Genomic DNA, 71,613 nt, shown 5'->3' with positions numbered 1-71,613 from the left:
ATCTGTGAACTTTATTATGAGCAGGCATGTTTTTGACTCGTTGCAATGTTTCGTGCTTTTGCTCGCCAAAATGCCCAGCGGCGCCGCAGCAGTAGCAATCTGGTGGCCGTCATTTCATTTTGTGTCTTCTTTTTTTGAACCCGCGTTCGAGATATAGCTTGAGAGCCGGGGCTCGCACCGTCATGGTACGATCAAATGCCCGCGCGCGCGTGGCTAACTTGTCGTGGAAGCAGCGCATTTTTGAAACATTGAAACGAGCCAAGCGACATGCCTGCTGTTAATAAAGGTCTCAGATTGGCTATCTGGGTCCGAGATTACGCCTGTAGATGGCGTTGCAATGCAGTTTTGCGTTTCCATGTAAATAAATCTGCAGTGGAAGTTAGCAAAAAGCGATTGGAGGATTGGTGGCTGAAAAGCAGAAATGTGGCATAAGGTTAGAATTGTAGGAAACCGTAGGTAAAGATGATGGCGAATCTTAATGAGAATTGCCAACACAGTAAACAAAAAATAATAAAGAAAGAAAAGCTCAGCATGGTGGCAATTGCAACCACCCCGTTTCAAAGGGGGCGCTCCTATCCATCCATTCATCCATTGCTCCGGCTCCCGCCGCGTGGAGTATACCACTTTTGTCCCCGATGGTACATACATGTCTTGCTCGCATTATTTGCCTCAATCTATCGAAAAGGTGAAACAGGTGAAATTTTTGCTGCGCTCAAATTTTGCATTAGGAAATAACTTAATCGTCCGCATTTTTTTTTTTTAGGAAAGGAATGCTCAGTATCTGCCTGCCATAGCTGCGAAACCAATCAAGCCGGGGCTTGGAAAGCACAGTAAAATTTGTAAGTTCGTTTTTGAGGAAAAGAAATCCGCAGTATCTGTCCCACACGTCTCAGTGGACACATGAACCAGAGGGAAGGCGCATAACTGCCCTCTTGGAACAATGGAAAACTCAATAATGTTTTAAGCTGCGTGGCTGTAGTGACAGATGTGCGCTGCATGCTTTGGCATTGACAACGTTGTGCCAGAAACGCTGCCACCTGCCAGGGTGGTCCACAGGGTGATGTCATCGGCGTACAGGGTGTGCTGCACGCCGGCAACACCATCTAGCTGTGCCGGCAGGTACATCGTAGCCAGGGACATCATAGACAGGGGACATTGAAACCAGCCTGTATAAAGCGGCGACGATAGTAAACCGCTACGCCCACCGCTGCGGTCTTCAATGTTCCCTTTAAAAATCGCAATTTGTGCACCTCCGCCCTTCACAGAAGTGCACAACTAAAATCTCTCTTTCTCTTGAGAGTGGTCCCATACGCGAAAGTGACGAGATACGGGTGCTAGGACTCTACATCCACAAACACAGACGGCCAGACACTACATTGGCCAAACTCCGTAAGGTGGGGGACCAGATGGGCCGCATGATCCGCCGGGTTTCCAACAAACGCGGGGGGTTACGGAGTAAGGATGCCTTGCGGCTGGCAAACTCCTTTGTAACCAGTCGAATTCTCTATTCGACTCCTTATCTCCACCTACGGAAACAAGAGGAGGATGCGCAATTGAGGTCATCCTTCGCAAAATTATTAACCGTGCCCTTGACCTCCCCATCACTACTTCAAACAGCCGGCTTATGGTTCTTGGGGTGGTGAATACTTTCCGGGAGCTCCGGGAGGCGCACCTAGCAAACCAGTACACGCGCTTGTCGTTAACGGAGTCGGATCGCCGCCTTCTTGATCGACTCCATATCCAACACACCCCTCCAATGGAAGACAGGTTTCGCATCCCAGAACTGTGGAGATGTGTCCTCCACGTGCGGCCTCTACAGCGAACATGTCACACGAAGACCATAATGGTCGGCGCCTGGCACGAGCGGAAGCGCTAGCCCGACATTATGGCAACAAAACAAGTCTGTACTACGTGGACGCCTCCGGTCCTCACCACGGGGGATGGTACACGATCGCGGTGGTTCGCAACAGCAACACAGTTAACGGCTTCACCTTCAGAGCCAGCAGTGCAACACAAGCAGAAGAGGTCGCGGTTCCTCTCGCGGCCTCACATTCCGATTCAAAATACATAATCACCGACTCGCGAGGGGCATGTCGGAACGTCGAACAAGGCTGCACTCCCTTCCTAGCCTATCGAATCTACCAAAATTGCATACGGGATACGGCCCCCCAACACCGTTACCTTATATGGGCCCCTGCTCATCAGGGGTTGGCAGGAAACGAGGCAGCAGACGCAGCCGCCCGCGCGCTCTCTCACCGGGCTGTTTTCTCCTCCCCACCCGATCAGGAACTCGATTTTAATCCGGTCTATACATTCAAAGATATTACAACCTACTATGAAAATTGTCATCGCCTTTGCCCTAGGCCATGTAAAGGGCTGAAGAAGGCGGATGAGCGGCTCCTTCTCCGCCTTCTCACCAATACATTGATGTGCCCGGCAGCACTAAAACATTTTGACCCCTCCTTTAGCGGCAGCTGCCCACACCGTAATGAAGTGTCTTCTGACACCTATCACATGGTGCGGGCCTGCCCCTCCAACCCGGCTATTCCCCCCATCCCCTTCCCAACCCAGGAGGACTGGGGGCGACCCTGCTCGGCTGCCACGACTTACAGGCCCAACAAGCCTTAATCGGGCGCGCCCGGGCGGCTGCCACCGCCACTGGGGTACCTTACTAGGCACCTCCACCTAGTGCTTGTGAGGATCAGTCCCTTAAGGGCTGATCCAAACATACCTCCTGTCCCTTCCTAATAAATGTTTTCACCACCACCACCCACCAGGGTGGCACGGTGGGTGGAGACTTTAATGTAGATATAAAGACAAGCGGGAATTTCTTAGCACTTATGCGGGAGACCATCCCGTTCCTCTCGCTCGTAACGGCCCGCACAGCTGTGACAACCTCACGAAATACTTGCTCAGGCCTCGTCTTTGTGAACGAGGCATTGGTGCAGCAGGTCAAGCATATATTCATTTATTTCTCTTTTCACAAGGCTTCCTTCATTACAATCAAGAACAGTTAGTGGAGTGTTTCTTGAAGACGGAATATATATTAAAAATAACAAGTTCTCTACATACGTGTCTTGCCCAAATTCTTTGCCTCAATCTATCGAGAAGCTGAAACAGCTGATGAGCTGCACTCAAATTTCGCATTAGGAAGTAACGCAATCGTCGGCCATTTTTGGTGTGCCTTCTGACGGCGCCTTGTCGCGGCTGCTGCTGAGCTAACTCCCGCAATAATAGTAAGTATCAGGAATTGCGCAGTACAAGCCATCAACATCTTTATCAGGCTGATTATCCTCACTGCAGGGCAGAGGCCTCTCCCATGTCTCTCCACTTAACCCTCCGCTTTGCCAACTGCAGCCGTCGTATCCCCGCAAAACTTTATCTCATACGCCAACTAACTTTCGGCCGCCCCTGCTACACTTGCCTTCTCTTGGAATACACTCGGTTACCCTTAAGGACCAGCGGTTGTCTTACCTTCCCATTACATGACCTGCCCAAGCCCCTTTTTCTCTTGATTTTGGCTAGGATGTGATTAACCTCCGTTTGTTCCCTGTCACACTACGCCCGTTTCCGATTTCTTAACGTTACACCTATTATTTTTCTTTCCATAACTCGCTGCGTTGTCCTTGACACAAGCTGAACCCATCTCATTAGCCTCGACGTTTCTGCCCTATTGGTTAGGACCGCTAAGGTAGAGCTGTTGTATGCTTTTCTTTTCAGGAATATTGGTAAACTGCCACTCATGATCTGAAAGAATCTGCCATAACCGCTCCGTTCTATTATTCTTCTAGTTATTTCATTCTCAGTATCGTGATTAACGGTCGGTGCTTGTTCTAAGTGGACGCATGAGACTGATTGTTTATTTGGAACGGAAAGATGCACTTAGTTCTCTCTTAGTTCTCTTAGTTATCTCTTAGTTCTCGATTGACACCTTAACCGCCCCACGCATTAAGGTGGGAGTGAACGGTTTAGTTTATGATGTTTAACAACCCAAAGTGACTCAAGCCATGAGGGACGCTTCTGTTAAAGGCTAAAAAAAAATTTCGACCACCTTGGGTCCTTTAACGCACACTAACACCGCACAGTGCACGAGCCAGTAGAATTTCTGCTCCATCCAAATGCGACCTCCGCAGCCTCGTACGAACACGAGTACTCTGGGTCAGTATTTTTCAGTCTGCTAGGGCCAGCGCCACAGCTATTTATTCCACCTCGGAGAAACATACTAAGATATTGACGGACTCAAAGCAGGCGCGTCGTAACTGCTTCAATTGTAGGGCGCCCATGCAAGCACAAAAGGTACTAGAAGGCGCAACAGTAAGCTCTCGGAACCGGAATATGCAGCACACACTAGTATGGACGCCAGGGCACGTGAGAGTGACGAAAAACCAGTCATCCAATGTATCTATGTGGACCTGGCCCATTGCCTCTTCACTCCATCACCACCTGGCTCTACTGGCTTGGCGGTGAAGGGGAGGAAGAACGGCCGCGTTTCGATGGAGGCGAGACGCAAGAGGCGCCCGTGTGCTGTGCGATGTCAGTACACATTAAAGATCACCAGGTGGTCGAAATTGTTCCGGAGACCTCCACTACAGCACCTCTTTCGCTCTTTCTTCTTTCACTCCCACCTTCCTCCCTTCCCTTACGGCGCGGTTCAGGTGTCCACCGAGATATGTGAGACAGGTACTGCGCCATTTCCTTTCCTAAAAAACCAATTTATTATTTATTACTGATCTTGGGTTTCCTTCGAAGCCATGCTTCGGGATCCTGTGGATTGCTGTGTGTCCTTGAGCGATGTAATTAAATAATTAGTAAAGTGGTCATACAAATCTTGGCGGACACCTCAACCGCGCTGTAAGGGAAGGGATGAAAGTGGGAGTGAAAAAAGAAAGCGAGAAAGGGCTGACGTAGTTGAAATCTCCGGCAATTATTTCGACCACCTGTAGATCGTGCACTGACATCGCACAGGCGCCCGTGTACATTGCGATGTCAGTGCACGTTAAAGATCCCCAGGTGATCGAAATTATTCCTTTCCGATTATTGTTTATGTTAAAAATACCTGTGTGGTGTAAAAACTCACTGGCGCTCATAACTATTTGTTGTAACTTTTATTTTCATGACCGCCATCAGTCTGACTACGCTCATTGCAGTGCAAAGACCCCTCCCATATCACTGCAGAGAGGAGAAAGTGATTCAATGAAAGCAAACCTGAGAGGATGACCGGTGGTAAGGTGGTGGTGAAAAACATTCATGGGAAATTAAGTTTTTTTACAGAAAGGTGATTGGGGTAGGACCCTATTGGCCCTTTCCCCTTACAATACTGGGTGGAGCCCCTATTCCGGTGCCCCATTGGCAAGCAACGCCGCCCGCGTCCGTTGCACCAAAGCTCTTTGGCTTTTTAGGTCTTGACAGCCGAGCAGGGCCGCCTTCCAGTCCTCTCTGGTGGAGTTGGGGTTGGAGGGAATAGATGGGTTTGATTGACACGCCCAAACCATGTGGAAGGTGTCAGCCACCTCACCACAGAACTGGCACGCGCCATCAAAGGATGTATTGAAATGTTTAAGCACCGCCGGGCACAGTACAGTGTTAGTAAGAATTTTGATGAGGAGGCGCTCGTTAGCGCGATCCAGACCCTTACAAGGGGCCGGGTAGCGCCGGTGCTCCTCCTTGTAGTAATCGGTGATTTGTTTGAATGTAAGGGCCGGATTGTCTGATTGGGAGTACTCTTCTAAGGACAGGGAGATAGCCCGGGGAGAGAGTGCGCGGGCGGCCTGATCGGCCTTTTCGTTTCCCTGGAGTCCCTGGTGACCGGGGGCCCAAATCAGGTTGCGTGGAGTTGTATCTTCGCATCGACAGCTATATTCCAGTATGCACCAGGCAAGCGGGGGAGCCCAGCCCAACTCATAGTTCCGACAAGCCTCTCCAAATGATCCTCTCTGCCACCTGCAATCAACCTAACGCCGCCAACTTCTTAATGCACACTGACATCGCGCAGCACAACAGCGCCTTTTCCGTTTCGCCTCGATCGAAACGTGACGGCCGTGTTTCGATGCAGGCGAGAGAGAGAGAAACTCATTAATGAAATACAGAGAATTTAGCCGGTGTTCAAAAATCGCCGGCATGCTACTCTGCGTAGGGAGGGGAATTTGGGAGTAAAGACAGAAGGACTGCAGTGTGGAAAAGATTTTAAAAAAATTGCAGCCATGAAATGGGTACTAAGGATGCAACGGCAAGTATTGATGTAACCTATGGAATGATGAAGTGCATATTCCGACAGATGGGCTGACGAAGTTCACTGCATGAAGAATGCATGAAGGTAACGTGCAAGTGAATTTAGAGCTTATCGAGATGTCCAATGCCTTTTAAATATGTAAATAGAAAGTTCATTGGAAGTCTCTGTTGAGTAAGGCAGGCTATGGGACCTAGAACTTTGTCCATTGTTAGGGGCACTGGGCAGAGCTTCTGCATGCAATGTTCATAGTACGCACTCTCGTTAGCGTACGCAGGGCACTCAAGCAGGAGATGTTCCACAGTTTCTATCGAGGCACAGTTGTCACAATGCAGTCTGTTCATTTTCCAAAACGGTATCGCAAGCCGTTTGTATATGCAGCATTCAGACGAAGTCGCTGATAAAGTGTTTCCACATGGCGAGGAATTCTGGATCTAAGATGTGGGTCGATTGAGTGAAGAAATTGGTACTGATGTGTCGGAAAACTCCAAAGCCGATACGTTTCTTCGGAAGCAAATCTCTGCCATTTGGGACGCATCAGATTTTGCGAAAGAATTTCGAATTTATCTCCGATGTTGATGGCCCTTACGGGCGGCTTCATCTGCTTTTTCATTAGCCAGAATGTCACAGTGAGCAGGTACCCACTGAAATGTTATGCAGTGGCCTGCGGCAATAGCTAAATGATGTAGATACCCGATGTCCAGGGAAACTGGCTGGTGATTCGTTTTCTTCAGCAGGTTGGCCAGGATCTGCAGAGAGGCTTTTGAATCGGTGAAGATAACCCAACGGCCGGCGGTTTGGCGCAGGATGTAAGAAACAGCTTCCTTAATGCCGTGAAGCTCAGATGTCGTAGAGGATGTCCTCCGCTGCAGCCGGTAAGAAAGGGCATGGCCTGTTGAGGGCACATAAAGGCCACAAGAAAAGGTTTCTTTAGTAATTGAACCGTCGGTGAAGATATGGATGTGCTGCTTATATTCCTCGGTTAAGTAGGAGAGAGTAGCTTGCAGAAGCGCTGCCTGTGGCATGCGGCTCTTTGCATTCACGCCTGGAACAAACTTTTTCACCTTTAGAGGAGAGAGTGTCCATGCAGGAAAGGCCAAAGGTCAAGGCCAAGATTAAATGCATAAGGCGCCCGTGTGCTGCGCGGTACCAGGGAACGTTAAAGATCCCCACTTTCTCGAAATTACTCCGGAGCCCTCCGCTACGGCACCTCTTTCTTCCTCTCTTCTTTTACTGCCTCCTTTATTCATTCCTTTAGGGTGCAGCACAGGTGTCCACCGAGGTGTCTCAAGTACTGCGCCATTTTTCTTCCTCGAAAAGCCTGTTTTCATTTAATTCCGCTTTCAACCTCCCACCTAGTTTTTTGGTGCTGTGCTTGTGTTAAACTGATGGTATATAATAACTTAAAGTCTAAATTGCATATTAAAGATGTACACCGCAGCATTTTTACATTTCAATCCTTGAAAATGAATGTCGCGAGAAAAATAAAACTAACTTTCCTCTGCTCTAGGTGGCGTTCCATCGAGTCAGGATCCCAGAGCACGCGCTATTCAAGCCCGCGCAGAAGAACAAGAAGAAGAACAAGAAGAAAGCGCTTTTTCGCCCGGACGCCATTGTTCGACTCGAGATCTTGGCTCACGGTCAACTTGAGAGATCAGACGCCGCCAATTCATGCCGCTCCCGGACGCCGATCAGTCTAAGGGCACCGGGGCTGCCCCCAGCGGGCATCCAGCGTCTGCCCGGCGCAGCAAGGCCGCGTCTCCTGTGGCCGCTGTCAGTCCAACTAAGCGTGTCTCGGAGGTCCTGACCCCGTCCATGTCTGAACCGACAACATCTCAGAAATCACGCTCGCGTGGTGGTCGGAAGCAGAAACGCCATGCCAAGGAACTCAGCGAGGGCGAGCGAAAGTCTGCCGCAGATCAAGGCCTTAGGACGTCGGCGACGACTGCACTGGAGCCCACTGCGCCATCCGCTCGTTCGCCTATGACAGTGGAACGGGGCGGGGACCCGTGCAAAAAGGCCAATGACGCGACCGTTCCTTCTATGCTTCCGCCGGATACAGCCTCCACCATCGAGGAAAAGAAGGTGGCAGGCACTCTGGCCCAAATTGCCTACGCGGGTGCTACACCGGTTAGAACCCGCTGAGGTTGGAGCACTACGAGCTCGTGTGATTTGCTACTGCCAGTCGGCTGTTGCCCCACGCTGTCATGGAGCCGGCGGTCGTGTAGAAGCTTCGTTTCTCTTTGAATGTTGTGCATGCATAGTTCGACAATAGTTAAGCCATTTATTAGACTAAACTTTTGTACCGTGTTCTGCTTGTTGAACTCAACGTTGCTTCTAATATATATATATATATATCTGCTTTTTCTGTGCTGCTTGCTAAAATGGTATAACAGCGCGTATTGAGTAGACTTGTGCAGACGAATCAAGGTGTAATAGTTTGCAGCGTTTTATGTACGCAGTGGCAGGAGTTGTGCGGAGAGCGCTGCTGTTAAGACGATTTGCACTAGTGCGCTCTCGGAACATCACCATTTTATATTTCTGTAAAGTTAGCTCGTTTCCTCGTAAAAGAAAGGAAAACAATTGTCGTTATGAAAAAGGGAAGGGACTCATCGCCAGCGCTTTGTAGCTGTCCCTCTGGTAGCTTTCTAAATACAATATTGACCCTCAGTCGTACACCTTTTTTCTCTTGTTATTTTTTCCTGTTGCTTGCCTTTCCTTAGAGAGAGCTGCCACCTGAGTCGTACATTATGCATCAAAGCCAGGCAACGGTACTGACCTCAAACTAAATTTCCGTCATTCGCATAGAACAAAATCTGCCTTTTAACGTGCATGAACACAAGATATTGCGCTCAACGTTGTACTCAATAGTCACCGTACGACCGTGCAGAGCTCCCATCCCTTAACAACTACATGGGTCTAGTTTTCGCGACAGAGCAATCGAAAACTATACAGGCACTTGACATATTGTAAGCCTCCCCTCTCCTGCTTAACCTGAGTACGTTAACGGCGACATTATTGCACACTTATGAATATAGGATTGAAATAAGCTTTGAATTGCCTAAAAGGAAATGCGAGGGTGGGTTACAAGTACACATTGCGCTTACGTCTTGCAGCTAAAACTATTTCATAGTGACAGCCGTCACCTCTTCACCACCAAGGAAAGCTAGCTGTAGTCGAATAAAACTGGAGAACAAATTAGCACGTTTCTTTGAGAGTATACTCGCCAGCTAAGGGTTCCGATCAGTTGCCATGACGGTGCGGTTCAGCTTGTTAGTAACCCTTGCACTTCCTGCCCCTTTCCATATCAGGATAGCATGTGGAAGAGGATCACCGGTGCTTTTATAGAGTTTTATGGAAACCATGCCCCACTGACAAACTAGCCCCTCTGTTGCATTGGTAGCCATTATGACAAATGGTGGATGCCTGTGGCAGGAAGGCCTGTTCTTGGGGGCATTGCCATTTCTTTCTTAAGTTGTGTGTGGCTCTCGGCATCAATTCAACCGCAGTAACGCCGTGACGCTCAAAGACATGTGTATTTGATGCTGCTGTACTCTCATATCCTCTGCTGCAGACATTACAGGACAAGGGAACAGTTGAAGATCCCCTGACACTGGCGGATGCGCGATCAGTCGGGTCTGCCTCCGACTCCAGTGCAACCCGTCCCAAGCCAGGCGCCTCCAAACTGCCTAAGGCACCATGGCCCTCGCCAGAACCCGACGGTGGTACAGCGCCGCTGACGGTATCCCCTGGCCGCCAAAAGCGGGAGTCCATCAAGGCCATGAACGCTCTGCTCAAGGCCCACTCGGAACACTCGGTTTTCTCGGTGAGCGGCAGCGATGTATTGCATGTGCATGCACAACTTCACTTCACTTCACTTCACTTTATTTTCCTTAAAGACCCTTTTCCAGGGTGTTACATAAGGGGTGGGGTTTACAAAATGCAGGAATCAACAGTGCTTGAAAATGATGATGAACATGTTATGGCAGCAATATTATGGGGAAGGCCGTTCCAGTCAGCTGCTGCACGAGAAAAAAATGAGTTGGCAAAAACAGTGGTACGGCCACGTGGACGCAAAACATGAAGAGAATGACCGATGCGATGGGACCTGCGTTGTGGAAGTGCGCAAATGTATGGTTCTTGTTTTAGTGGTGAATAAAAGAACTTGTGAAACAGGACAAGACTGGCTATGCGACGGCGACTAGAAAGATTAGCTAGACCTGACTGAGATTTGAGGGATGATATGCTCACGTCGTACGAGTATGAGGAGTGAATGAATCTGATAGCCCTGTTTTGAACAGCTTCGATAGCGTGTGTTAAATATTCTTGATAAGGGCTCCAGATGGGTGATGCGTATTCAAGTTTAGTTCTAACGAATGAGATGTACGCTTGTAGTCTTACCTGTTGTGGGGCTTCCCGTAGGTGACGTTTTAAGAAACCTAGTGTTTTATTAGCAGATGATATCAGGTTAGTCACGTGCAAACGCCAAGATAAATCATTAGAAATGGTGACTCCTAAGTATTTATATGACTGGACGAGGTCAACTGGGTTATTGCAGACTGTGTATTTGAAAACAAGAGGATTTCGACGGCGGTGAAAGGACATGCACTTGCATTTGTTAGAGTTGAGCATCATCATCCACTGGGAGCACCAGTCTTTCACATGGCGCAGGTCTGCCTGAAGGGATTCTTGGTCAGAATGGTTAGTCACTGAGCGATAAATGACGCAATCATCGGCGAACAAGCGGATGTGACAAGAGACATGCTAGGGTAAATCATTAATGTATATGAGGAATAACAAAGGACCGAGAACAGAACCCTGTGGGACGCCAGAGGTTACAGGAAGCGGGTTGGAAAGTTGGTTCTTAATGACGACGGACTGAGAGCGATGCGTGAGGAAAGCTTTAATCCATGCAATTATGTTCGGATGTAGGTTCAGCTGGGAGAGTTTAAGAAGCAAGCGTTGATGAGGTACTTTGTCGAATGCCTTAGCGAAATCTAGGAAAATGGAGTCAGTTTGTTGGTTAGTATCAAGGTTGGCGTGAATATCATGTAGAAAAATGGCTAGTTGTGTTTCGCAGGAGAACCCCTTGCGAAATCCATGCTGTGATGGATGGAAGAAATTATTTGAATCCAAAAATTGCATGATTTGAGAGTACATGACATGTTCCATGATTTTGCACGGTACACTCGTTAACGAAATGGGGCGATAATTAAGAGGTGAGTCAGTACTACCTGATTTGTGGACGGGAACGACCTTCCCCACTTCCCAGTCGTCTTGAATGGTACCTTCGGAAAGTGATTGCGAGAACAATGAACAAAAAATGCTGCAACAGACTGATTTAGTGTTTTTCAGGACCTTTGAATTGATTTCATCTATGCCGGAGGCCGAGGAATTGTTAATTTTGTCGATTATGCACGAAATTCCATTACTGTTGAAGGTTATCGCGTCCATGCCTGTGGTGATTATAAGAGGCAATCTAAAACAACGCTCTCCGCAAAAGGATATTTGTAAACGTTGCGTGCATCGCTGGTTTTTTACCATCCATGGTTGATGCTTACAATATTAGTTTTGTTTAAGATGGGCGAACCTCAATACTATTCGCACTGGCACGCAATGGTTTAATGCTATATAATTAATAGATCTTTCAACATTTCAAATTTTCGCTAAACCCTCTGGCACATCACCAGAGGATTTGTAGCGTTTTAACGATTCCGGTGCCGTATACGCCCTAAAATTTTTTCTCAACATGAGCGGGCGTAGGTAGGCGATGGACACTGAATGTAATCAATATGACGAACATAAGGGTCGGAGAGAATTGAGACATAATATTGTCGGCTCCGTCACGCAGCGTAGTATTGCATATGATGCGCACTGCCTGGAAGCATCGCAGCTGTACTTAGACGTTCCTTAGCTGCCAGGTGTGACGGAATCTATTTGTATCACAAATATAAGTGCTCCATCGTTATACGATGCATGAACGCACTTGCGAAAGCACGCTACTTTTCACACAATGGAGGAAAATTTATATGAAGCGAACATTTCCTTTCTCATTCATAATACTGCTTACATGCATGTACCAAGAAGCATCTATGCCATGATAATAATGACTCAAGAGACGCTTCCGTTGCAAAGAAAATCGGGCTACATTCTGTACAATACGAACTAATTTATGGCAGACGGAGCCAACATAATGAAATACACAGGATGGTCCATCATGCCCACTATTAAGTTCTTTTCGGGAGCCACTGCCACAGCGGAGTAAAAAGCTCCAGCGCGGGGATATTCAAGTAATTTACAGATGACGCACGTGTTCCTGCTTAGATGAAAATATTTAATTGGACACACATATCGTACCTACTGTGCACCGTTCATGCGGTGGCTTGAAGACGTCCAGAGCAATGCCCTGCTATCGTTGCAGGTACGTGCTACTCATAAGGTAGCGACCTGATTAGTATTATCGCTGGCTTATGACCGTATAAATAGGTTGTGTTAGACAGGGTCAATGGCCGAGGGTGATTTTTGGAAACCGAAGCCATGGTTTGGCCAAAACGAGCACGTAGTCTACCGCATAAGAAACACTTGTGATCTTCGTCCGCCTAGATGTTGGCGCCCTTTCTTCGCAAGAATCTTGCGCCCGGTGGACAAGAGAATCCATACTGGCCACACAATGATACGAACGACGCGGCGTCATCATACTGCAGCTTCAGACTTTCGAAATGTACGATCTTACGTACTCTGCAGGGAAGACCACTCGATGGGCAAGTGGTTAAGCGAAGTAATTGGCAGAGGAGGCTTACTCGAACCACACGATAATGGCCGCAGTAACTGTAGAAAAGGGTCGCCGGAGCCAACGGTACCCATAGCCATACTTGAGTGCCCCGAAGAGAGCTGTGGTGCGGGCGACTGACTGTTGGCCCTGCGGCTTTTCTGGTGATACTGCTTCCAGTTGGCGGCATTTTTCTACGTGCTTTACAGCTTATGGAATCGAGGCGTTCTCTGATATATCAAGGCACTACGGCAGAATGATGTCAAGCGTAGACGCAGGCTACAGATAATACGAGAGAAATAATGTACAGAACCTGCTGGTACCCATTACAGCTTTAACAAATGCTCAGATATCAAACATTTTAATTGCTAGAGGTGATGTTGACAGACAGCACGAAGAGCTCGGTGAGCCCGTTCATTTGGATGAATAAACCGCTAGTGCTCTAAACCACGGTTTGACACTCAGTTTGCAGCGCCTTAACAACCGAGGTAAGAATAGTGGTAAATGTTTCACACGCATTATTGCAAGCTAGCCACATAGTTTTTTCACATGAGCTTTTCACATGAAAACAACTATCGTAAACATTCTTAAGGACAGTCATAAACGTGTCATATGCTAGATTTCCATCTGTGCATTCATATACAGAGGTCCAGTTTGTGCATTCAGCGCATGTGTTTGTCTCATCTTCTTCCGTCCCGTCCGTCAGCGCTGTTTTGCCGTACCATTCAACATGAACCAACCAGCCCGACTCAGCCCTCTCCTTGAAAACTTAATAGGCCTAATTTCCAGCCCGTCTATATTTCGTGCTTTGCTGTTTTTGCAGGACATGAAAACTGAGTGAGTTTCCTGTGGTGTAATAGGTTCAAAAAAAGCAGAGTTTGCATTAGGTGCACCTAAAAAGAGTTTTGCATTTTCATTATAGTTGCTATTTGCAAGAGTTGTGAAGTATTCGTTAAAATGATATGCTGATTGTGTACCAGTTAATTGCTGATCATTGATTGTGATTTGAAGACTATCATTCTGTTTTGTACCTGGTTTCAATAAATGATTTATTTCACGCCATATGAGGTCACTGCGGCCAGATCCCTCATTAAAAACATGTTCGTAGTAATCTTTCTTAGATTTCCGCAAGAACTTGGTCACTTTATTTCTGTATTTTTTAAAAGCAGAAAAGTGTGCGGGATTTCTAGTTTTCACGAAATGAAAGTACATTTCATCTTTTTCGCGTATCATTTCGAGGCACTCATCTGTGAGCCATGGCTTGCGAATTTTTTTTGAACTCTTTACTCTTTTCACATGAAAACAACTATCGTAAACATTCTTAAGGACAGTCATAAACTTGTCATATGCTAGATTTCCATCTGTGCATTCATATATAGAGGTCCAGTTTGTGCATTCCACCCGACTTCGAAAAAGATTGAGATTCGAAAAAGATTGATAAATTGGCATATGATCACTTAGCTGTGCAGCAACGACACCTGATTTGGCGCACTCCGTTGTTTCGTTTTAGATAAGCAAGTCAAGAAGACTTTCAGAACAGGAGGTGATGCGTGTGGGTTCTGTTATGACGTTACTGCAGTGAAAGGAATCTTGAAGTATTTGAAACTCATGGGAGCTGGAAGTATCTTCAAGAAAATTTATGTTACAGTCGCCACCAATCATGAGATTCAATTGATTGGAACATGTAAAGCTTAATAACTTATCTAAAAACGTGAAAAAGAGGTCAGGTTTACCGTCCGGTGGGCGGTATATAACGGAAAAAACAGTGTTTTGGCTTCGTAGTGTTAACACTTCATAATCAGCTGTCATGGCAGAGAATTCGGAGAGCATATTGCAAGTAAAGCAGTTTGGAGACAAGTTGCAGTACGCCGCCACCTCGGCGTCGGCTTCTGTTTAACTAGAAGCTGTTGAAACCATCCATGCTAATTACGTCTTCTTGTGAAGTGTACCAGGTTTCTGTTACCATGATGACGTCAAATTTGAAACTAAAGCTGTTAAAGAAAGGTGTCAGTTCGTCATTCTTATTTTTTGCAGACAGCGCATTGCAGTGCAAAAAACTAAGATGGCCATTTTTGTTTGGGAGTGTGACATCGCGTGTGGCGGTCATCGCGAAAATCGGTAAGATAAGCTAGCACATTTGAGGGTGGCACTTCAAAATATCTTTGCTAAGTCAGCTTCGCATGTGATTGGGACGACAGTGGAAGTTTCTGTTTCCCGCGCAAAAATCTTTCCGCCCTTCGACCAGGCAAATTTCCAGCCAATTTCCTTTTTCTTTCTGATAGTTTCTCCGAGCATTTTTTTCAGCTGCGGGCACAGGTGCTCATTTACAAACACTGATTGGGTGGGGGAAAATCCCGAGTCTTCAGTCGTGAACCTCGTCTTTTTTGCCTTCTCGACAACCGCATCCCGTTTTGCTCCGCGGTTGAAAGCCACAACAATGTTTTGGCCCTGAGATGGATTCCATGCACGTACGCGATGGCATGCCTCAACATCCTCCTGTGTTATTGGCTCACCAAGAGTGTCGCCAACTTTGCCAATTATATCAATCAAGTTTTCATTTTTGTTTTTGTGGTATTCCCTTGATTTCTATATTTCTGTTTCTTGAATACTGGTCTTGAGCAGTGATCTTCAAAGCATTTTCTTGCACTTGTTTTTTCAGAGCTTCAATTTCTTGCATCAGTAACTTGTTAGACGCTTGTAACTCAGAGTTTTCCCTCTTCACATCACTACCCTCGGTCTTGAGGGTTTCAAACTCGTCGTTTATAAATTCCAGGCTATTTTTCAGCTCCCTAATTTCTTTCCGAAGTTGAAATTGAAATTGAAATTGAAATTGAAATTTATTCCGCAACAGAAATGGAATGTTGCGAGGAGGGCAGGTAAAAAGCTGAAAAAAACAGCTTGAGGAGTCCTGACCTCCCAGCATACACAGTAGCGCAGCAGCGTGCGGCGAAGGCGTACACGTCAACATCAAAGCGAGGAAAGAAAAAAAAAAGAATAAACAGGTTATACAAACAAGGTACGCAATTTCTGTGAGGAAATCGCGGAAATGTCATTATTTGTTTCAGTAAAAAGATAATTTAAAACCGTCGGCAATGAGTATTTCAACATTTGTTTCCCGTAGTTAGTCCGGCATTTGGTGACATTCCAGGGTTCCAAAAAACGTACGTTATAGGTGGTGGTGTTTATCTGCAATCCGGCTAGGTTAGTTAATGCATCATTATTCTTTAGTATTCCCTATTTATAAAGGTGGGATAGTTTGTAATTGTATAGTGATGTAACAGGAACGATATTGTGTTTTTTAAATAGGTCTGCAGTATGGGAGCGATACGGAACATTGCAGACCAGACGTAAGACCCGTTTCTGCAATATTAAAAGTTTGCTGATGTTTGTTGCTGTTGTTGTGGACCATACTAAAAAGGCATAGCTTAATGTGGAGGAAAATAAACAGTTATATAAAAGGACGTTAACTGAGGTAGGGAAATAATAACAGTGGCGGCGTATGATGCCAATAGTTTTCGACAACTTATTTCCTATATAGCCGACGTGTTCATCCCATGTCATATTTTCAGAAAAGTATACACCTAGTGATTTAAAAGTTCTTACTATTTCAATATTGGTATTGTTTAACACAATGTGCGGCAACTGGATTTTCTTGTGGCGGGGGTGAAATAATACTGCTTTTGTCTTGCGATGGTTAAGTGCTAAACAGTTTGTTTGAGCCCACGTATTTATTTTAGACAGGGCGCTATTGGCTTGATTAGCTAAGGTCTCACATGAGTTGTCTGAAAAAAATAAACTAGTGTCATCTGCATAGATTATATAGTGGGCATTTTCGTCAAGGCGTACTATTTCGTTTATATAGAGGATAAACAGAAACGGGCCCAGAATACTGCCCTGTGGGACACCTGATTTTACTGATTGTACTGCAGAATTTTGTCCTCCAATTACTACAAACTGAGATCTATGTTGCAAATAAGATGTGATTAATTCTTGTGCTTTCCCCCTAATGCCATAATGCTCCAGTTTTTTAGTGAGAATGTTGTGATTTATGAGATCAAACGCTTTTGAAAAATCCAGAAACAGTCCAAGCACCATATTTTTGCGTTCGAAATTTGACAAAATAAACTCCTTTTGAGCCAAAAGTGCCAGCTCTGTCGACTTATTCTTTCGAAAACCATATTGGGCGGAACATATAATGTCATGACGATCAGTAAATGAGGATAGGCGCTTCAGAATTATTTTCTCCAGGCCTTTCGAAAAGACAGGTAAAACCGATATTGGACGATAATTTGACATGTCGTTCCTGTCACCTTTCTTGAATAGAACAGTTACCTTTGCTGTTTGCATGGCATGCGGGAAAGTTCCAGTCAACAAGCATATATTGAAAATGTGGGTAACGCAAGGGGCTATTTCTCTTATTGCAGACTTTATAGGCTCTATCTGAAAGCCACAGGCATCAGTTGCTTTGCTGTTATTTACTGCCAAAAATGTAGTTACAACTTCACTTTCCGAGACAGGTTCTAAAAATATTGTTTGTTCATTTGGGCCATTCATAAGAGATAAGTCAGCGGCGGGTTCGCTAACGTCGCCAAGTGACAGAAAAAAAGTATTAAAGGCATTGGCTAGTTCAGCACCCTGTAGCTCTATTCCATCCTTTGTTATTTTATTTACTGCTTCTGCTGAGGTCCCGGTTGCCACTTTAAGTGCCTTCCAAACATTGCCTGTGCGCCCTTCAGTCGAGTTAAAGAGGTGAATATAATATTGTCTTTTTTCAGCCCGAAGGTGTTTCGTGACAAAATTCCTGTATGATTTGAATATTTTAAGGGCTTCAGGAGATTTAGTTCTTATGAACGTCCTATATAATTGATCTCGTTTCTTTAAAAGTTTTAACGATTCTTTAGTTATCCAGGGTTTGCGACTGTGTTTACAGGTTCTGCACTTCTTCATTGGAAAACACTCAAAGTATGCTTCGGAAAATTTACGCAAAAATGTTTCATATTCATTCTTGAGCATATCATATCATCCCAAATCGCTACCCATCTTGATTCTCAATCTTTTTTTCATAGTTCCCAACATGGCTTCAGAAAATATTATTCATGTGAAACGCAGCTGGCATCTTTCACTCACTTTCTTCACAGCGTCCTCGACCACGGCGGTGTTGTCAACTGCATATTTTTAGACTTTTCTAAGGCTTTTGACAAGGTATCACACACTCTACTCCTCTTTAAATTACACCAACTTAACCTGGATCCCAACGTTTTTGCATGGTTGAGAAGTTTTCTTACTAATCGCTCCCAATACGTAACGATTAACGAAATCGACTCCAATAATGTCCCCGTTGTTTCCGGCGTGCCACAAGGCTCCGTTCTTGCTCCCTTGCTCTTTCTAATTTACATAAATGACTTACCCACCAAAATTCAATCTCGCGCTGGCCTTTTCGCAGATGACTGTGTAATTTATCGTGAAATAACCAATCCTAATGACGAAAAGATTCTGCAATCAGACCTTAACGCAGTAACTGCATGGTGTCAGGATTGGTTAATGACTCTTAACTCTAACAAGTGTAACTTAATGCATGTATCTCGAATTAACTCTAATGTATCTTCTTATATTCTTCACGATTCCCCGCTTGAACAGGTAACATCTTACAAATACTTGGGCGTCTTATTTTCATCCAAATTATCATGGGAACAGCACATCAACTATATAACTAGCAACGCTAACAGACCTCTAGGCTATCTGAAACGTAATTTTGCGAACATTTCTTCATCTCTTAAATTACAATTTTATAAAACACTTATCCGTCCAAAGCTTGAGTATGCTGCTTCTGTATGGGATCCCGGCCTTGATCATCTGGTAACAACCATCGAAGCTCTTCAGAATCGGTCTGCCCGCTACATTCTCAGTAATTATCATCGTACTGCCAGCACAACTAACATGAAAAACACATTACACCTACCTCCACTCTCCTTGAGGCGTCAGATACAGCGACTTTGTTTGCTCCATAAAATATACTACCACGACACACTTCACAATCTTTTACTCCACCGGCCCTCTTATGTGTCACATCGCGTGGACCATCGTCATAAAATTGGATCTTTCGCATGCCACACGAATACCTTTCATAATTCATTTCTCCCGCGCTCAATAACAGAGTGGAACCACCTTCCCGAAGATCTTGTGTCTATTACTGATGTTACATTGTTCAAAAATGCCTTAAAAGCTCATTTTGGTGTTCCTGATTAATCGTTACGCACTGTTTATATATTTTTTACCCCCGTATTACTACTTGTATTGTGTTCTACAGTTATATATTGGTGTTCCTTACTTGTAGTACTTGTATTGAATTCTTGGATGTTTATTGTTACCTTCTGGTGTTCCTTACTATTTTTGCACTGTTTTTGACACCCCTATATATATGTGTATATATATATATATATATATATATATATATATATATATATAATGTGCCTGTGCTTTTATCTTAATTATGTTGAGTATTCCACTCCCCTCTGTAACGCCCGACCCGGGCCCTGAGGGTATTCGAAATAAATAAAATAAATAAATAAATATGCTACGTTCGGGTCATTTGCTGCGAACACATCGTCCCAGCTGACTGTGGTTAGACGGTCTTTAAATGTAGAGAGCGTTGTAGGATTAATAACTCGGTAAGAGAATACGGAACGTGGGGTCTTTACTGCATTAGTGCACTGATTCACTGATATAACTATCGGCAGGTGGTCGCTGATGCTATGAATCAATGTACAAGCTCTAACGAGGGATGCATCGAAGTTGCTTAAAAAAAGGTCTAAAAGTGTCGTTGATTGTGTAGTGATTCGTGTTGCTGATGTTATAAAGTTCTGACAGGAATGAGAGTTTAAGAGGGATTCAAGTTCTAGTTTTACATTGCTATCAACGAGCATATTTATGTTCAAGTCACCACCAAGAATTAATTTATATTTACTTGCACTCACAAATTCTAAAAATGAATCAAGAAAAGTAAAAAACAACTGGACATTGGTAGAAGGAGGCCGGTAGCATACACAAAATACTGTAGTACCACATCTAATAACAAGAGTTTCATAAAAGGGGTTAATACAGGAAAATTCAGTAAGTAGTTCAGAATCCAATAAATTTGAAACTAACATTGCAACACCACCACCTCTTTTGTCACTACGGTTCATGTAATATGATTTATGTGTCTGATATGTATACACATCCTCCTTCGACGCAAACCAAGTCTCAGTAAGCATAACAACATCAAAGCGTACTTGAGCTTCAGTAAGAAGATGATCGAGTTCATCTCGCTTATTTCTCCCTGATCTAAGGTTACAATGCATACAATTGAGGCTTCGCCGGCCATCAGCATTGAGAATGTTCTTAAGACTTGATATGTTCACTTGAGATGTAAAAGAAGGAAGCATTTTACTAGATAGGGGGTCGAAAAGAAAAAACTGGTAGGAGTACTAGGCCAAAGTTTATCACAGACTGTCAAGATCTGCGGCACAGCGAATGACAACGGCACTGTCACCTTCCTTTTTCCTGATTAGTACTTTGCCATTGCAATGCCACGAAAACTTGTAATCATGGCTCTTTGCCCAATCCCTTGTGCGGCGCAGCAGGTCCCTGTTCTGATTAGTCATGTTTTCGGTGATCGTGACATTCGACGAACTCTTTCGAAGTTCTTTACGCGCTTCCAGCCACAAGTCACGAACAGATTGCTGAGCAAATCGGACAATGATTCCAGGTATTTTGTTTGGTTTTGATGGAAGTCTATGAACAGCGCCAATGTCATTCTTTGTGAGCTCTGGCACGTGGATGGTCTGACCTAGATCATTCAGTTTACACATCAAGTTTTCATTTTCCGTTACTGGGATGCCATGAATTTCAAGATTGAGTTTTCGGCTACGCCATTCGAGGTCGTTTACAGTTGATTTCATTTCTGCAATGTCATCTGCAGTACAGGTAGCCTCTAGCTGGGTTACACGCCTGTTCAGGTTTCCAATATCCTTCTCCTGTCGAACCTGTCGGCTGAGGATCTCATCGTACTTTAGTGACATCAGCTCAATTGAAGCTTTGATCTCACCCACCTGAACAGGTAGGTCTACCAGGGCATCAAGTCTTTTAGTTATGTCTGCTAGACAGACAGCAATATCAGGTTCTAGGGGCGCTCTATCACCTTTGGCCTTTGATGGGCGACAAGCCACGCACCGCCATGTGCGGCGGCCGCTCTCGCCTTTGGCTTTATACGTTGATTCAGACCAGCCTGAACAACCACCAATATGGGAAGAGCACTCACATTCGCAGCACGTCAAGAAACGCCCGTCGTCTGGCAGAAGCTCATTGCAGGCTTGGCACGTGATTGCCATGGTCCAAGGAACAAGTTTGAGTACACGCCTAGAGTCCTACAGTAGCAGCTCATACAAGGGCAAGCACGCAACACAGCAGCAGAGCGCGCACACGGGGGCAACGGCGGTAGCAAAACCAGCGCTAAGGACAAACTGAAAACGAGTTCACCAACCTGGGTAGGCAGGAAAAAAAATATAGATAAGGGGAGCGTCCTTTCACCGCCGCCGCCACCGCCCGTGTGACAAAATTGCGCCTCTGCCACCAGGAGCGCGACAACAGGTTCACGCAGTCCGTGACGTCAGGAAGGATGCACTGTCAGCAGTCACGGAAGCGATGTCAGGCTTGGTCTGGGTAGGCAGGAAAAAAAATATAGATAAGGGGAGCGTCCTTCCACCGCCGCCGCCACCGCCCGTGTGACAAAATTGCGCCTCTGCCACCAGGAGCGCGACAACAGGTTCACGCAGTCCGTGACGTCAGGAAGGATGCACTGTCAGCAGTCACGGAAGCGATGTCAGGCTTGGTCTGGGGGGCAAGGAAAGTTCGCGCTTGAAAGCGCGAAGTTCGCGCTTGAACTTTCTATCTCGGTCCCCATACCCAAAATCAGAAACTGATTGCAAAAAGGTATTTAAAAAAAGCAAATGAAAGCAGCACCTTACAACATAAAGATCAGCAGTAGGCAGCAGTAGGCAGTGGTGGCAGAAGTAAAAACAAAAAAGAAAAAATGATACAAATCAGGTCCAACCTGTGAAATAGGTAGCTGTTAGGTTCCGCTCAGGCCACTGCCTCCGCTGCCAAATGAAAGTGATGACGGTCGGCGCTGTTTTAAATCCAGTTCAGGCTGCAGTGAAAGGTCACGTGGTCCGGGGTCGAGATAGCCAGGGCGTGGTATCTCGATGTGGTTGATAGGAAAGCAGGGGCACTTCCCGGGACAGAAGACGGCACGCAGCACTGGTGTACGTTGAACGACTGTGAAATAGGTAGCCGTTAGGTTCCGCTCAGGCCACTGCCTCCGCTGCCAAATGACTTAATTAGTCATCATCATCATCCTGACTACGCCCACTGCAGGGCAAAGGCCTCTCCATGTCTCTGCAATTAACTGTCTCCTTCGCCAGTTGCGGCCACCGTGTTCCCGCAAATTTCTTGATCTGATCCGCCCACCTAACTTCCTGCCGCCCCCTGCTACGCCTGCCTTATCTTGGAATACACTCCGTTATCCTTGAAGACCAGCGGTCATCTAGCCTTCGCATTACATGCCCTGCCCAAGCCCGCTTCTTCCTCTTGATTTTAACTAGGATGTCATTAACCCGCGTTTGTTCTCTCACCCATTCCGCTCGCTTCCGACCTCTTAACGTTTACTTTCCGTAGCTCACTGCGTTGTCCTTAACTTAAGCTGAACCATCTTTGTTAGCCTTTACGTTTCTGCCCCATAGTAAAGTACCGGTAAAATACAGCTGTTGTAAACTTTTCTTTTGAGGGATATTCGTAAGCTGCCATTCATGATTTAAGAGAACCTGCCATATGCGGTCCACCCCATTATTATTCTTCTAGTTATTTCCCTCATGATCCGGATCATCTGTCACTACCTGCCCTAAATATACATATTCTCTTACAACTTCCAGCATCGCACCACCAATTGCGAACTGCTGTTGTCTTGCTAGACTGTTGAATACTATTGTAACGGAAGATACGGCGACAGGTCGCTAACCAGCCAGCCAGCCAGCGCGCGACACTTCAGCTTCAACGTCTTTGAGGACACTTCAGCGCCACCTGAGAACACCAGGTGGCATTACTCCCTCTCCCAATAAAGAAGAAAAATATAAAAGCGGGGCTGCAGTACGGGCAGTGGAAGGGAAAAAACAAAACAGCACAAGCACACAAAGATGCACAAGGGAGGTGGGCGAAGGTGTCAAACGCGACAACTAGCGGAACACTGAGCGTACTATCCATTACCGCGTGAAGTACTGTTTCATGCGGACAACGTGCCCAACCTCAGAGCGGGGTGGGCGACGCTGAGGCTGCACAGTCCCGTCAGGACGAACTTCGTAGGTCACTCCTGTGACGCGGCGCAAAACTTGGTCCAAAGTAACGGTACTTCAGTTTTTCAGACAAGCCTGGGCGGCGTACCGGGGTCCACACCCAAACTTGGTCACCGGGATGGTATTCGATGTGCCGATGACGGAGGTTGTAGCGGCGCGCATCCGTGCTCTGCTGCCGCTGAATGTGAATACGGGCAAGTTGACGTGCTTCCTCGGCGCGCTGAGTGAACTGCTCGGCGTCTGGCGTAAGTGGGTGGTCATCAGTGCATCATGGAAGCATTGCATCCAGCATCGTCTGAACGTCACATCCGTAGACCAGACGAACTGGTGTAAATCGGGTCGTCTCCTGGGTGGCCGTGTTGTAAGCGTATGTGACGTACGGGGGAATCGGGTCGTCTCCTGGGTGGCCGTGTTGTAAGCGTATGTGACGTACGGGGGAATCTCGTCCCAAGTTTCGTGCTGCGAGTCTATGTACATTGCGATCATGTCGGCGATCGTTCTGTTGAGTCTCTCTGTGAGCCCGTTCGTCTGTGGGTGATAGGCAGTGGTTTTGCGATGGTTCGTGTGACTGAGCTCGAACACGTCGCCCATGAGCTGTGCCGTAAACACCGCACCTCGATCAGTGATTACGTGGGACGGTGCGCCATGACGCAGCACGATTTGTTGCATAAAAAAATGGGCGATCTCAGATGACGTGCCGCGCTGCACCGCCTTAATTTCCGCATACCTTGATAAATAGACCGTCGCGGCTATTGTCACCTTGTTGTGACGGCAGTCGAGCGGTCAGGAAGACACCATAAAGACTTGCAAACGAAGCTCTTTATTTGGGCTGACTTGCGCCCGCAAAAGAACTGAATCACTCGGTGGCGGCGTAAACAAGCGTGCTCGTCAATCGCCGAACTACGAATGCCTGCTGCTAGCGGCATCGTTCAATTTAAAGCCGGCAAGGAAACTTCGAGATAACAGGTCGAGATCTTCTAGAGTAATCTGGAAACACGTATATGCAGCTGTTCATGGCTGTGAACAATCGAGATTAAACTGGTCGCTTCTCGCGTCACGAACAAAAATGATAACACCCCTTTTCTGCGGCTTTGCGCGAACTAACGGACGCTACAATGATACGCGGCATTACCCCCCTCCCAAAGAAGCATCGTCTCGATGCTTTAAAGTGAAAATAAACACGAAAAATGCAAACTTTGAGTCCTTTAGCGTTCATAATAGGGCTTCAGGCGTACGACATGTACGACTTCCGGGCGTGTGCGGCGTCGCTGAGATGCTGTCGTGCCGTCGGGGATGACTTCATAGTCGAAGAAACCGATGCGACGGAGGGCTCTGTACGGGCCAAAGTAGCGTCGCAGCAACTTTTCACTCAAAACACGGCGGCGAACTGGCGTCCATATCCAAACACGATCACCTGGTTTGTAATGCGTGTCTCGTCGGCGCAGAATGTAGCGTCGGGCGTCGGTGTGCGGCTGGTCTTGAATGCGAAGCCTCGCAAGTCTTCGGGCTTCCTCGGCGCGATGAAGGTAGGCGGCGACGTCGAGGTTCTCTTCGTCGGAAACGTGCGGGAGCATTGCGTCGAGTGTTGTTTTGGGCTTCCTGCCGTATACCAGCTGGAATGGGGTAAACCTGGTTGTCTCCTGGACGGCAGTATTATAAGCGAAGATCACGTAGGACAGAATGGAGTCCCACGTCTTGTGTTCGGCGTCGACGTACATGGAGAGCATGTCTGCGATGATCTTGTTCAGACGCTCTGAGTCCGTTGGTTTGTGGATGATAGGCAGTTGCCCTCCGATGGCTTGTCTGGCAGTGGTTTAAAATGGCTTGCGTCAGCTCCGCTGTAAATGCCGTTCCTCTGTCTGTGATGAGCACTTCAGGGGCGCCGTGTCGCAGGAGAATTTGTTCGAGAAAAAATTTTGCAACTTCTGTTGCGGTACCACTAGGCAACGCTTTTGCTTCGGCGTAGCGGGTCATGTAGTCGGTGGCCACGATGATCCACTTGTTACCTGATGCTGAAGTCGGAAAGGAGCCGAGGAGGTCCATACCCATTTGCTGAAAGGACTTAGTTGGCGGTGGTATGGGGTTCAGGAGTCCGGCTCGTCTAGTCGGAGGCGTTTTACGTCGCTGGCACTCACGGCACGTTTCCACGTGATGGGAAACGTCGGTAGCTAGCCGCGGCCAATAGTACTTCTTCTGGATGCGGTGCAACGTGCGAGCAATCCCGAGATGCCCTGCAGTCGCTCATCATGACATGCCTGCATAAGTTCTTGCCTGAGATTTTTGGGTACGACAAGAAGATGCACTGTCCTGTTGGGCGCGAAGTTCTTCTTCAGGAGGACATTATTGTGAAGGACGAAGGACGACAGTTGGCGCTTGAACCCCCGGGGAGGCGATGGGGTCTTGCCTTTCAAATAATCAACTAGGCTTTGCAACTCAGGATCCGAGCGCTGCTGCTGCGCGAAACTTCTGGCGCTTACCGGTCCTAGGAAAGCGTCGTCGTCTTCCTCTTCCGGTGCTGCGTCTACGGGGGCTCGCGATATGCAGTCTGCATCGGAATGCTTGCAACCAGATTTGTAGACTACAGTTATGTCGAATTCTTGAAGACGCAGGCTCCAACGAGCAAGGCGGCTGAAGGGATCTTTCAAATTGGCCAGCCAGCACAGAGCATGGTGATCGCTCACAGCCTTGAATGGTCGTCCGTATAGGTAGGGCCGAAATATGGACGTGGCCCAAATAATGGCGAGACACTCTTTCTCTGTCTTCGAATAGTTGGCTTCGGCTCTCGGCAGTGAACGGCTAGCGTACGCGATAACTTTCTCCAGTCTGCCATTTTTCTGAACGAGGACCGCTCCTAAGTCCACACTGCTTGCATCGGTATGAACTTCGGTTTCGGCGTTTTCATCGAAGTGCCCGAGCACAGGAGGAGACTAAGCGGCGCTTCAGCTCGTTGAAAGCTTCCTCTTGCGGCCTCTCCCATTTAAAAGGCACGTCAGCCCTGGTAAGTTGGGTCAAAGGTTCAGCGATGCGCGAAACGTTCTTGACCAATCGCCGGTAATAAGCGCACAATCCAAGGAATCTGCGTATAGCCTTCTTGTCATTAGGCTGTGGAAACTCTGCGATCGCAGCCGTATTCTGGGGGTCTGGGCGAACTCCATCCTTGCTTACGACGTGACCAAGGAACAGCAGCTCCTCGTAGGCGAAGTGGCACTTCTCTTGTTTCAGTGTCAGGCCTGAAGACTTGATCGTTTCCAGCACTATCCGAAGCCTTCTGTGGTGGTCTTCAAAGCTTCAGGAGAAGACAACAACGTCATCTAAGTAGACTAGGCAAATCTGCCACATCAAGCCTGCGAGCACCGTGTCCATTACTCGCTGGAACGTCGCTGGGGCAGAGCAGAGGCCGAATGGCATCACCTTGAACTGGAAGAGTCCGTCTGGCGTGATGAACGCAGTCTTTTCGCGATCTCTTTCGTCGACTTCAATTTGCCAGTAGCCGCTCTTCAGGTCCATCGATGAGAAGTACTAAGGGTTGCACAGCAGGTCCAATGTATCGTCTATGCGGGGGAGGGGGTAGACATCCTTCTTCGTAATGCTGTTCAAGCGGTGGTAATCGACGCAAAAGCGAAGGGTGCCGTCTTTCTTTTTCACTAGGACGACTGGTGCTGCCCAAGGGCTCCTTGATGGCTGGATAACGTCGTCACGAAGCATTTCCTCAACTTGCTTGCGCATAGCTTGGCGTTCTAGCGGCGATACGCGGTAGGGGCTCTGTCGCAGTGGTCGGGCCTGTTCGTCTGTTACAATGCGGTGCTTGGCAAGCCTCGTTCGTCGCACATTCGATGCTGATGAGAAGCAATCGCTGTACTTTTGAAGAAGACTGCGTATTTGGTCTTGTCTGCTCCGTGGTAATGCTGGGTTGATATCAAACGTTGGTTGATGGCGTTGGTCAGATGGTTCTACGGGTTGGTCGGGTAGGGCAAATATGTCTTTGATGTCTACCAGCTAGTCGAGGAAAGCGATCGTCGTACCTTTGTTTAGATGCCGGTATTCTTCGGTGAAGTTGGTTAGTAACACCTGGGCTTGGCCATTTCGGATTTGGACGACTCCCCTTGCGACGGCCAGTCCTCGATCCAGGAGTAGCTGGGTGTTCCCCTCGATGGCGCCTTCGGCACTTTCGATGTCTCCAGTACCTATGCAGGCGACGACACTTGATCGGGGGGGTGCCCCGCCGCGGTGGCTCAGTAGTTACGGTGCTCGGCTGCTGACCCGAAAGAGCGGGTTCGATCCCGGCTGCGGCGGCCGAATTTCGATGAAGGCGAAATTCTAGAGGCCCGTGTGCTGTGCGATGTCAGTGCACGTTAAAGAACCCCAGGTGGTCGAAATTTCCGGAGCCCTTCACTACGGCGTCCCTCATAGCCTTAGTTGCTTCGGGACGTTAAACCCCCCTAAACCAAACCAAACTTGATCGGGGCGGCACGCTCAATACTTCGTCGAGGACGTTTAAGGCAACGTGATGAGTCGCTGTCGTCGCGGCAGATATGGCTTTGTCCGTGGAAAGCTTGATAGACTTAGATCGAAGGTCGATGATCGCTCGATGTTCATTCAGGAAGTCCATTCCCAAAATCACGTCTCGCGAGCATTGCTGTAGGATCAGGAAGGTTGTCGCATAGGTTTTCCCGTTTACACTAACTCTCGCGGTGCAGCGTCCTGACGGCGTAATCAGGTTACCACCTGCGGTGCGGATCAGCGGGCCATCCCAAGTTGTTGTTACCTTCCTGAGTCGGACAGCGAGTGGGCCGCTCATAACAGAGTAGTCAGCTCCCGTGTCGACCAAGGCAGTAACCGCGTGACCGTCGACAGTAACTTCAAGGTCACTTGTTCGCGTTCTCGTATTCTACTTTGCCTTCGGTGTCCGATCTCGGCTTCGTCGAGTAGTGAGGCTGCGGTGGGCGTACTCCGATGTTACTTCACTGGGCAGCGGGAAAAGCTACAAGTATGGCCGCGTCGTCGTAGTCGTCGTCGTCGTCGTCGTCGTCGTCGGTGTTGTCGTCGTAGTTGAGGCATGGTCCTGCGTTTTCGTCGGTGGAGGATCTTTGTCATTGAGCTTAGAAGCAACCTCACCTCCAGAGGCTGCTTTATTCAGTTTAACCTTCGGGGGCTGAGGGAGCGTCCACGTACGGCGTAACCTCGGCTAGGAGATACAAAGCGCGGGGACGATGGCGACGGGGAACGTGATAGGCGGCTCGGCGATGAGCTTTCTTCCCGACGCAAAAACTCTTCGATTTCGGCTGGTCGCTGGCCGGGTCGGGGTCGTGGGGCGTCGTAAGAGAAGCCTCGGATGCCCAGTCTTCTGTATGGGCAGTGCCGGAGGACGTGACCGGCTTCGCCGCAGTGGAAGCATAGTGGGCGGCGCTGGTCGGGAGTTCTCCACTCGTCGCACTTCCTCGGCTGTGTGCGACGCTCGTTGGACGGGTGGGTTGGGGCGAGAGGGCGGCGGTCCAACGCAGCTGGCTGAGGGCGATAGGGGCTTGGGTCTCGTCGTCTTAGTGCAGGACGGCGCACAGCTGCGGCGTAAGTCGTGGCTGGGGGCTCCATAGGCTGCGTGGTGGTCGGCGTCACACCCAAGGCCTGTGGAACTTCATCCCGGATGACGTCTGTGAGCGATGAAAGCTGCGGCTGCGTTCCCGTTGGCAGCAATCGTCGGAGCTCCTCTCGAACAACTTGACGGATAACCTCCCGCAGGTTATCGTTGTTTGCGGTGTCCAGGCAGTTTGCTGAGAAAATGCGCTGCTGGCGGTCATACTGGCGGGCTCGGGCATCAAGAGTTTTTTCCATAGTGGATGCCTCTTCTACAAATTCCGCGACGGTTTTCGGTGGGTTCCGTACGAGGCCCGCAAAGAGTTGCTCTTTAACTCCTCGCGTAAGCAGCTTGACCTTTTCTTCTTCCTTCATGCTCGAGTCGGCACGCCGGAAGAGACGATTCATCTCCTCAGTGTATACTGCAACGGTCTCGTTTGGGTGTTGTATGCGAGACTGTAGCAGATGCTGGGCTCTCTCCTTTCTCACGACGTTTGTGAAAGTCTTGAGAAGCTGCTCCTTGAAGGTCCCCCAATCCGTAAGGCTAGCTTCCACATACTCAAACCAGATTCTTGCTGGTCTCTCCAAGGCAAAGAAGACGTACCTAATTTTCATGGCGTCGTCCCAGTTGTTAAAGACAGCCACACGGTCGAACTGCTCCAGCCATTCTTCGGGGTCGGCGCCAGCCGAAGCGTGGATGGTTAATGGCACCCGGGGCTGGTGAAAAATGATTGGAGTCGTCCTCTGGCGCAAGCTCATGGTGGACGTTGCTACTGGCTTTCGCTTCCGGGTAGGGTCCGGCAGAATCCCGAACTCAGGTGCGTCGGCTTGCAGACGTGGGCTTGCGTGGTGGACTGGACTAAGGTCCTGCTGTAAATGACTCAGAGGGCTGGCGTCACGGCTTGCAGGGGTGTCCGGAACATAGAAAGCTACCCAGCACCTCCACCAGATGTCACGTTGTAGTGACGGCAGTCCAGCGGTCAGGAAGACACCAGAAAGACTTGGAAACGAATTTCTTTATTTGGGCTGACTTGCGCCCGCAAAAGAACTGAATCACTCGATGGCGGCGTACACAAGCGTGCTCGACAATCGTCGAACTACGAATTCCCGCTGCTAGCGGCATCGTTCAATTTAAAGCCGGCAAGGAAACTTCGAGATAACAGGTCGAGATCATCTAGAGTAATCTGGAAACACGTACATGCAGTTGTTCATGGCTGTGAACAATCGAGATTAGACCGGTCGCTTGTCGCGTCACGAACAAAAATGATAACACCCCTTTTCTGCGGCTTTGCGCGAACTAACGGACGCTACAATGATACGTGGCACTATGATCTATTTATGACCGGCCGATGACACAGGGAATGGGCCAAGAAGATCGATGCCGACTTGATCAAACGGCGTCCGAGGCGGTTCATTAGGTTGGAGCAAACCCGCTGGCTTGAGAGGAGGCGCCTTACGACGTTGGCAATCGCGGCAGCCTCTGACGTAACGTTGGGCGGCGTGAGGACGTTTGGGCCAATAATACGCCTGGCGCACGCGTGCAAGTGTGCGGGCAAAGCCCAAGTGGCCGGAGGTCGGCTCATCGTGACAAGCAAGAAGGATATCGCCGCGTAGATCTGCCGGAACGACGAGGAGGTGTGCCCAGTCAACAGTGCTGGAGTTTTTCTTAAACGAAATGCCGTTCCGGAGGCAGAAGGCCGGCAGGATTCTAGAAAATTGTCGGGGTACGTCAGAAGCTCGGCCCTCCAGATAATCAATGATAGGTCGCAGGTCTGGGTCAGCTCGCTGTCGGGTCATTAAGTCTAAGTCGCTCAGAACTCCAATAAAACCACTGTCGTCCTCTGTGCTATCATCTGCTGACCCGACGGGCGCGCGTGAGAGTGCGTCAGCGTCTTCGTGCGTCTGGCCAGATTTGTGCACAATGGTGTAGTCGAATTCTTGGAGGCGGAGGCTCCATCGGGCTCGGCGCCCCGATGGATTGGGAAGATTGGCAAGTCAGCACAAAGAGTGGGGTTCGGTTACTACTTTGAAGGGACGGCCGTAGAGGTAAGGACGAGATTTCATGGTTGCCCACACAACCGCAAGGCAATCTTTTTCTGTGGTCGAATAGTTTGTTTCAGCGCGAGAAAGCGTGCGTCTTGCATACGCGATGACACTTTCCACGCCACCTTGGTGTTGCACGAGTACGGCGCCAAGGCCGACGTTGCTCGCGTCGGTGCGGACTTCGGCTTCAGCCTCTTCATCAAAGTGCGCAAGAACAGGGGTTGTTAGCAATCGTCTGCGCAGCTCGGCAAAAGCCTCCTGTTGCTCGGCGGCCCACCCGAACTGTGTATCATCGCGCGTGAGGTAGTACAGGGGTGCGGCAATCTTTGAAAAGTCGGCAATGAAGCGGCGGTAATATGCGCACAGACCCAAATAACGTTGCACACTTTTCTTTGTTGTAGGAACAGGAAAGTAGGCGACGGCAGCAGTTTTCTTGGGGTCGGGCTTAACGCCATCGGCACTCACGAGGTGACCGAGAAACTTCAACTCTTTGTACCCAAAGTGGCACTTCTCGGGCTTTAGCGTTATGTCGGCTGATCGGAGGGTATCTAATACTGTCCTCAGGCGTTCAAGGTGTTCGGCAAAGGTTTCGGAAAATACGAGGACAGCATCGAGATAAACCAAACAAGTTTGCCATTTGAGTCCAACGAGAACGGTATCCATCATCCGCTGGAAAGTTGCCGGCGCTGAACATTACCCAAAAGGTAGCATTTTAAATTCGTACAGTCCGTCGGGTGTCACGAACGCCGTTTTTTCGCGGTCCCGCTCGTCGACCTCTATCTGCCAGTACCCACTCTTTAAACCAATGCAGAAGTACTGGGCGCGACGAAGTCTGTCGACCGAGTCGTCGATACGAGGCAGCGGGTAGACGTCTTTTTTAGTAATGTTGTTCAGTTTTCGATAATCCACGCAGAAGCGGAGTGTCCCATCCTTTTTCTTCACCAGCACGACAGGTGAAGACCAGGGGCTGCTGGAAGGTTGAATGATTCCATCTGAAACCATCTCCTTCACCTGCGTTTGGATCGCCTCACGCTCCTTCGGTGAGATACGGTACGGCTGCTGATGGATAGGGCGGGCATCGTCGGGCGTAATGATGCGGTGCTTCAGAAGAGCCGTTTGCCGGACTTTCGACGAAGAAGCGAAACAGGTAGCGTATTCGAGTAGGAGGGCACGTAGTTCTCGCTGTTGAGTCACCGAAACGTCCTGGCTGATGTCAAGAGCGTCAAGGGTTGGGCGCACAGGTCTAACAGCTTCGAACGCGAAACATTCAGAAACCTCCGCTAAGGGGTCGGCGAATGCGATGGCAGTAGCACGAAAAAGGTGCCGGGGCTCCTTAGAGAAGTTAGTCACCAGAAGCTCAGACCAGCCGTCGCGGAGATGGATGAGACTTCGCGCTGAGCAGATGCCGTGAGTGAGCAAAAGGGACAGGTTGCCTTCTGCGACCGCTGTGCCTTCACGTAGTCCGTCGCAGTGAACACTCACAAAAACACTGGCGCGGGGAGAATCCAAACGCTCTCGGCGGATATTCGAAGGGCGGCGCGGCGTTGACAGTCCTCGGAGTAAACATCAGCTTTCTGGGTAGAAAATGTGACAGTGCGCTTTCGGAGGTCAATAATAGCTCCATACTCCCGGAGAAAATCAACGCCAAGGATACAGTCACGGGAGCAGTCAGGTAGAACTAGGTAGCTGACAAGCCGTGCGAATCTGCGTGCCTGACCATGGCGTCATTACCTTTTTAAGAAACGCCGCTAGCTTTCCGCTTAAAATTGAGAAATCAGCGCCAGTGTCCACCAAAGCACTAACCTTATAGCCGTCGAGAAGCACGGGTATATCCAACGAGGATCGATCTCCGAGTTCAGGTACTGCAGTCGTTGCCTTAAAATCGCGGTCGGTCGCTGTTCGCGTTGTCGGGGGGTCTTGTTCGCATAGATTGCCAGCGGCCTCGCTCCCTGAGGTCGCTCTCTTTAGTTTTCCCGGCGGGGGCTTGGCGATCGTCGCTGCGCCATCCAGGAGGAGCTTTGAGGCTGTGGCGAAGATCGGCGTTGTGATGGAGACAGAGACTGCCACTGGGGAATTGTCGCCATGCGCTGCTGGGCCACGTAGTCCTCGATCTCCCGGGGTCGTTGACCTCTTGGTGGACGGGGCATGTCGATAGGGAACCCCTGCAGCCCAAGCTGTCGATACGGGCACTGGCGATACAGATGACCGGGTTCCCCGCAGTGAAAGCAGAGACGCCGCCGATCTGGAGCACGTCACAGGTCCGTCTTCCGTTGGGGCGATCGTCGATTGTCGATGTAGTACGTGTCGGGGTGTGCGGAAAACAGCGAGCGTTGACTGGACGGAGAAAACTGCGCCGAAGAGGGCGCAGGACGTCGCAAGGCGTCAGCATACGTTGGCCGACGGCACTCCGTGGGCAAAGCCGGCGGGTCAACGGACGGGAACGAAGGTCTCACGGCTTAAACCTCTTCGCGGACGAGGCTAGCGAGAGAGCCGGCCGTCGGCAGGGGAGCACCGAAAAGCGCCTGGAGCTCTTCGCGCACAACGGAGCGGATCAGGTCGCGGAGAAGGTCAGGGTTAGCCCCGAAGGCAGGAAGCGGCTCTGTAAGTGAAGCGGCGAGTACCGGCCGGTCGTAGGTGGTACACCGCCGCAGGAGCATCTTCTCCATCGTGACCGCTTCCGTGAGAAACTCAGCAACAGTCCCTGGTGGACTGCGCACGAGGCCAGCGAAAAGTTGCTCCTTAACGCCGCGCATGAGTTGGCGCACCTTTTTATCTTCGGGCATGGCCCGGTCAGCTCGCCGGAAGAGCCGTGTCATACCCTCCACGTACATGCTTACAGTCTCATTCGGCATCTGAATGCGAGACTGCAAAGCCCGTTCAGCCCGTTCTCGACAATCCGTGCTGGTCTAGGTCTCCAGCAGGCGTCGGCGGAACTCGTGCCATGATGTTAAAGCGTCTTCTCGGTTTTCGTACCAGGTACGTGCACAATCCTCGAGACTAAAGAAGACGTTTCGAAGCTTGGCGGCGTCGTCCCACTGGTTGAATGAGGCCACGCGTTCAAACAGGAGAAGCCAGTCTTCTACGTCTTCGAGCTGACTGCCGTGGAATGGTTTGGGCAGTCGCGGATTCTGCAAGGTGTAGTAGGGTGCAGCTTGCATGACAGGTCGATGGGAGGGTGCTCTGGCAGACTCCAAAGGCCCGTGTTCGGGAGGTAGGCCTTGGTTTCTCCGGCTAGCACGGTGCCCAGGGGTGTCCACTAGCGAAGGACTGGAGCCCAGGGTATGCGGAGGAGTACGAGACATACACAGGGATCTTTACCCCGCACCTGCACTAAAATTTGTAACGGAAGATAGGGCGACAGGTCGCTAACCAGCAGAATACGGCAGCCAGCCAGCCAGCGCGAGATACTTCGTCTTCAACTTCAACGTCTTTGAGGACACTTCAGCGCCACCTGAGAACACCAGGTGGCACTATTATTAGTAATTAATCAGTAGTTAGCCATTATTAGTAACTTGTTATTACTTAGTAATTAGTCATTAATTATGTGTGACGCCCTTCAGTGGTGACGTCAGCAGTGCCACAGAGGCAGTCAAAGTGGTGCGGAAAGCGCTTTCGCATCTACGGACTTTAGAAGACAGTCAAAGTGTCGCTGAATTTTTATTTCCTGCTCCGAGCCGTCAGTTGTGACGCCCTGGCAGTATACGCACTTGGCTCTCAATCCTAGAGTGTGGGTTTGAATGCTGGTATTTTCAGGTGTGTTTATTTCTGTTTTATTTCTAGTATCACGTGTGGTAAGTGCTGTCTGGAACTATAATGCTCTAATTTGCGCAGCAAAACATCGGACATGGTTAAAATTTTTTCACTTAAATCGCCGCTCTTGGGGACTAACTGCTGCACAGCTTTCGTAGGGGCCAACTGTTGCATTCTTTACAGTTTTTACCGAAAAGGGCAGACTGCTGTGGCAAATCACTCAGTCCCCGGAAGAGCTAACCTCTCAACCCCTTTTAGACTCTTTTTTCTTTCTTTAGAGTGAGTGTTCCGTGAGAGTGTGAGGCATTGACCGCTCACCCCGATCATGAACGGCGCTATCATACGGCTGCTCACCCATGAAACAGAAATGTTGAGGCTAATGAAAAGTGCTCAACTTAAGTTAACTCTTTAGGGAGCATGAAAAATCCGACGGAAAGATTTTCTTTTTTTTAGCACATAATGCTCCATTATAAAGAAATACAGACTACTGAAATTTCATCACGATTGCTGCGTTCGTTGTGAAGTAGCAAAGTTGTACTTTTTAAAGTACGCTGGGTCCTACCTATAGCCCATGTGCCTACTTCACTCCATTCCTACTTGGAACGCTGGGTCCTCCCCATATCCCATGAGGCTACTTCGCTCCACTCCTACTTGGTACGCTGGGTCCTCCCCATAGCCCATGTGGCTACTTCGCTCCCCTCCTACATGGCACACTGCGTCTTCCCCATAGCCCATGTGGCTATTTTCCTCCACTCCTACTTGGTATGCTGGGTCCTTCCATAGCCAATGTGGCTACTTCGCTCCACTCCTATTTGGTACGCTGGGTCCTCCCCATAGCCCATGTGGCTACTTCGCTCCCCTCCTACTTGGCACACTGGGTCTTCCCCATAGCCCATGTGGCTATTTTCCTCCACTCCTACTTGGTATGCTGGGTCCTCCCATAGCCAGTGTGGCTACTTCGCTCCACTCCTACTTGGTACACTGGTTCCTCCCCATAGCCCATGTGGCTACTTCGCTCCCCTCCTACATGGCACACTGGGTCTTTCCCATAGCCCATGTGGCTATTTTCCTCCACTCCTACTTGGTATGCTGGTCCTCCCATAGCCAATGTGTCTACTTCGCTCCACTCCTATTTGGTACGCTGGGTCCTCCCCATAGCCCATGTGGCTACTTCGCTCCCCTCCTGCTTGGTACACTGGGGCTTCCCCATAGCCCATGTGGCTATTTTCCTCCACTCCTACTTGGTATGCTGGGTCCTCCCATAGCCAATGTGGCTACTTCGCTCTACTCCTATTTGGTACGCTGGTTCCTCCCCATAGCCCATGTGGCTACTTCGCTCCCCTCCTACTTGGCACACTGCGTCTTCCCCATAGCCCATGTGGCTATTTTCCTCCACTCCTACTTGGTATGCTGGGTCCTTCCATAGCCAATGTGGCTACTTCGCTCCACTCTTACTTGGTACGCTGGGTCCTCCCCATAGCCCATGTGGCTACTTCGCTCCCCTCCTACTTGGCACACTGGGTCTTTCCCATAGCCCATGTGGCTATTTTCCTCCACTCCTACTTGGTATGCTGGGGAACCTCCCATAGCCAATGTGGCCACTTCGCTCCACTCCTATTTGGTACGCTGGGTCCTCCCCATAGCCCATGTGGCTACTTCGCTCCCCTCCTGCTTGGTACACTGGGACTTCCCCATAGCCCATGTGGCTATTTTCCTCCACTCCTACTTGGTATTTGGACCCTCCCATAGCCAATGTGGCTACTTCACTCCACTCCTACTTGGTATGCTGGTATCCTCCCCATAGCCCATGTGGCTACTTCGCTCCACTCCTATTTGGTACGCTGGGTCCTCCCCATAGCCCATGTGGATACTTCGCTCCCCTCCTGCTTGGGACACTGGGTCTTTCCCATAGCCCATGTGGCTATTTTCCCCCACTCCTACTTGGTATGCTGGGTCCTCCCATAGCCCAAGTGTCTACTTCGCTCCCCTCCTACTTGGTACACTGGGTCTTCCCCATAGCCCATGTGGCTATTTTCCTCCACTCCTACTTATTATGCTGGGTCCTCCCATAGCCAATGTGGCTACTTCGCTCCACTCCTACTTGGTACGCTGGGTCCTCCCCATAGCCCATGTGGCTACTTCGCTCCCCTCCTACTTGGCACACTGGGTCTTCCCCATAGCCCATGTGGCTATTTTCCTCCACTCCTACTTGGTATGCTGGGTCCTCCCATAGCCAATGTGGCTACTTCGCTCCACTCCTACTTGGTACGCTGGTTCCTCCCCATAGCCCATGTGGCTACTTCGCTCCCCTCCTACTTGGCACACTGGGTCTTTCCCATAGCCCATGTGGCTATTTTCCTCCACTCCTACTTGGTATGCTAGGTACTCCCATAGCCAATGTGGCTACTTCGCTCCACTCCTATTTGGTACGCTGGTTCCTCCCCATAGCCCATGTGGCTACTTCGCTCCCCTCCTACTTGGCACACTTCGTCTTCCCCATAGCCCATGTGGCTATTTTCCTCCACTCCTACTTGGTATGCTGGGTCCTCCCATAGCCAATGTGGTTACTTCGCTCCACTCCTATTTGGTACGCTGGGTCCTCCCCATAGTCCATGTGGCTACTTCGCTCCCCTCCTGCTTGGTACACTGGGCCTTCCCCATAGCCCATGTGGCTATCTTCCTCCACTCCTACTTGGTATGCTGGGTCCTCCCATAGCCAATGTGCTACTTCACTCCACTCCTACTTGGTATGCTGGTATCCTCCCCATAGCCCATGTGGCTACTTCGCTCCACTCCTGCTTGGTGGTGTGAAATTTGTTAATATACCCCAAATTCTTATGAAGCGTGATATAGCACTTCTTGCAGGCCCCGCAGTTATCCTTATTTGCCCAGGAAGTTCTTTCCATTTCAAAAACGCATCAGACACGATTGAACCAATTTCTGCGAACCGCTGGTTGCTGCATGTCGAGGCTTAGGTAATCACGAGTAGCGTTCTTACCAAAGCAAAAATGCGTCTCTAGCAGTTTGGCAGATTGTTCAGGCATTCACAATTGCAAAGTTGAGCCTTCGCATCAGCAGCCACCCCCACTTGATTGTCTCTGATGCCGAGGTAGTAGCTGCTGGCGGCTTCATCTGAAAGGTCGACACCTGCCATACCATTGTTGCAAAAAGAAAGAAGTTTTGCCTTACAAAAGACCGGTTTTTCATCCGCTGTAGCCAAGTACCACTTTAAAAAAAATAGAGGCTCTGTGCTGTTACAGTTTCAGTCCATAGTGAACCCATTGTTGGCCTTATACTTCAATAAAAACATGAAACATACTATTTTTGCAAGAACCAATTTTTTCTGGCTACTTCTTTTCCGTTGCTTTCTTTGGGCCGAGTGGACACTTCCTAAGCGCCGTAACCACTGAGCCACCACTGAGTGCGCAGATTTGATATACCGCATCGATTGATACCCGCCGCGGGGGCTCAGTGGTTATGGTGCTCGGCTGCTGACCCGAAAGACGCGGGTTCGATCCCGGCTGCGGCGGCCGAATTTCTTTGGAGGAGAAATTCTAGAGGCCCGTGTACTGTGCGATGTCAGTGCACGTTAAAGAACCCCAGGTCGTCGAAATTTCCGGAGCCCTTCGCTACGGCGTCTCTCATAGCCTTAGCCGCTTTGGGACGTTAAGCCCCATAAACCAACCAAACCAACCAACCAACTTCGTAAGCTTGTTTTCGTGTAAGGTACCTGTGGCCCGAAATTCCTCCCTATGGAGCGTTGCAGTAAATTCTTGACTAGTAAAAAAATTTTCCAAAAAAGATGAAATCATCTCTAAGCTTTGAAATCACCACAGGCGGCGAGAGGACAACGCGTGCTTTCAAAAGTTTGGTTTCAGAAATGAAGGACTTTTCACAATAGGTATAAAATTCATAACCGTAGCAGTTTGCTCTGCAGTACATCCAGTTCTTATAACCAAGACTTTATTATAGCCAATATAAATTACACCACCGTAATATTCTGGATAGCTAGAAAAAATGCACCAGTCTCTAAGGCGTTCCTGAACAGACAAGGTGGATGTTTCCAAAAAATTCCAGGAACCATACGATCTATGACCTTGAATGAATAGCCGCCGTTGTGCAGACAGGAAGACCCAGCGTACTATAGAAAGTACAGCAGCATGTAATTCACCATAGTGGAAAAAAAAGCGAAAGTTGCGGGACATTCAAAGCATTCATTGCTTATTGCCGTCTTGCGTGCTGCTCTATGCTTGAAGCTAGTATAATATTTACATAAACATTGCAGCGAGAAAATTACAAGCCAGCGGCTACTTGTGCATCTGAATAATGGCCCGACGGGCGAGTTGGTGCATGATGAAATGAACGCGTGCGCAACAGGGACTCTGTGGTGTCCCTTTCTTCTTATAACATGTGTCCTTGTAGCGCCAGCGTTCATTTCATTTTCACTACTGGTGCAGTTCGTGGGAAACAAACATGTTGAAGTTTTACCATAAAAATATGACATTCTGAGCAGAGAAACCACGCCTTCATAGCTGAGGGGCGTCGACCGATTCCCTGGCGAAGAAGGCATGCTCTACTTGAAAAGAAACATTCAATCTTTGCTGTTAGAATCACAAAAAATTAACTGTACTTGCCCGGAACTAATGGTTAAGGAAAACGCAGTGAGCTGTGAAAAGAAATGTAGTAGGTGTAACTTGAAGACACTGGAAGTGGACAGATTGGATGAGGGTACAAACGCGTGCTAAAGAGATGCTAGTTGAAATCAAGAGGAAGAAATTGGCTTGGACAGGGCATCTAATTTGAAGGCAAGATAACCACTGGTCCTTAAGAATGACGGAGTGGATTCCAAGAAAAGGCAAATGTAGCAGGGGGTGGCGGAAGGTTAGGTGGGCGGATGGGATTAAGAAGTTTCGGGCAATACGGTGGCCGAAGCAGGCAAAGGACAGGGTTAATTCGAGAAACATATGGTAGAGGCCTTTGCCCTGCAGTGGGCGTAGTCAAGCTGATGATGATGATGGTTCTGTTAGCCCCCCTCATTGGTGTCCCTGCTGTCCTCGCAGGAGGTCACCGCCGGTCCTGCTCGGTTGATCCGCTCGGTGTCCCTGGCGGCAAGAATGTTCCCCACTACGCTTGTGTCGGCGATCCTGGTCGGCGTCACTGTGGTAGTCCTGCTCCTGTACCCCTGGATACCCGGCAGGCTGCGGGCGCGCTGCGAAACTAGGTCTTGCCGGTTCCACAGGTGAACCAGTGGCTTTTAGGGTCTAAAGTATTCGCCTGAAGTGATTTAGGGGAAGAATCACTGAAGTCCATACGGTGCGATAACGAGACCATAACGTTGCCTGATCTCTAGGCAGATTGTTTCAGAAATAATTCACGAGGCGCATTTAGTCACCATCCCGGTTCATTTTGAGGATACTGAAAGTTCAAGTAAAGCCGACTGTTCGAATATCTCATGGATCATTTCTCTCAAGAGGAAATACTAGCTATGAACACGACAAAGACGGTCATTGATCTGTGACAGCTTCGCCGGCAAAAACTGAATGCTCCTGAAACGAAGTGCGCGTCGTTGCAATCGTCGCCCGCCATCGCTGTCGCTACACTCTACCGAAATGTGAAACATTTGCTTGTTTTGAACAAAGCTTCAGTTAAAACTAGCACTTGCTCCAACATTCGGCTTGTTTTATTGAGCTCCGTTTCGTATTCTGCTCAGTGTTGCAAGCCCCACAGCCATCTGTCGTATGACATGCTCACCCCTATCTTAGTGATCACTGAAATTGCCCGTGCCGCAGCGGTGCATCTTGACTGGCTGCGAAAGTTTTGATAGTCATTCACTCAACGGGCACTAAGGCTGCCCGTGTGACAGCGGTATTCAACACACGTAGGGAGACAGAATAAATACATAGCCGCTTACTGGAAGGGCGCTGCTAAGGAATGGCGACGAAATATATTATAAAACGATAACTGAATTCATTTTGGAGGTTGCGAAGGCTACTACTACGAGTGCCTTGTGATGTGAGAAATGTGTGACCAGGGACTTGAGGATCGTGTCACTCAACTCATGTACGGGCAGCATTTCCGATGTGTTCCTCCACCATTCGACCCGCCCCGCGTTTGTAGCCCAGTTGTCCGGCTTACGCGGTGCCTTCAGAGAACAGCGCTCTGCGTGTCCACTGCTGTGCGCCAGAACTGGTCTTAGGGCACGTTTTGAAGAGTTTACGCTACGTCGCCTTTTACGGGAAACTGAAATAAATATACGCATAATGATATTATTATTAATTAAAAAGTAACTTCTCAGTCAAAACACCTCCTTCTTCGAAACTGTACTGCCAGTGGGGATGTACTTCAGGAAGCAACTAAGACGTAATAATTACCAAGCTATTTGCTAACGTATATTGCGTCGTTTTACCCATCTCAGTCTATCTCTGTATCGCCCTTTGCAACATCCATCCCAATAGTAAAGATTTTAGCAAGCGCCAATCTAGCCGGTCCTAGAGGTAAAGAATATGGGCAGTTTCCTCATGTTGTGACACGCCAGCCTGCGCGCAGCGCCTAGCGGTGAGCTTGTCGCATTCATTCTCCTCGCTGACGCTTCGTGCCGGGACAGAATCAGGTGGCGATCGCGTGCTGGAAAAAAGTGCTCGTGATACGCTCGCCACTCGGGGACACACACTTAATGACATGATTGCATGGGTTCTTCTGCTTCTTGCTTGTGGTGGCGCGTTTCACAACAGCCCGTGTTTTTGCTGCTCGTTTGCTTCATCTAGAATCGTTTTATGTTGCTCTAAAAACTGGTATGGACATCAGCAATTCCGAGTGATAAATAAAGAGAAAAATGAGGATCTTAACTGTAAAAGGCAGGAAGTTAAAAATTAGCTTATAGTTATTTGCCTTCTTAACTGGCCCGTCTAACCATTTTTCCTGCAGCTACCACAGTTGGCGGTATTTACCGAAAAATAGCCGCGATGATCTGTACCATCCGCACGTACGCTTGGCCTTAAAGCACCGTTCGAGAACCCGCCAAGCCACTTACAAAGGCTGCACGGCGTGTCTGAGCAACACTCGTGCCGACAATATGCCCCCTTTTTCCTCCACCCACTCCGTCTTTAGCACAGAAGTTTTTCTAAGCATTAACACCTCGTCATGAAGATTGCATTATCAGTTTGATGAATATATTAACCTGGTATTAACTTCTAAAGGTCACAAGTTGAGGCTTGGCAAAGGCTTATCGTAGGTATTGTCATTACAAGGCAGCGCTGTTTTAATGCTTAAAGACGCTTGGCTTCAAATGTCGCTTCAAGCACACAGGGCTATCCCGCCTGTTTATATTTCAAGCTTCCCTCCTTTTGCTTGCTCCGAGAAGTGAAGGTGTCTCCTCTTATCGACTTCGTACATTAGAGGAAAGTGTTTTAATTACAATTTTAGGCCCCAAAACCGAACTCTGCTCAACCTGTTGAAGTCGTACACATTTCAATGGATGGGCGCTCCAAAATATATCCTCCAGTTATTAAAATAGGTGGATAGTTTAGAGTATGTAGAATCCTCAAGTTATTTCAGCCAGGGGCAGGACGGGCTTGCGCTCGCCCGCTCGTGCAAAAACTGGTTTTTCGACTGTGCGTGGTGTATAAGGGAGCAGTGTCTGTAGTGGATTAAACTCGAGTAACTGAAATTCAGATCCTTCAACAGGCAGTTCTAATATATACGCCGCGTTTTGCGCTATATGCAATGATGAAAGTTGAAATATATTGTCTTTGTGACAGAAACATTTTAGTAATAAAAACATTCTGTCAAGGCGAATGCGACCGCATAGGAATGTGAGAAATTTGGATCTTCATAGATAACGCCGTTGTTTCCAAATCTGTGCCCACTAGCCGACACACCACGTAATTATTTTGCAAAAAAAAAACAAATACACTGCTTCCACTTTCTGCAGGGATCTCATAGAAGATCAGCTAGATATGTCCGTGGATCCGTGCCACGACTTCGGAGCCCACGTGTGCGGCAACTGGAGGGAGCGCAAGGTCTCCGCCATCTCGACCTCTGCACTGGCGGACATGTCCATGCTGTGGCTCAGGAGGTTCCCCGCCATGCTGCACGACGGCTTGGCTCAGCTGCCCGCGGGGAGGAGAGTGGCCGCCATGTTCAACCGCTGCATGACGCAGACGGGCTCCCAGGTGCACGTCATAGAGGACTTTATGAGAGCACGGGGCCTAGTGTGGCCGGAGGATCCCCAGGACAGCGGGCCTGCCATCGAAGTCATGCTGGACCTCGCTTTCAACTGGAGAGTGAGCCTCTGGTTCACGATGACGGTTCTCGCGAGCACACCAGTGCATCCCAAGCGACGCATATTCTTCTCGCATAACGACAAGATGACCATCTCGAAAGCCCTCTTCAAGAACATACCGAGGCATAAGTTCAACCAAGCCTACGGAGGCTTCTTTGATCTTTTTGCCAACAACACGAATAGCGATCCGAAACCGGAGGTAATCACGAAAACCTACAACATGCTAGAATACGTGTTCAACCGCCTTATTAGGTCCGGGACGACCAAGGTTCGCGTTCCTGGTCAAATTCCGCTGCGCGATTTCGAAAAGTATTCTCCGATCACTGATTCGGAGTACATACGACATGCCTTAAACTCTGTGCTGAAGATCGACCCGCCCTTAACGCCAGACGACTTGGTACTCTTTAGTGATCTGGCTTTGCTGAATAGCATCAGCGAAATCTTCGAGAAATTTGGTGACAGTGACGTGCGCCGTCACATCGCATGGCTATTCGTGTGGACCTACGGCATCATGGCGAACCCTGAAGCCGCCCTCCTCATCATGCACGGGGACAAGCAACGTGCGGAACAAGCGCGACCACTCTACTGCGCCGCGCAAGTGGAGGCCAACTACAAGCTCCTTGTGGTCGCATTGGCCATAGCCGCCTACTTCCCGACCGAGAAGCGCACCTTCATCAACGAACACCTATCCGGAATCGTGGAGGTGGGCGCAATACTCCAACTTACAAGAGCTTATGGGTGACGCTTATGAAGTGACTCAAGTTAATAACTAGTCACGTTGGTGTACTGTGCGATGTCAGTGCACGTTAAAGAACCTCAGGTGGTCGGAATTTCCGGAGAAATTCACTACGGCGCCCCTCATGGCCTGAGTCGTTGTGCAACGTTAAACCCCAATAAACTAAACCAATAAACGAAACACTAGAGAACCACGCTGCACTTTCCGCAGCATTCTGCTCCTGCGCACAGCGTTTTGAAGATAGGTTGTTCTTTTTCTCTGTATTTATACCCTTGCTTCCACCCCCTGGACCGCACAATCAATCAAGCGTTTCAGGTCCTTGTAATGCTGTCCTATATGTTTCTCTTTATATAATGCTAAAAGACTGGGGAGAGCAGTGTCACGTAGCTGGATGCCTACTATGCGGTGATTATTGACGCAACGAGGTAGGCAGTGTTGTCACTGAGAAATTGCGATCAGTAGTGCGAGTTAGCAATGAAAAGGAGGTCTGGAAACGAAACTTGTGTCGAATCATTTCGGTCACACGCCTTTCCCTTTTCATTCTGCGTCCCGCATGATTGGTTATATTAGATGCGTTTTGTTTATTTTATGGTTTATTGAATTTAACGTCCCGATGCGACGCAGGGTACGAGAAACGCCGTAGTGAAGGGCTCCGGATAACTTCGACTACCTGCACTTCTTTAAAGTACACTCACATAGCACTGTATACGGGCCTCCAGCCTTTCGCCTTCATGGAAATGCTACCGCCTTGACCTGGATAGACGTTTTGTCGTGGAGCTGAAGTTAACACCGTTGCAGGTTTTTACCGGAAGTCGGTCATTCGGCGTCCCACCAATGAAATTGTTAGCTGATGAAATTCGACCAGTAATAGTGAAGCCATGGCAGCAATGTAGGCGTGGTCAATGTTGTAGTATCCCCGGTTATGTGATTCACCTGATCACTACCCGGAAATTATTCTTTCCGCAAAAATACTAATCTAAGTAACCATGCTAAATGCACTTTGATAGGAATAAGCACGGCCAGATGGATATGTAATTCAAAGGAAAATATTTACCCCACTCTTTGTCCGTCGGATGTACGCACGAGGGAATGATGCTGTTTTAAGACGAGGAAATAGAATTAAAGAAAGATTGTCCCCGCCTTGCCACTAATTAAGTTAGCCTCACTAAGAGGTAAAACGAAACGTTCGGAAGACTTTCTCTCTGTATATTTGTACTTATTTCATGATCTTGCAATTTTGCTCGCATTTTTTCAATATTTCTCGGTCGAGAAATATGTTTAAGTTCCTATCACTGCTCGTGTCACACTGAATTCTTTCTTGACGTGTCCTTAAGGAGTTCAATGAGCTATTTTATTTGTACAGAAGAGAGAGGCCTATTATAAACTGTTTTCGTCATAATGATGGCCACAGGTAATCGTAAAGTTACACTAAAGTAAGATTTAAGTTATCCTGTATGAATTTATGGCACCATCTTATCGACACCGACGCCAGTTTCACTGAGAATGGAGCTTTATTGTGCTAAAATTGGTTGGTTTATCGGGGTTTAACGTCCCAAGGCGACTCAGGCTATCACGGACACCGCTGTGAGGGTCTCCGGAAATATCGACCACCTGGGGTACTTTACCATGCACCGACATCGCACAGTGCACGGGCCCCTAGAATTTCGCCTTTATTGAAATTCGACCAGCGCGGCCGGTATCAAACCCGCATCTTTCGGGAGAGCGCCGAGCGCCATAACGACTGAGCCACTGCGGCGAATTCTGGTACTAAAATTTAAAATAAAAACTGCACGTGTCACCATCACTGGCCGATAGTGCAACCAGTCTCCGGTTAATTTACAGTTTCTTGGGCCCGTATTCCAGAGGCAGGGATACACCACCACTCACTTTCAAACAGGGATCACGAACTGGTTTTCTGTGTGCGCGTCAGAAGCTTGGAGCGGCGCGAAATGGGTGGCTTTCCAAAACGCACGTGCCATCTTAGCCGTATGTGGCATGATCACTTGAATAGTACTAACCGAGATTCAACTACTGTTGCGAGGTACGGGCTGTGGACTCGGTGAAGGCTGGGAAATGGGTCTTTATTAAAAGAATTTGATCCAGAAGAAGAGAGGGCCCAAGGCCCTTGGAAGGTACAAACTGGCTCCCCGAGCAGCTGCTCTCTTGCGCTGCTGGAGGGACTCCTCTCGTTGGCTCCCGTGCGTTCACTGCTGCTCCCTCGAACGCTGTGCCCACGAGACCAAGCAGCGCGTTCTTGTGGAGGAAGCGTCCCTGGGCGCTGACGGTCGTGTTCTCGAACGCCGTGTCCACGTGTTCTCGTCCCTCGGCTTTTACGTTCGCGTTATCAAACGCCGAACATGAGAACCGCGTCCGCGACGATGCCGGCACTCTGCGACGCCGAGTATGGATCGGAACGCTCGCGACACAAAGTTTCCGGAGCTCGCGGGCCCACAGGCCAGCTGTTTCTTGTAACGCAACACTACTAGCTTGAAAAAAATGGTAGATATAATCAAACTTTCTGTCCGCTGGCCGAATCTTTGCCGTCCCTTGGTTTGCAGAGTCGCGGTCAGTCATGACCAATCATGCAGGCCTGTGCATGTCAGCAGAAGAGTAGTTGTGTGAGAGGTGGTGGACAGGGTGTGGCTTTGTAGCGGAAGCGGTTTAGAGGACAGCGTGAGTTTTCTTCACGAGCTCTTTTGTAGGCAGAAGGGCAGGCAGTCGTCAGCAAATTGACATCTTTCGCTGCCTTCAATTTTTCTTTAGTGCTTCATGCGCCTGCTTTCCCAATATTTTCTTACAAATCATGCACCCAGAAGCCTATAAGATATGCAACAACTTGTGCTGCGCATTATATTCTAGGAGATACGAGCCAGTTCTTTATCCGACTGAAAGTGGAATTATTTTCCGGCAGGTACACAGAGAAACGCAAGCTACGTCATTGTCTAGAAGTGTTTGAAGTTTCTGATTTCGACTCGTAGAGTATAGAAAATTATCAAGGATGTAATCGATTTCTGTCATAATTTTTCCCATCTCTTGTTTTTGCCTAAAACGAGGGATGTGGATTTTTGTCAGGTGTGGCTGGGTATCCACATTCGTGCCCCTTTTTCCTTACAACAGCTTCCTCACAGGTCTATCTAGTGAAGCAGCGCTACGGCAGAGGGCCAAAGGAGAGAAAGGGACGAACACAGCCAGCGCCATCTTGAATTCTCAAGTGTCTAGGTGGCTTTGACACTGCGCTGACTAACTCGTCAGACCAACTGATATGTCAGACCAACTCGCCCACCAGTTCATGTTGTACAACTTTATTCCTCACAGGGCTGCAAAACATTTGCACTGGTTTGACACGGAACATGCGGACATCTGATTCTCCCTGCAACCTCAAATGATAAATAAGTGCGCGGAGAGGGCGCACTGTTAAGTGTAAACGGGTTTAATAAACTGTAAACGGGTTTAATAAGAATACAGTAATAAAAGGAAAGAACGCTGCTGTCCGTCATCCTTCGGAGCATGTACGCACATGGATGATGCAATTAGTTCAGGGTCAGAAACCCACCTGATCAGAGTGCACATGTTTCTCCAGCTCCTCGTGAATTGTCCGCAGCGTCAGACTATTTTCTGAGGCTACTGGACTCTACAAGTGTGCAAATCACCCGCTTTTAGCCTACGGAGAAGCGATAAACAATTTTCTGGGGAATCCTTGAGCGAGAAAATAGCGAAGGTGGCGAGCAAAAATTCCGTGCTTGTGAGTGCACGGCCCGTCAATAGCCGTGTGCTTACCGTGAAACGGCCAGTTGTTGCAAATTCAGCCAAGTTTGGACTGTTCCGCGTAGGGCAACCCTCAGGAGCATGACCCGCATCTATCTCTGTTATACTGCAGATGGCCATGAACAAAACAGCGGCTGCCTCTTGGCTGGACAACCAGACTATCACCATCGCCGTCCAGAAGCTGAAGAATGTTGCCACCGTACTGTGGCCTGCCGAAAAGTATCTCACCGAGGAAGCCCTAGAGCAGGCCCACGCCAACTTCAGCGAGAATGCCTCTTCGTTCGCCCAACTTTGGGTCGACACCCGGCGCAACATCCGCAGCCTGTTCGGCTCCGAGGCAGGCGTCCAGGAGGAGCGGCTGCGCCTGAGCAGTGCCCTGCCGTTCATCGAGTACGTGCCCGTGCTGAACGCCCTGTCGATGTCGCTGGGCGCCCTGGCACCGCCGCTCTTCTACATGGACGGCACCAAAGCCATGCTGCACGGCGGCCTCGGCTACTTCTACGCCAGGGAGCTGGTCGGAGCGTTGGACAGTGAGGGTGTCAATGTAAGCAGCCACCAAAGCAACATTCATTGATAAACAGCCTAATGATGAGCTTAACGTGTTGCTGAAGACAGTATGCAGTTGCCAAAGCTTGACCAAAAATGAATCGAGGGACAACATGTCTTTAATTATCGCAGATTGCTGTCTTATGAATAAGAACGAAAAAAAGGTTATCCGAACTGTTTTGTTCGTGTAGTCCGTAACGCTTATAAAGCAGGCTGATGTTGATGTTCATTTTAACTTTTCCCTTTAATGTGACATTATTTCAGATGTATAAATATTTCGGTGTTTTTTACTTTTCATTTTCTTTTGTCACGTAAGTTTCCCTTCTGTCAATTGCGGTTATTTTGTTTTTATGTGCATTGTTGGTGCTGCCATAGAACAGGTTTAGTACCACGCAAGTTTCAGTTTGCAATTTCTTTCTTTTATTCCTGCATAAAACTGCATACTTAAATAAGTCAGGTTCATTGATTGGTTCACGCTTTCATTCAGGGAGCGTACCTATGAGGGATGGCTTACAGAAGTAAACGACCGAAGTTTTTCTCACTAAAGCTTCCACAGTACGTTTCTGCCGTTTTCTGGTCCTGTCTGGCAAGTTTGGACCACGGCAGTGTGTTCATGAAGCGCGATTCACTAAGGCTTTCCGTTTCGTGGCCTCATTCTGGCACATTTTTGTGGGCAACCTTGTGTTTGTGATGCCACAAGACGGCTGCCGCCAATATTCGCCCCGTGTTTCGTGAATCGCAAAAATTGAAACCCGGTTTTCTGTCATTTCAGAAAAATAATGAACGCAGCTCTTACCTATAGTTGCAGCTTTTAACCAATGGACGCCCATACGATAGGTTTTGAGACAGTATCCGCGACGTCAGGCGATGGTCCGTCGTGACGTCAACGTTTGGTCGAAACCCAGTTTCGGTTCCCAAATGTTTGTTGATTTCAAATTCTTCTACTTGGTATTGTAAAAAATGTTTTTTTTTGTACTCTAGTGAAGGAACTCGAAGGATTGCTATGTAGTTATCACCTCAAAATATTCAAATATCCTTCGACGAAATACGTTTGTGAATATTTGTAGAGACATGAAAAACAACTGCATCACAAGAACGAAAGATGAGATGTGTAATCTAAACTTTAGTATAATTGCGTGGACATATATTGTTCATTATCACTGCTTTTAAGAAAATCCCGTTACATTGTTCACTACAAACTGTCCGAGCCAATGGACTTGTTTTCTAGCTCCCCGCTAGCCAAGGCCAGCCTCGCAGACAGGTTGTGACAGGGAGCTTTTTTGAGCACAAGGAATAAAGATGTGGTGGCGTTCAGAAACCTGGGCACAAAGGTTAATCCAAGCTAGTGGATTTTTTGTGGCGACAAATTTTACCGAAATATTAAACCATCGTAGTGATCATGTATTACAAGGAGAGAAGTTAATGAACACCGGCTAAAGCTATGGTCAGCATTGTTTATTTAAATAATAGAACTTAAAGTTCCCAGGCATACTATGTCTTTCAAATAGGATAAGATTAGCTTTACCGTGATTACCAACTTACAGAAAAACGCCGCGCTGGCCGAGAATTTCGCTGCTTTAAAAGAGAGCGATCTGACTGGTGCTGATGCCGGCGCTGCGGCTGAGTGTTTGAGGTGCTTGGCAGCTGACCGAAAGATGCGGGTTTGATCTCGGCTTAGCACTCGCATTTTATCTAAGCGAAATATTAGAATCCCATCAACCGTACGATGTCAGTACACGTAAACACCCTATGTAGTGGAAATTATCTGGAATCCCACGGTGCGGCGTCTGGTGCATCATGAGTCAATTCTGGGACATTAGAGAGTTTTAGTTCTGCGTACGTAACCATACGCAAGAACCTTACGTACGTAGCCGGGTTGCGGGCCCTCCACTGCGCATGCGTCGTACGCAGCTCGAGCCTTACGTATTGCGTATCCGCCGCGTACGTACGTAGAGATCCCGTCCTCTGCGTACGTAACGTTTGTAACGTTGAGACGTCTGCGTGTTGCTCTCGTTGGAAACGAGAGAGCGCGAGACACGTTTTCCAACATGGCAGCGAACCGAGCCGCAAACGTGCCTCGCGCGCGCTTTTTGATTGCCGACGATTTGGCGTTGCTGCGAGAAGTTTGCGCGTGCAACCCATTTGCCGATCCGTCGCAGTGGACGCGAATCGCAACTAATGTGCAGTACGCGACTCACAAGGTTTTCACCGTGCGCACATTGCGCGAACGTTGCGACTTGTTGCTGGCGTACTTCGTTGCCCAGGATCGCGCAAACCTCAGGAAGTAAGTACCAAGTTTCTCATATCTTGAAGCTAAATTACTGTAATAGATTTGCCTTCAATGTTATGCATGTAAAGGACGTGCCCGGTTACTGTGGGAAGCGTTTTTCTCTCCTTTACCAGAAGAGCGCACAACAACAGTGATGAGCTCTATGCAGACTGTTTGTTTCGGAAAGTTTACGCGTTCTTTACTCTCTAGATCCGGCACCGAGGAAGAGTACGATGAGAAAGAAAAATTACTTCAAGACATCGTTGACCTCGCGCGGGTGTATGGCTACACCATCAAGCGGCGCCGGCCGGCGGCTGTGCCGGCTACCGCTGCCACCCGGGACAAAGCTACCGCAGTGTTCGCGGCAGCGTCAACACTAGCACCTTGCCAAGACTCCTGTACGTAGACTGGAATTTAAAGCTGTGCATTTTGGCACGTTAATTCAGGGCGTTGAGCGTTTAGTATCACGCTAGCGATCGTTTTCGTGTTGGTATCAGATGTTCTTCGATACACAGAAAACAAAATACTGGGGCAGTCTATAACAAGCATTCTATATTATTCAAGTTAGGCAGCCTCCGCTGAAAAGGACCAAAGGATCACTGAATGTCAGTGATCACTGTGGAACAGTGCAGTAGGTCTGAGTCACCAGTAATATGCACTTTATTGCAAGAAAACTGGCACTTGCCAAGAACACACATGATCATGAGGGCAGGCAGACCTAATATACATTTGAGCCTTTTTTTTCTTGCATCGCTATGCTTGTGAAATAAGAACCTTGTCTTCTCATTCGCTATATGCAGCGCAAAGTTCTTCCAACGAGAACGATCCATCAGAGACCGCTGCAGGAATATTGGAAGGAATTGCTGCTGGTGTAGTGGAGAATGCAGGCGGTTCAACAAGCCCAGCAGCCTTACCACAGGACGAACCCAGCCCAAGTGCCGCACCACTCAACAATGCAAGTGCGCCAAGTCACCAACCAACACAGCCGTCCACAGCAGTAGCACCTACCCCCCGAAGTATGCAGTATCAAATTTGTAGCTTACAGCACGCATGACTTCTATAGTCTAACACAAGTGTGCCTAGATTTTGTAAGTCCTTACACTGTAACACGTCACATGCTAATTTTCCTAGCATATCTTGTGATGGTGTATCACTGTCACCATAATACAATATTAGAATATTACGCTTTACTGAGCATTCAATGTAATTCAAATGAGGAACAACACAACAAAACTGAATGAATGAGAACATAATGCAAATGAGTTGTATGTTAACTAATTTAGCATCCCACTTGTAGGTGTCTTGTTTGCGTGCCGAATTTTCACCCTTTGTGTCTTGTTTGCAAGCTTAATCCCTCATTGCAGTGCAATGTCATACGAACAGCACATATATTGGATTACTTGCGCAGAAAGGAAGAGGAACCAGGATGCTGAAACCACGGCCGACCGCGAATTCCTGGAGAAAAGGTGGCGTCATGAGAAAGATATCCATGACAAAGACGCTGAACTAGAACACAGCCGCCTCGAGCTTGAAAAGATGCGCCTAGAACTAAAGCAGAGACGTTCGGAGCAAAAACATGAGCTCAAGAAACAAAAAATGGAAAAGGAATTCCAGCTCCGGCAACTAGAGCTCGAAATAAAAGCAAAAGAAGAAGAGCATAGGCACGAACAGAGCCAACTTTCCACACAGACCAACCAAGCAATGTTGAGCCTTTTAAAGGCGCTCACAGAAAAAATAAGCGGGTAGAGGAGATAGAAAAAAAAGCAAAAAAAAATTGCTCTATGTAGGTTCAGGTTACTGTTGCTAAGCTCAGGTTGCAGCTTAGTGCGGAATATTTGTTACTTGCAAGGCACAGTGTTTTAGAAAGGCTCTACATGAATAAAATAAATACAGCGTGTGTTGTCACTTATTGCACATTACATCTCAAATAATCAAAAAGGCATGGTGGTTCCAATCCAAAATATACTGAGATCTGGTTGCCGTACATGCACGCTTGGCAGTTGCTGAGCAGGACGGCCACTCGGTACATCCTTGGAACTGCCTGCAGTTGTATTTTGTTGTTCTTCTTAAAGTCCAGAAATGCGAACGACGAGATAATGTTACCAAATCCCCACTCTACAGATTGCCTGACGGTGCTCATGGAGGCGTTGAACAGTTCTTGCGGCCTCGTCAAAGATGCGCCTCCATATGGCTTCATTAATAGTGGCCGTAAAGGGTACGCAGGGTCACCGTAGATTACGTACTGCTGCCCTTGTACCAGCTTCTCCAGCTTGTTGTAAAGCTTGCTCTCACGGAGTATTCCTGAAAGTACATGTGAATAAAAGGGGGAGATTAAATGCTGGTTAACTAGACTGTACATGTGAACAAAAAACAACTATCTCGGTTACAGTCAATTATACAGTAAAGCTCTCACAATGGCAAACATTGCAGCTAGCATTTATGTGTAGCAGTGCTTTGAATACATCAATCTGCCCTGCGAGTTAAGTTCTCTAATGTAAGCCTTCCTCTCCCCACAAGTGTTCTTAAATGAGTAATTTTGTGCGAGATTCTGAAGTAAGCACAGATGTATCTATGTTTATATTAGCTCAAAATGAAACTGCACTGGACGTGCAACACACCAGAGTCATGCATCCTTCCTGGGTATGGCCCGTCAAGCTCGCATATTAAGCCATTTGGGCACATCAACGCTTGGTACTTCAAAGCGTGCAGCCTTTTGTGTCCCGAGAAGTACAGCCGCTGGTTGGTTGATGGTCTGCATATCGGCCGGGCAGTCCCATCAATAAATGCCCAACAGTTTGTGAGGGCTGCACCTTTCTCGTGAACTGCCTGGAATAAATTATATAATAAATCTTTAATCAGTGTCAGAAACTTAACATACGTGGTACAGTAAATTTGAGAAGTAGGTAATACATGTAGAAATGAGAAATAAACAACTTTCTTTCAAGTGCATACATGCACTCTAGGAAGGAGGCCACAGAATGCAATGTAGGAATGAAGAAAATTGGGCCAGTTTGTATATGTTCATGATTCACAAAAGTGCTCCAAGCAAAGGACAAAAGGGGAAGACAGCACCTGTGTCATCTCAGTCTTCCCCTTTCATTCTTGTTTGAAGTGCGTTCATGAATCATGCAATGTCTGACTAAGACATTCCTCTCCATGGTACGAATGAAGCATTGAGAAGGCAATTGAAAAGAAAAAATACAAAGGCAGTGTAGTACGGATGTCTCAACACTTGTTGACATATCAAATATTCTATAGGACAAAAAAAATTCCTTGGTGTAGTACAACACAAAACACAGTTAACAAGGGTATACGCACAGCCACAGTCTGCTTGACAATGTTTCGACAAGAGCACTTGCCTTGGTTTTGCCCGACAAAAACAAATTCTCTTGGTAAAATGTTTTCTAGGGACTGAGGTTGCCCCTCAAACCTTGTTAACTTCATTTCGTGTTATCAAGAATCTAGGCTTTCTGCCCCCTGTCTACCACTGCTGCAATTCAGACTGCCTGACATGTGCTTTCAGAAACATTCTTCTAAAAACATCAATTCAATTACCAACCCACAAAAAAAGCATACAAAAGCCCAGCTTACCACAGGCTACAAAACAGTGGCAAGGCACAAATAAAAAGAAGACTCCAACTCCTCTAATGCTACAGCATGCAAAATGTAGTTATTGCATCACAATAATCTATTAATTGAAGTATGCAAAAGCACTGTTCTACTTTTGCTTGCAACATCCCTGCAACGTTTCCAGTTAAATGGCACAGTGGTGAGTGAGAATAGAAGATATAACCTTGCTCATCTCTTCCAAGCCGGTTAGTGACAGCCATTGGTGCTTGGTGAGGTCGTCCAGAAGATACCCGAAGTTTCTTTCGATGTGGAGCATCATCTTGTTCGCGACGCTAGATATCACACTGTAGTGGCAGCCAAAATACTCTTGCAAATCGCACAGCCTGTTTGGATAAGCTAGCCTACGTAAGCACATGCAAAGTGCCTCTTGCCCCGATACGCAAACTCCCTGGGCGCTTGTGACACTCTCAGGTATGCTGAGAGCATCTAGAAGAACAGGGAAGTCCGCCTTTTCAAAGCGGAATTGACGCCGGAACGTCACATCTGGAATCTTGTCGATGTTGAGTGTACCATTTCGCGAGGCGTACACCCTCCTGCACGGTTCACGTTGGCGCGGCCGCATGATCAGTGCCTCGATGTCCGTCCAGTCTAAATAACACAGGCAGTAGGGGTCCCACAACACAGATGAGCGAGGCATGACGAAATGGTTCAGTCGCGAATTCACGGGGCAAACACCGCTGTCAACAGCCAAACCCGCTGTACGCACTTGACTCGCAACACAACACATCAGCACAACGAACAATCACTGAACACACGCAACCTGCACCACACTCACTCAAAGGTATTTTTGTTCAAATAAACCCCCAAACACTCCTGAAATGATCGCATTCAATGATTCTCGCCTCGATTCCCATGAGTAAGCACGCGCAAAACACCAGAACTTGGCGCTGGATTGACGCGGCGTGTCTTGGATTCGTACGACTTCAAAAGACAACTAATGGTTCATGATTATGTCCATGGATGGCGCTGCGGTGGTTTGCGTAGTCTTGCGTACGCAGGAGATTTGCGCGCTTCTAAAAGCCTGTCCGGGGAGCGTCTCCGATAAACGCCGTAGCGTTCCGCAACGAACGTACGTTCTGCGTGCGTAACGGTCGCTACGCAGAACTAAAACTCTCTATTAAATCCTAAGTAAGCATATACCGTTAGCGGGTACTGAACGTATAGTGAAAATATAATATAGAGTGCGAGATATAGTGCACTTTACTCTAAGCCATTTAAAAGATCATCGCGGAGGCAGGTGGAATATACGTAGCAGGGGCGTATAAGGTGGATGAGCTTAGGAGCTAACGCGGAGAGAAGGCGGCCGTGGCTAGCGGAAGACCTCGTTCATTGAAGGACACAGGGAAGGTCATTGTCCTGCAGGGGGTGTAGTTAGTGCCGTGGTGATGATGATGACTACTTGGCCTGTGTCTGCACATCTTTTCTGCTTGTTTTTGAGGAGAGGTACTTCGGGATACTGTCGTCATTGGCCCCGAGAAAGGCTTGGTCTGGGCGGGTTTTGCCTCCCCGTTCACACTCCCGTGGAACCTTGTGCTTCAACCGGGTCCGTTTTCTGTGTCTTCTCGGGGATTTTATACTACAAAGTGCTGCTGAAGTGGTTTATTTTAATACGCACTAACGCCAGTACATTGCAGTATGCACTTGAGTCCAATCCCGTCACTTATGTTAACCGTGCATTGTGACGTAGGGGCACGGCTGCTTTTCTGCATTTCTACACACATTAGGCTCAGTTGAGTACCGTCACTACACTCAGTTGTCTTCCCCCTTCTTCTCTTTTTTTTTCCATCTCTCTCCGCAGACGCCCTACATCATCATCTCCGGTGTTGCAGCATTAACATCTGTCCATTGAAAAGTTCGCCTGTTTCGAGGTTTTGTCTCAATGGCTTTTTTTTCTGGTCTCAGCTAGAAGCTCACCCTGGAGCAGCATCTGTAGATCTGTTTCTAAAAATTTGCTTCAGTATTTGCCCTTGCCAAACGTAACGTAAGGGTTCGAGACAAAAATAAATCAGAAAAATTCGTTGTAAAGTGTGGCCTTCTTTTCTGCTGTCTAAAAATTTATCAGCTCATGAACGTTTGCAAGTATACCAATTTTGTGGCAGCTTCTTGCCTCCTATCTTTATCCTCATTCGCTAGTTCCACTATTTCTTTCGTTATATCACTTTAAGTTGCTTTTGTTGCGAAAGCAACACTACGCTTGTCGCCGAGCCATTTCGCGGAGCTCTGGAAAGGCCAAGCTGCGCATGCGCGAGGAGCGGGTGATGTCACACGGTACGTACATAGCTGGCGCGCCGGAGCCGCAGCCGCCGCCGCAGCCGCGCGCTCTCCATCGTGTAGCCGACAGTCTGCCTCTCTCTGTTCCTCTCTGATGCACAGTAGCGACTGCGCATTGCCATCTGCGTGGTCTGTGGTGTGTATAAAATTGGCAATGGCTTAACTCTGCTATGCCAGGATATACATAGCGTGAGGTGAGTGCGAGGTGTCCACATCTCAGTAAACACCTGAACCAGTTGGAAGCGCCTAACTGCCCTGGAACAGCGGAGACCTCAACCATGGTTTAAGCTAAGTGGCGATAGTGACAGATGTGCGCTTCATGTGCTGGCATTGACAACGTGGTTCCAGAAACTCGGCGCTGAAGCCATAGGTCGGCGGCGTTCATTGTGTTCATTGGCGTTGGAGTTGTAATGTTTTGCACTCCGATCGTTTTTAGGAAAGGAAGGCGAGAGCGCGCGGCGTGGCACGCCACCTATGCGCAGTGAGGTCACTTGCTCCTCGCGCATGCGCAGTATGGTCTAGCAAGAGCACGTGAAACTGCGAGACTGTGTAACAATGTAGCTCACGCAACGTATATATCGACGCGCAGATGTTGCTTTCGCAACCCTCCACGTTTAATGAGAGGTAAACAACAGCCATTTTTTTAGAAGCGCATACTCAAAGTGCACATTCTTTCCCACTTGTTCCTAATGCTCTGCAGCTCCGGATGGTGTGACGAAGTTCACAGTCCCAACTGCGCGGAAATGAGGGCAGACACTGAGCACGTTCTTTACTGATGTACGACTTCCTTTACCTTTTCTTATTTTCCCTACCCTCTCTCCCCTTCCTGAAGTACTTGGCGTCACTCGGGCTTGACAGACGACCGATGGTGCTTAGTGCAGGAAGCACGTTTTTTCGCTGGCCCTTAACGCTGGCCTTGATAATTCGTTTCTTGCTCTTCCTCCTCTTCACAGATTGTGACATTAGCTCCTTTCTACTTGAAAAAGGCACGTTCATGCTCCCGAAAACTATTTTTCAGCACTCTTGTATCACCTAGAGGAAGGACTACGATCAGTAATGAATTATGTGTAATATTCGACTATGTTCTGCTTGAAAAGTTTGATGACGATCACAACATGCCGGCCGTAATACTTGATCCCACTTATGGGGTGATTGCTCCGCTTCGCCAACAGCATTCCTTGGCGATATCATATTGCATGTTGGACCTGCTATCAAGTAACCTTGTTGCGTTGTGATAAACTGAGCCTAAGTGAAGTTTCAGGGTTCTCGTCGTCGGTGGCATTTTTGAAAAAATTACAGCATAAACACTTATTTTCTGACTTAACTAGCATCTTCCTGACGTTCTCTCAGCTAGGGATTCGATATTTATGCTCCGTTCACTCACAATTATTTTACGGTTGAAGGCGCATATTTTAGGACACAGAGGTTCCTGCAAGGAATATGGCCCGACTGCACAGATTCTATTGCCCGTGATGATTAATAAAACATTTTCTCTCGAATGCTCATATGCTCATGTCGTGTATAGTTTTTGTAAGCGATTCATTTATTTTAGCCTTTTGATGCTCTGATGAGTGCAGAACAAAGGAATGAATGATACTGCTTTCCGCAACCATTGCGGCACTCACATGAACAGTGGAGGCCTCCATTTTAAAGCCAAATTTGCAGTTTTTTCACTTGGTGTGCCTAGCTCGATGTGGCTCTATGCGACTTGCTGCAAGGGCTTAGAGATATGAGCCATCCGAAGAACATTATATACCTTGGTCGCATATACGTGTACGCCGTAACTGAAGGGAATATTAGGGGTTTCATGGGCTTATCCATGTTCTTCAGCGAAAGATGCAAAAATATGGAAGACGTGGTTTATTTTCCCGCCAGGTGGACCCGCTGGGCAACATCGTACCGTCCTGGCTGAGCGAGGCGGTGCGGCCAATCTTTCGGCAGCGCGAGCGAGGCTGCCTGCCCGACAACGCCAGCGTGTTCCCTGAGGTGCCCGCGATTGAGGTCGCGTTCTCCGCCTTCCAGCAACACGCGAACAAGAGTGATCTCCACCTCTCTGATGTAAGTTGAGATGAAGTTTCTTTCCCAGAATAACTAAGCCGACTTGGTGTCTCGCCCTCTTGAGCAGCAAGGTGAAAAGCGAGAAGATTGGGTCCAAAACAGAATATAAGCGCTCGGCTTTTGTTGTCTCTTTCAAGCTCTACAGATCTCTTCTTCGCCCTCTGGCGTTGGGTGGGCCCAAGCCTCGTACACTCAAGCCGGCTTTGATAGTCTTTATACTTCGAGGGCTAAAATATTCGTCCCCTGTTTGAACCCGGGGGCACAACTCAGGTGAAGTGGGGTGCAGACTGTATGGTCGAAGTTATGGCCACAGAAAGAATAGCGTTGGCAACCACAGTAGCGATATGAGTCACTGGCATTCACTGCTAAAGATTATTACGGATTTTAGTCGCAGCTTTTACCATCTTAAAAAAAATGTTCCGTGACTAAGAATAACGTCACGAAGCTACAGTTTTAGTACGGTAAGATACTTTCTGTATTGCAATGGGCCGCTCAGTCTTGATTTATTAAATGCTTTTTCATTCACTCAAAAGGTTCAGTTATGTATGTTGCCGGTCTTGGCTGTTCTTCATGTTAAGCTGTGAAAGTTACTATGCGAAACTTGTGAAACGTGGCGCCTGTGGTCGATGTTCTGTCTTTTCTTTTTAGTGTATAAATTCAGCGTCTTGTTTCACATCTTGACATCACGAGGTTTTGTGGCTTACGTGTGATTTCCACAGAAATTGAAAGCGCACCATTGGATTGCAAGCGCAAAGTACTCAAGAAAATAAATGTACTTTGTATGGTCGCCGAGAGTAGATGCAAAGACGCAACACTTTGCAGGGAAGCCATAGCACAATTTAGAATTTTTTTTCTCTCTAATACGTTGGATTCCAGTATGTGCGCTTTCGTTTACCAGTCGGTCGAGTTGAAGGGGGGGGGGGGGGGGGGGGGAGCTGAAGAGGAATGGCAGTTTACATATTTCGATTGAGTACTGTCATCTAATCGGAAAGAGACCACTCTCCCCGAAAGCGGGGCTTTCATAGACTAGAAAAGACTAAATAACGAAACACACGTGTGGCCATCGCCGCCCGTCATGCTCCTGCAGCAGCGCACTTCGTTGTCGTATTGCGTACTCAAGCAGACTCCACTCTAAAGCGCTCACATGCACATCGTACGCATTTGTTTACAACTTGTTAACGGTGCTTTAGGATACCTAAAATTTTTTGCACTGGTTTGCAAAACACAGAAAGGCGACAAAAATAGACACATAAATGTTAACTAATCATGTAAGTAGTACCATGCATCAAGTAGCCTTCACAAGCTGGCATGCAATCTTTTCCAAGCATTCCGCTATATAATTGTTATAACGCGCGTATGGCAACGCGTTCATAATGCACTGAGTTTCGAATTATGCCAGCCTCACATATAAAATTGTGGTGTGCTCTATCCTCGGTATGTTGACATAAAAGTGCTCGAGCTCTCGTTTGTTTAAGTAATCAGCTTCACTCTGAGCCAGGCAGAGTCACTTTTAGTGACTCTCTCGCATGGACCGCGAGGAAGTGACAACCACCCAGCACAGCTGCCGTAATGCAAATGCTTTATTCCGATTATGGTCCACGAACACCGCGCTACTTGAAGCGAAGTTCAAGAGTAGCACCAAGGCGGCGTGCAATACCCAGACTGACGGTAAGCGTTGTCCGCTCGCACGGCTGTGCACTGCACAATATACAGTAGCAGTATGTAAGAGTGTAAGTCGTCTTCTGTTTCGTTCCTAATTCGGCCTCGGGCGCTCCTTTTACGAATGGCTGCACAACTTAACTTACCAGCAATGGGGTCTGAGCACACTGCACGCCAAATGAAAGCACGAAGTGACGGTTTCGATGGCGGAACGTCTTGCACATGCGGATATTTTGCACTTGACCTCGCAGATTTTCCGAGATCAAAACTTGTCTTTCTATACTGGCTATCTAGTGCTGGCGAACGCGTTTGTTGCGTTCGCCGGTTCAGAAAGGGTGCATGGCGAACGGGAGCGAACAGGGGCAGTACGTCATCGAACAGTTTGGCTCCGTGAAGCTCTCAAACGATCAGATCTCACAGCTTTAGCTCTTTGTCAATGTACCGCAATCCACAACAGAGCGCGTATTTTCTCTGCGTTTTTACAGCCTCTTAGGAAGAACACATTCGCCAGCTAGTCACGATATTTCCGCTGCTGCGTCGAGGCGTACACGCCAGCGACTAACGAGGCCCGTAATGGCGCCGTGCTCTGAGCGCATCAGCGGTGCCATCTGGTCTCAAACGGAAGAACTGCGCGCTGCAAACGGTCTCGCCATTCTCCGAGTTCCAAACCGCTGGCATGAAGCCTACTGTTGCAAAACGTGTCCATTCGGACGCAAAAGTTTGGCACTGTTCCGCGTCATGTGGGGCCTGAGGGTTTTTAAAGTTTTCGGCTAATTATCGCTTAGGTTTCAGGGGACAGGACTTTGATGCGGGATGCAGATGTGGTGAATATGATGGAACGAGTTTGTTCAACGTGTTCCTGCGTCGGTAAGCCGATGCATTTCTGCGGCTCGGTGAGAACGAGCGTGCTGTCGCCCTAAAACAGCTGATTCCCCTCGAGCTACACTTTCGGTGTTTCACCAGCAGTGCCTCCTGTTGGACGGCTGCGGACATTCTATTAGTATGGTTCAATGATACACTTGGCTTGAGTAAGGTTTCACAGGGTGCATCCAAAGGAATCAAAACCAGTGGGGCAGGAGAAGTTTGCACTTTGGGCGGACGTCCTTCGCTTCATCTCTGCAACATGAGCAATGTTAGCTGCGGCAATCGTCTTTGAAGAGGGCACACTAAGTAGGTAGGGGATCAAACAAAAAATGATAATCATCCTTATAATATACATGGCACTCTGTAAGTTAGTGAGTATCCCCAAGATATGTTTTCGTGCGGCTCCGTCCATCACGAAAAAAATGGCTTCAAGCAAAGCTTTTGAAAGTTCAGGTCCGTCTACGCGCGTCACACAGTCGTGAAGACAACTTCTAATGGGAAATCTGGGGCATACGTGGTGAAAAGCCGTATTACGACTGCAAAGGATAATATTTTGTAATAGTTTTTTTTGCTATCGCCTGTAGTTTCACTCCATGAAAGGAAGTACTCTGAGTCTTCTGCAAAATGACGACTAATAAATTCGTTTGGGGTCGGCATTGGCATGACTATATTCTTCGCTGAACGCTTCAAGGACTTCTAGTAATCGAGCTGCTTTTTAGTGATTAATGAATGGGCTCAAAAAGTGGACATACAGGGAGGTCATGAGGCTCATTGCAGAAATTTATAAATGCTAGATTTTGTTGTATTTAAACAGTAACCAGATCATCACGGGCTATTACTGTCCCTCAGGAAAACCGCACAGAATAAGTTGAGAATAGAATGGGCTATACTGAACCATGTTTTTGCCGCAGTGGGGCGAAGTTTTCGGGCACATACATAAAGCCTGCATCTTGGTTAATTTGTTCAAGATTACAAATATGTGAGTTTGATCATAAGCGGCGTTCATTCCTTGCTCCCTAGTAGAAAAGATGTATGGGCATCATATGTTTAATTATTGGGTGGAATATTGCAAATAATGCTTTGTTGAGATATTATCCACATTATTTGGCTCGACAGTAACAGAAAATGAGTTGAGATTACTACTCACATTTTTCTTTAAACCTGCTTGAGAACAGTGTAAATTCTTAGGGCATTAACAATTTTAGAGAATTCGTCATCGGTGATGCTTAGATTAATAAATATGGGTGAAGTATTATTCCCTTCTGGAAAACCTCAGCATGCGATTATGATGCAGGCTCTACAGACGACTCACACGATGTGGTTCCATAAGGTTTGCCTGGAGGCGGCATTAACTTCTTGCCCATTCGGGGTGCCGCTACTTCAAATGCTGTGCTCGGTTACCACCGAGCGTGAGTTCGAAGTGCAAACCCCTCCCGATTGCTGCGCGCATTGCGTCGCAGGAGCTGAGCGAAGCGAAGGTGTTCTTCATAACTGCGTGCCTTGCCAGTTGTGCCAAGTCAGCCGAGGACAACCTTTTTGGCGGCGACTGCAACAAGGCCATGATGAACTTCGCCCCCTTCGCGGAAGCCTTCAAGTGCCCCGCGGGTTCCAAGATGAACCCGGTGAAGAAGTGCACCTTCTTCGACTGACCTCCGCTTGCAGCCATTCCAGCCATGGGCCGTCCACCGTGTCCATGGGTTTCGATTGCTTGTGGGGCTGTTTCTTATGTTTGGGCAGAGCCGTTATTTTATTTATTTACTTATTCAGTTACCCTAAAGGCCCGTGTGGGCATTACATAGGGGGGGGGGGGTACAATAAAACTTTAGAACTCGGAGAAACTACAAATACAGGCAAGTCCACACAAAAAGCGAACACGAAGCAAATACGTCAGTGCAGGTATGGGGCTATATGGGGCTCATACAACATTCACAGCCTCAGGAAGCACTTCAGACTGTGGACAAATGTGACTTGGTCAGTGATGGACGCCACGTTTTCCGGGAGCTGATTCCAGTTGCGATTGGCAAGAAGAAGCAGCGACTGAAAAAACAGATCTGTGCGGACGAAAATGGACTGTACCTTGTGTTGGTGACCCAGTCGCGGAAATATTTGATTAGCTGGTACTACATGCAGCGCAGAAAAAGTGAACGACTATGGTAAAGTTTCTGAAAGAAGACCATGAGTTGAAGCAAGCTGCGTTTCTCGAGCAGAGATAAGTTAAGAGACCTTTTTATTTCAGATACACTTGCTGTGCGTGAGTAGTTCTTTAAGATGAACCGGGCAGATTTGTTTTGAAGAGATTCAAGTTTATTAGTTAAATAGGTCTGATGTGGACTCCATATGAGAGTGACGCATTCGAATTTTGAGCGTATTAATGCAGTGTATGCTGTGTTTGCTTTCAGTATGAGTCGTCGAATTATTGACTTGACAGATTCTAATGAAGTGCGTCTAGCCTAACTATAAACCCTCAATAGAAAATTTATTATTGAATAAATTATTTTACTATTTATTATTAGAGAAGGGTCTGCTGATATTGCAACATAAAGTAAAATATTTATGAAATGAAAGGGAAGAAAAAATTTGCTCGGAACAAATTGGATTCATTTGCCCGAATAAGAAACTACTGGTATGCTGTTTTTCGATGTGTTGCATTTATTTTCGGTAGTTCTCACAGCGAGAGCGGAAGGAGAACTGTAATCATCGGCCATGTTTACGAGTGCGGGATTGATTACCTCGTAGTCAACATTGATTTCCACATCGCTACTCTCTTCCAACCAACCTAGATGAGCTATTAAAAGTTCTGGCACCCCGTGAACATTTGCTTAGTCGTCGAAAAGACGAGCTCCCTATGACTGCTATCGCTACGGTTATCATTGGTCTGGAGAAAAGCTGCCTGCTTGCTTTCGTCCGTTTACGATTACGTAGAGGGTGTTCAAAAGTGTCACTTTCAGAATTTTTAAAAGAAGTACAAGAGCACTACGCCAAAGTTGTTTTTGTACATTGAATATGCTGTCAGGTGGCGCTAATTAAAAGGCAATTCTTATGGTTATAACAGTAACTAAATGCAATATTTCGCTGAAGTTCGCATGCATGTTAACATTGAAAAGTTGGAGGTACTGGCATTTGACACCATTGTATTTTCTACAATTTTAGAAAAGCACCTGCGTTTTGGATGTGCGTCCAAATTTCAGGCCATTGCTGCAAATTACGTATGCGAGAGCGCGGCACTCAGCATGAAGATCCTCCCTGCAGGTCGCAAAAAATAAAACTGCCACCCATTTTTTATCTCTTTCAAATATGTCATTAAAAACATTATGATGGAGACTTCAGATGCCACAAGCGTTCTCTATTATTGAACGCATGAATGTTTTGTGGGCATGAAATGCGCATCTTTTTTTGCTTGTTTTGATCTCTTCTTGAAAAGTACAGTTTTTGGAAGCTGTCGAGCACATATAGTCGATATTTTTATCCCAGTGTACATTTCGTGTACCTGTGACTCCTAATTAGTTGAAAATATCAAATAGTTACTTCTGCAGTTATAGGAAAAATGGCAGCACAATTTTTGTTAATAGCAAGCTTGAAATCTATTAGTAGGCTTGATTTGCAAGCACTTTCTTCACGCCAAAATATGAAGGAATGAAAAATCGAGCATGTACGAATTGGGTCGTCAGCTTAGGTTACTCATGATTAAATTAAAAGAATCGCCAGGAAAAGCTTCAATTTCACAGGTTAGCTGGACAACATCGGTAATGTCAATAGCACAAGGCAAAATAACGAAGCTAGAACAGGCCGTTGCGTAACGCAAGTATTTTGATATGCTACTATTTGAGAATAGCGACACAACTTTTTGCTTTACGTGAATTGGAAATTAATTCACAGTGCGAAACTTTGCCGAAAGCCTGTACTTCTTACTGACAGAGACAAAACAAAGGCACAACCAAGAGCGCTGGCTGACAACTGATATCTAATGGGCGGAGCAGAGGGGGAGGGGGGGGGAACAAAAGTGCCACCTGTGAAACAAAAAAAAGGAGGGGAAAACTGCAGCCCACATTTGTCACAAGCAGTTCTACACCTTGGTAGAAACTGATGTAGATAACCTAATCAGTTCCACTTCTTTCTCTGACAGCGGCAACGACATATTACTGATGCACTTCTCAGCTTGTTCAGATTTTATTCGAAGAGTTCCACAATTCCCCGTCGTGCTTTTTTGTTTCAGTGGAATATGATAGCGGTTCTGTGGAACAGTGACAGGCATTTGACACCGGTGTTGCTAGTGACGGTTGTGGATTTCAGTTTTTGCCCCTTGTTTCTTGTGCACCACAGATTGCCCTTGTGTGCCTCTGTATAAAGGAAACCTCTTCACACCCATTAACACCGGTTGTCAGTCCGCACACTTATTTGTGCCTTCATTTTGTTTCTGTCAGTAAACATTTTAAGGCAGAAGCCTTTAATGCCTCATCGTTGTAAGCAGGAGTTGTCGAGAAAAATGTCGCCCTTTTAAATTGGTCTAAATGATCGTGACGTCACAGTGCGCGAATTTCAAACGGGGCCAATTGTACTTTGGCTAATAACCAAGCAACCAATTAAAGGGATGGTATAGTGGTACTCCAAGCAAAGTAAATAAATAAAACCGAGTAGAAAATCGGTCGAGTTGGGTAATAGAACCAGTGTCTCTGAAGTGCGAGACGAGCACGCTAACCACTCCGCCATGCAAGATTTTCATTTTCTTTTTTGTCTTTATTGCCTGTTTTAACAGATTATAACAGATCACAAACACATGTTCTGCACTGCACTCTCAAACATCAAGAGCGGATATGTGTTTCACTCACGCGGGGAAATCAAAACTGTTTCAAGAAACACAACTCTCCCATCCACTCGATAACTTCATCTCCAAAACATACCTCCTTGTACACTTAACGCAGCTTAAATATGTTTTCTGTGAAGTAATCTCCGACAGACCGCGTATCTTCATCACAGTGTCGTAAAGCCATCCTCTTTCGGCAAATACTGCGCTGGGGTGGTATTCTCCCGGTGTTACCTTTTGCGACATGTCGCATTCGCTCTTCGCTGATTGGCTCGAGCCGCGGTGACGGCGGCGTGACGACACGGACCCGCCTTCCTGCTACGTCATCGTGACGTCGCCCCAATTTTCTACGCTTAGTCGAACAACGGAATGCGCTGAAGCGATTCGCGCGGGCGACGGGCTACCGTTAGCGTACGAACGCAATCGGCAGTTGCGGCTTTTGCGCCCTTGGCGTGAAAACATGGCGACGTCCTTTGAAGCGAGAGCCGCCCGCTTCAGCCAATTCAGCAGTCCTTGCGATTCCGGTCGGCATGTTTACCGGCAACTACTGGTGTTGTTACTTTTCGCTATGACTTACCTTGCTTCGACGATAAAGTTTAAGCTGCAATTCAGCCTAGTTTTTTAGATACGCTCTCGATTCTGGAGCGCGCAAGCCTAATGGGACCTCCAGCTACACTGCTACCGTCTGCAACTGCCCGAGACGCAGCCGAAACCTAGCACAACCGTCCGGAACGAAAAAAAAATAGATTTGGAGCTTTTTCGCGGTGTTTTATAGACTTAAATGAAGTAAATCGAGTTTATATTAAATTTGCAAATGTTTTTTTGAACATTAGACGTCATGTGATGACAAATATTCTTGCTATAAAAGATACGAAACTACTGCTGCTAGTGAATCAGCAGTGGTAAATTGTCGCTTCTCGGAGTGAATGAATGCACCGCAGACGAAAGTGCCGGCGGCTTTTTTCGTTTCTTCGAGCATCTGTAAGCACTTTTTTAGGCCCCGCCCATATGCGACATGTCGCAAAAGGCGACACCGGCAGAATACCACCCCTGGCCAGGAAGGTAAATACAACATATTTATAAAGATCCGGCTCAACGTCCAGGAATTGTATCCCATACGGCGGCAAGGGTAAGTCTTTATTTATTGCACGCTGGAGCACGTCCCAGAAACAACAGCGCATCCCAGCAATCAGTAAAGACGTGTTCTATTGACTCTCGTTTGTGACACAACAAGCAATCAGCACCCCATGGTAAAAACAATCCGTTCTCCTCCATCCATGTTTTAACCGGAAACGTCCCAGTGTGCTACTTGAAGAAAAACGGTTTCGCACCCGCTGTCACCACCATTTTCGGTACTCTTTTTAAAACATTTCCTCCTTGGCCTCCACAATACAGAGATCGCTATACTGGCTCGAGGAAGACACAGTCAACGAAATCTTTTAACAATTTCTTACGCGTGACATTTGGCAGGTATTCAAAACTGAAGCGTGCATTCTGAAACCGAAAAGCAAAGATCACTTCTTTCAAAAATCTACTTGCACTGTACCTCATCCCGTCTACAGTGGAAATAACAAAGTTTGGAAAAGCCGAAGAAAGCCTCACTTGACTAAAAGCCCGCAGGAAAGGGTCGCGCTGATCTCGAGGAAACATAAATCTTGGCACCACCTGCCCCAAGTACAAGTGTGGCAAGGAAAGACCCCCTTTTCTCAAACGCAGAAATAAATTATCGCGTTTAGTCCTCTACCATGAGGACTGCCAAACAAAAACTGCGAAGAGGCAATGTAAGTTTTGAATGCTAAGTCGAGAGCATGAAAAGACCTGCCACAAATGGCACACCTTCAAGCCATGTATACATTTGATATGTTTGCGAGCGCGAATACACACATTTTCTTTCCCGACCATTTCTCTGCACGCGTGGAGAGTTCTTGAATTTCCTCCTTCCAAAAGCCATCGTTATCTCGATAGGTGTCAAGAGGAACACCTCGGTATTTGTAAGGGACATGTAACCACTTTACACGTGAGTGAAACAAAGGCACTGATTCCCAGTTCCCATGCCAAAGGCGCGCACATTTGTCCAGATTAACAACGCTATTGGTTACAAACAAAAATCTGCGAACAACCGACATCGCATGTTCAATACGGCTGTGGTCGCTACAAAAAAATGAAACATCATCGGCATACGCCAATACTTTAATTTCACATGCTTCCAGTTCAGAAGCGCGAATACAGTTGTTATTTATTACATTCCAACAAAGTGGCTCTAGGTACAGAGCGAGGACTAGCGGTGCCTATGGGCAGCCTTGCCGCAGGGATGCTCTAACGGCAATTCTATTTGTGAGCTCTCGGTTAATAACCATATTTGTGGTACAGTTACTATAAGCCATTTTATCCAATCTTAAAATAACTTCTCCAAGTCAGACATGCTCGAGGATTTTAAAAAGAATATCATGACATACACGGTAAAAGGCCTTCTCTAAATCTATTTGCAACATTGCGACTCGCTTAAAGTCAGCGTCACCGCAATCCAATATACTCCGAGTGACATGGACATTCGTGAAGATGGTCCGCCCTTGAATTCCACACGTCTGGTGGGGGCCAACCAAGATGTCCATAGCTGACTGTAAACGTTTCGCTAATACTTTCATAAAAATTTTATAATCAACATTACTTAGCGTTATCGGCCGAAAACCTGTAACTTGCTTAAGCTGAGCAGGATTGTCAGTTTTCGGTATAAGGAAAACATGTGCACGGGAGAACAACGGTTTTAAAAAACAAATTATAAATGACTCTTCATAAAAGCTTTGTAAAATGAGAGCAGTTTCGCGTTTGAACGCCTTATAAGTTTCCGCTGTTATCCCGTCAGGACTTGGCGATTTCCCCAAGTGGAGCTCATCGATAGCGTATTCCAATATTGCTGTTCATAAGATGGCAGACAGGATGTCAGTGTCTTCACTGGTCAGTCGAGGTAATAGACTTAGAATTCATCCTGAAAGGCGTGTACATCTGCCGAATCGGAAGCGAAAGAATATGCGGTAATATTGACTTACTTATCGCCTTCAGGTCGTACGTCAGAATAACTTTGTTTTTAATTTCTCCGCAGTGCCAGCTCGATGGTTTGGAATGAACAAATGTGCGTCTAGTGGATAGATGGATGGATGGAAATAACGTTATTACACGCACACACCGAAAAAAATATCTTCCAGGGTGGTCCCCTACTGGTCCAGGAGTCCACGCGCTTGTGCTTCACGTAAAGCCCGATCCACCAGCCATTTCTGCCCGGCGGGCTGAGCGGTCCGTAAAGCAGCCTCCCAGGCAGAATGAGTGGGACTTGGATCTGGGCACGCTACAGGTGGTACAATCAGGAGGAGAGGTGGGGCGAAAGCATGAGAGACGGTGGGGGGAAATAAAGCAGCCTGTCTGTAATTGTCGCCATATGGCGATGGATGAGGGCGACGATGCACTGTGGGGTGGTGGCAGTGTCATGCGGCTGAGTTTGTAGAATGTGGTGATTTGATGATATGTAGAGAGGACCGATGGGGCCTCTTTCGCAGTGTTGGGTGCCTGGTCATTCGGGGTCCGGGAGGAGAGTTATCGGGCCAGCCCATGAACGCGCTCATTACCGGGGATCGAGGCATGCCCAGGGACCCACGATAGAGTAACCGTTCGGTCGAGAGAGGTGACTGTGGGAAAAATACGATGTGTTGCCGGCGTCGCCACGCCCTTGAGGTAGTGGCGGTATGCGGCCTGGGAATCGTGCAAATTTCGGTTACGTTTTTCTCAGTTGTGGCGTGGGCCAGAGCAAGTGCGATGGCGGCTCCTTCCGCTTCTGCAGGCGAATTAGTCCGGATAGTGGCGGCGGCCCCCACTGTGCCGTCTTCATAGGCTGCGACTGCCGTGCGTCTAATGATTACGGGGTCTTCGTTCACTCCCAACTTCCTGCTTTCCCTTGCGGCGAGGTTCAGGTAACCATCGAGGTATGCGGGACAGATACATTTCCTTTCCTCAAAAATCAATTTACGAGAACTCAGGACTGGCCATCAAAGCACCTGCGCTTCAGCTTTTGTCAGACTGTGGCATTCCAGAAAAGACAACAAATACTTTGTGAAATTGTTTTATTTCGCTCCATATTTACTTACTTATTTAATTTAGATACGGTCAATCCGATCGGAATTTTTACAGGATGGGCACATAGTAAGGAGGTAAAAATCGAACACAAATGGATTGAAATACATTAAAAACACTCTTGGTTGCAAATAATTACAGGAGTATGGGAAACAAATACAGATAACAGAAAATAAAACACAGAACGATAGAGCACTTTTCACAGAAAAGGGGTGCAACTTTATGCATTGCAAGTAATGTGTCCATACAGATGCTGTTATATGCAGTGGTATGAGTGGTCGTTTGTACTTGTCTAACAATGTTTTAATTATCGCGCAACATAAAAACAAAAACAAATCGATTCAGTTGGCGCCGCCATCTGACACATCATTAAGCTCGTTGCGGGCTTCTTGGGCGCCCATTGTCACGGAGCAGTGGTTGTCGCTCCCATGCGCACTATGAGCTCAAACATTTAAGGTACTAGTATGCGTCAGTCACATAAACCATGCGTGGTTGTGGTAGGGGGGAATAAATACGTTTTCCCCGCTTAACCAAGGCTGACATCGTTCGAGACCACGGGCCTCGCCTCATGATCGCCTACGCTACCGAGCGTACGCCGACCAAGGGGGGCATTGCTCTGAGGGAAAGGAACGACACTCTGGCTGTCATAAACAGGCCATTTTTGCTACAACAATAACGCCAGCAAGCAACAAAATGCGCTAAGGAATCGAGGTCATCCGACTCACCGGCACGGTTACGAGAGAATGTGCCCACGTTCGGGCGAGGGAGATACTCCATGGCCGGAGGGGACAAATTGCGGGAGAACGTTCTCCTCCGCGGCTTCGCCCCACTGGCTATAAGAGCGGAGCGTCGCGCCGGAACGTCAGCGCCCACCGAGTTCTTCAGCCAGAGAAAGTCGTCTCCCTCGCGCGCGCGCGCGCGCAGCAATCACGCCGTCCGTGGCGCTCGTAGCACTGCGACGCCGGCGCCCTCCCTTCTTGGTTAAGGTAACTTACCAGAAAGACGCATCGCGCGGAAGCAAACCACAAGGAACCAACGGGCGGTTCCCCACAACCTTATACAAAACTGCGTGAACAGGCGAATGGCGCGAAAGAGGTGAAGCGACCAAATAACGAGCAAGGCTACATGCTTTAGTGAACCTCGCATGCGGAAGATTGGCGCAACATATAGAATACAAAAGAAGGCATCCCCCAATGATTTTCAAGCATTCCTCCAAACCTCGACGTTGTTCCCGTCTCCATAAAGCCAAGACAGAAAGCCGACAACGCGCTTTAATCGACAAAAATATTTGATACAAGGGCTGCCCCAACACGCACCCTCAGCCAGACATTCACAGAAAGCCTTCTGGGCGGGCTAAGAGCAATTGCGTGTGAGAAGCGTGTTTTCAGTACAGCTGACGACGAAATTTTCGACTCAAGTTCCTGATCTTAGTGCTTTTAGTCCAACGTGTAATCTTTTCTCTGGCCGTCCTGAAAAGCACGCACCCGGGCAGTCACAGGACGCTGGCCATCAACATGTTCGGCCATTTTTGGCCACAACACGTTAACCAACTGCCAAAAAAAGAATTTAAACAAAAGATGCATTAGCCTTGTGTTTTCAAAAACTCATTCTCCTCTCACCGCCCACCTACTTTCTATCACGCACCTTCACCTTCACGGTATGCCTGTCAGCATCAAAACTTATGCCCCCCATCCTCCCGTCTCATGCCTCGGCGTCATCGATAACGTCGGTGGCCACTTCACTCCTGATGAGCTCATTCAAGATCTAGAATCTTTCGAAACAGATATTCTCGTTGCTCGCATGATGGGATCCTCTCAATCAGTGCTCATAACTTTCGGTGGTACCGTCATCCTCCACTTTGTATATT

At 47.8% G+C, this 71,613-nt stretch overlaps 2 protein-coding genes and 1 pseudogene across 2 annotated transcripts; 2 read left to right on the top strand and 1 right to left on the bottom strand.

The window, feature by feature from the left end:
• Positions 1-32,958: 32,958 nt before the first annotated feature.
• On the bottom strand, positions 32,959-34,296 carry LOC149334437 (uncharacterized; annotated as a pseudogene).
• A 12,109-nt stretch (positions 34,297-46,405) lies between these two features.
• Positions 46,406-62,472, top strand: LOC149334435 (neprilysin-1-like). The gene is made up of 4 exons (XM_089556239.1): positions 46,406-46,434; positions 47,639-48,070; positions 58,118-58,300; positions 62,284-62,472. Exons 2-4 carry the CDS (start codon positions 47,639-47,641, stop codon positions 62,470-62,472), a joined length of 804 nt encoding a protein of 267 aa, XP_089412365.1. The 5' UTR covers positions 46,406-46,434.
• Positions 49,910-55,074, top strand: LOC149334436 (uncharacterized). The gene is made up of 4 exons (XM_089555136.1): positions 49,910-50,356; positions 50,552-50,739; positions 51,142-51,357; positions 51,750-55,074. The coding sequence occupies exons 1-4, from the start codon at positions 50,121-50,123 to the stop codon at positions 52,085-52,087; spliced, it is 978 nt and encodes a 325-aa protein (XP_089411262.1). The 5' UTR covers positions 49,910-50,120; the 3' UTR covers positions 52,088-55,074.
• Positions 62,473-71,613: the final 9,141 nt, after the last annotated feature.

Source organism: Amblyomma mixtum, chromosome 8, assembly GCF_055824585.1.
Source record: "Amblyomma mixtum isolate Tamu chromosome 8, ASM5582458v1, whole genome shotgun sequence".
Classification (NCBI taxonomy): Eukaryota; Metazoa; Arthropoda; class Arachnida; order Ixodida; family Ixodidae; genus Amblyomma; species Amblyomma mixtum.
The sequence above is the reverse complement of the archived record's forward strand: the minus strand, read 5'-3'. Positions and strand labels throughout refer to the sequence as shown.

Bases quoted from the DNA above. Each gene is read 5' to 3' on its own strand.
- LOC149334435 (XM_089556239.1), top strand. From the start codon at position 47,639: ATGGCCATGAACAAAACAGCGGCTGCCTCTTGGCTGGACAACCAGACT. The intron at 48,071-58,117 runs GTAAGCAGCCAC...TTTTCCCGCCAG, and splicing joins TGGACAGTGAGGGTGTCAAT to GTGGACCCGCTGGGCAACAT. The intron at 58,301-62,283 runs GTAAGTTGAGAT...ATTGCGTCGCAG, and splicing joins GTGATCTCCACCTCTCTGAT to GAGCTGAGCGAAGCGAAGGT.
- LOC149334436 (XM_089555136.1), top strand. From the start codon at position 50,121: ATGGCAGCGAACCGAGCCGCAAACGTGCCTCGCGCGCGCTTTTTGATT. The intron at 50,357-50,551 runs GTAAGTACCAAG...TTTACTCTCTAG, and splicing joins GATCGCGCAAACCTCAGGAA to ATCCGGCACCGAGGAAGAGT. The intron at 50,740-51,141 runs GTACGTAGACTG...CGCTATATGCAG, and splicing joins AGCACCTTGCCAAGACTCCT to CGCAAAGTTCTTCCAACGAG.